The sequence below is a fragment of the Muntiacus reevesi genome, chromosome 15 (assembly GCF_963930625.1).
Source record: "Muntiacus reevesi chromosome 15, mMunRee1.1, whole genome shotgun sequence".
Taxonomy (NCBI): domain Eukaryota; kingdom Metazoa; phylum Chordata; class Mammalia; order Artiodactyla; family Cervidae; genus Muntiacus; species Muntiacus reevesi.
In genome coordinates this window covers 18,266,425-18,338,255 of record NC_089263.1, presented here as the reverse complement: position 1 = coordinate 18,338,255, position 71,831 = coordinate 18,266,425, and the positions used below count along the sequence as shown (strand labels likewise).

At 46.5% G+C, this 71,831-nt stretch overlaps 2 protein-coding genes and 1 pseudogene across 2 annotated transcripts; all 3 read right to left on the bottom strand.

Annotated features, from left to right (window-relative positions):
- Nucleotides 1–37,318: 37,318 nt before the first annotated feature.
- On the bottom strand, nucleotides 37,319–39,287 carry LOC136146931 (NEDD8-conjugating enzyme UBE2F pseudogene; annotated as a pseudogene).
- On the bottom strand, nucleotides 38,955–49,066 carry LOC136147362 (myeloid-associated differentiation marker-like). Its single transcript, XM_065906745.1, has 2 exons — nucleotides 48,944–49,066; nucleotides 38,955–42,423 (listed from the first exon to the last, which is right to left on the bottom strand). Exon 2 carries the CDS (start codon nucleotides 42,233–42,235, stop codon nucleotides 41,342–41,344), a length of 894 nt encoding a protein of 297 aa, XP_065762817.1. The 5' UTR covers nucleotides 42,236–42,423; nucleotides 48,944–49,066; the 3' UTR covers nucleotides 38,955–41,341.
- A 12,600-nt stretch (nucleotides 49,067–61,666) lies between these two features.
- Nucleotides 61,667–67,375, bottom strand: LOC136146930 (myeloid-associated differentiation marker-like; the record flags this gene model as incomplete). Its single annotated transcript, XM_065906048.1, has 3 exons — nucleotides 61,667–62,538; nucleotides 62,703–62,726; nucleotides 67,342–67,375. Coding segments are annotated over 3 exons (930 nt in total), but the record flags the coding sequence as incomplete, so codon positions are not given.
- Between the last annotated feature and the right edge of the window lie 4,456 nt (nucleotides 67,376–71,831).

The window sequence follows — 71,831 nt, the reverse complement described above, 5'->3', positions numbered from 1 at the left end:
GAGTGTACTGGATTTACATAGCTTCTGGTAAATTACAATACACTGAACCTTTTCAGTACTTAGGAAATACAGTCACCCATACTAGAATCAAACCACAAAAGGTGCAAATACACAGAGACTCAATTAAAACTCTAAATGACTTACAAAATTTACTAGAAGATATTAACTAGATTCAGCCTAAGTTAGGGATTCCAACTTATTCTTTATCCCATTTATTCTATTAAGAGGGAAATCCAGAGTTTAATAGCTCCTGACAGCTAACTCCTGAGGCTGAGAAAGATCAATTATAGAACAAGCTGTACTAAAATGCCAAATGGACAGAATAGACCCTTTGGTGCCTCTCCAGTTGTTTGTCTTCCCTACCCCTCATTCCCCTACTAGGTTGATTATATAAACTCCTTTAATAGTTAAATGGATATTCTTAGCTAATTCACAAACAAAATCTATTACCCCTTATTTAGATATGATAGCCACTATAATTCTCAAAGGAAGAAGGCATGTTCAATAGCTTACTGGACATGATTCCTGCCTTATTTGCACTACATTAGCTTCCAAAGAATTAAAGCATTCTCTTCACAATTTTTTATCTTGGTAACTTGCTTTAGCTGACTATGTTGGGCAAATCGACAGCCACTATCCTGATTTACCTATCTGTTAGCTTTTAAAACAAACAAGATGAATTTTGGCTAGAATTACTAGTATCAACCCCATTTCCTCAGCTCCTCCTATTTTTACAGATGGCACTAGCCGAGGAAAAATAGGATATACAGGCACGTTTATGCTAGTTATTGAAACACCTGGATATTCTACACAACAAGCAGAAATTTTGGCTATTACACACACATTACAAAATATTCCCCAAATAGTTAACATCTTATCTGATTCTCAATATTCTGTACATGTCACTAAACATATAGAAACAGCAACTATTAAGGACACTATCCCATCCACATTATATACACTTTTTACAAATTTACAAAAGGTGATTAGATGCCAACAGTTTCCATTCTACATTACTCATACTCCAGCTCATACTAATTTACCAGGGCCTTTAACAGAGTTCAGTTCAGTCACTCCGCTGTCTCTGACTCTGCGACCCCGTGGACTGCAGCATGCCAGGCCTCCCTGTCCATCACCAACTTCCGGAGTTTACTCAAACTCATGTCCATTAAGTCGGGGATGCCATCCAACCATCTCGGAAATGATCAAGCCAATGCCCTTTTATTTCCAGCCTTTACAGAGGCATCAGCCTTTCATGATCTGGCGCACTGTAATTCAACACTAATTCAAATGTTTAAAAACCAAGTTTCACATCCCTTGGGCTCAAGCTAAACAGATTGTATGGACTTATCCTACATGCCAGACAGATAACCACATCTCCAACAGAAGCCTTGGGAGTTAATCCCTGTGGCCTGAAGCCAAATCAGATCTGGCAGATGGACTTAACTCACATTCCATCAGTTTGGAAAGCATGCTTATGTACACATCATGGTTGATACTAACTCTAAGTTTATCTGGGCAACTGCTTGCTCTGGGGAATCTACGAAACATGTTATTTCACGTTTACGTAGTTGCTTTACTACTATGAGCCTCCCACAAACTATAAAAACAGACAATGGCCCGACTTACACTAGTTATACTTTTAGGGATTTTTTAAAAAGTCTTGGTCTATAAAACATCATACATGAACTCCCTATAATCCCCAAGGACAAGATATTATAAAATGAGCTAGCAGATCTCTTAAAGAAATGTTACAAAAACAAAAAGGTGGGAAATGGAATGTCGCTTCCTCCACAGCAAAAAATTATATAAAGCATTTTTTATTTAAAATTTTTGCATCAAGAAAATGATTTCACTGCTGTAAAGTGAAAGTGAAGTCGCTCAGTCGTGTCCAACTCTTTGCGACCCCATGGACTGCAGTCTCGCAGGCTCCTCCATCCATGGGATTTTCCAGGCAAGAGTACGGGAGTGGGTTGCAATTGCCTTCTCCAGGAGATCTTCCCGACTCAAGGATTGAAGATGCATCTCCCTCATTGCAGGCAGACGCTTTACCCTCTAAGCCACCAGATAAGCCCTTTCACTGCAGTAGAATGACATTTTAAAAAGGAAAAAAAGAAATTCACCCCAAACCACCTGTTTGGTGGTGTGATCCAGTAACACGCTCATGGCATACAGGGACTCTGACAACTTGGGGAAGGGGTTTTGCTTGTGTTTCATCAGGTGATTCAGAAACACCCCTTTGGATTCCTTCACATCATCTGAAACCTTATCACAGGTGAACTCCCATGGAAAAGACGCTTTGTGTGGGACGTAGAGCCCCTAGTAGAGTTTCAAAGGCCTAAGTCTTAAACAGACAAAGATAATGATTCCCCTCCCCGTTGACTTATCAGAACAAGATCCCCACTTCAGGATAAAAAATTAAAAGATTAACACAGAAATCAGATGAGATCTTAGAAAATGAAGGTAATGCTGTCACTCCTAACAATCTGGTTGTTGCCATGTTTGCTCTTATCACCACCACAGTGAGTATGCCCTTAGCAACAGCTGAATCTAAAAATTATACTTATTGGGCATATAAACCTAGCCCCCCCATTACTAAAACCTGTTGATTGGGGGGATTCTATGATCCCCGTTTATGTTAATGATTCTTCCTGGACAACAGGATCTAAAGATACACGCCTTCCTCTTTTTAAACAAGAGAAAAGGACTCCCTCCAAAGTTAGTTAATAGTTGAATGGATATTCTTAGCTAATTCACAAACAAAATCTATTACCCCTTATTTAGATATGATAGCCTCAATAATTCTCAAAGGAAGAGGGCATGTTCAATAATTTACTGGACATGATCCCTGCCTTATGAATCCTGGCCAACTCGTATAGGACCAGCTATAAGATGTCTTAAATTGTCTATGCAAGCCTGGCTGTCCACTAATTCTTTAAATAGTAACTATACTAAGGTTCAGCTACATCTTCTCTCTGGTCTGAGTTTTGCTTATAACAACTCAGAACCCAATAATGACACCAAATTGGACAGAACTTTATGCAAGCATCACAAGCTGTGGACTGAAAAACAAGATCGTATTCAGTGGGATAATTGCCGCGGGGCTGAGGGAATAATTTTGATTAATGGTTCCTATGGAATTGTATGGGACTGGTGCCCTAAGGGGTATGCAGTCTCTAATTGCTCTCATCAAAAGCAGTTCTACTGTCCTCACAAAAGGCTGTGTAGGCAGGCGCATAAACTCTTTAACCATACTAATATTACCACTCTTTAGATCATTCAATTAGATGGCATGGTAGTGGCCTGTCACCCCTTTCCCACAATTAGATCAAGGAAGAGGGCAAAGAGGGATTTGGAAATTAGCTTTAAGTCTTAAAAGATTCCAAATTTGGGATGGATATTATTCTGATAAAACTAATTATTCATTGACATTTAATACCAGTACAAATTGGACATTTTATATTCAGGCTTGCCTGAGAGGTCCTTATGTGCTCTTGAAAGGATTAATTTCTGCCAGTGAAAGTGTACAGGAACTTTCTGGCCAGGATTGAAAATTATACACCTTCTTAAATTCTTGCCTTTTTAATTCCAATCACTCATTTGTTATATTAAGAAGGAGATTGAGGATATGGCTTCCAGTAAATCAAACCAGGGAGAAGGCAATGGCACCACACTCCAGTACTCTTGCCTGGAAAATCCCGTGGATGGAGGAGCCTGGTAGGCTGTAGTCCATGGGGTCGTGAAGAGGCGGACACGACTGAACAACTTCACTTTCACTTTTCACTTTCATGCATTGGAGAAGGAAATGGCAACCCACTCCAGTGTTCTTGCCTGGAGAATCCCAGGGACGGGGGAGCCTGGTGGGCCGCTGTCTATGGGGTCACACAGAGTCGGACACGACTGAACCGACTTAGCAGCAGCAGCAGCAAGTTAAACCAGACCCTGGGAAGGCTCCCTTGAAAAACATGCTCTTTTAAAGGTTATAAAGAAAGTACTGCAACATTCTAAAAGGTTTATTGGACTCCTTATAGCAGCTATTATGAGAATTGTTGCTATAGCCACAATCGTGGCAGTAGCCGGGGTAGCACTGTCTCAAACTATACAAACGACTACATTTGTACAACAGTGGAACCAAAATGCAAGTTCTGCCTGGGGAAGTCAAATTCACATAGGCCAAGAAATTAATGAACAATTGATTGATTTAGAAAATACAGTTCTCCTACTAGGGGACAAAGTACAAAATTTAAAATTACAAATTCATCTTAAGTGTGATGGGAATATCTCTTCATTTTGTGTCACACTTCATAAGTATAATCAAAGTGCATATACTTGGGATCAATTATCTAAACATTTGAGAGGACACATTTGTAATAATCTATCCTTAGATAGTTCCCAATTACAAGCTACTATTGCTAATATTCAGAATGCTCACTTACAACTACTCCCAGAAACTTATTGGAAGAAATTGAGGAAGGCTTACACAAACTAAATCCCATGATGTGAATTAAAAACTTTAGGAGGAGGATTGCTTGGTACTGTAATATCAAGATGTATATTTTTGACTGTTTTGTGTCTAATCCTCAGATGAAGGAGAGAAACCAAGAGAAACCATCTGAGAACTGATGAAGAAAGAAGTCGCTCGATCAGTGTATCTATGCCTGCGAACACAAAAAGGGGGAGCTGTAGTGGGAATTCCTAATAATGTACTTTCCCAGCCTTGAGAAATTCCACAGAAATAGAATCTGGAAAAACAGCATATATTAAGAAACTGTTAATGAATATCTTTCATGTTTTTCTTAGAATAATAGCCTTGTTAGAAACCCCAAGGCCAGACCCAGAAGGGAAAATGACCAGGATCATGAAAGCATGGACTTTGGAAAACCAGGTAGGCGCCAGGCCTACATACTTGTTGACTGTCCCCAAGACTAGCCTGGAAGGGAATGGCCTGGGGTAAAAACAAGGAGATCTGGACTATGTCAATGAAGTCCATGACATTTAGGAGTACGTGCTTAAAACAGCATATGTCTTGAGAAAGATAAGATCAAAGAAAGTCTTGTAGTCTGCAATTTGGAATAAAAGCTGGACTCAGAGTGAACTCTGCACCTTAATCCAATAGAGGCTGCATGTCCCCTGACCCATTCCACCAGATTTCATGTTCTGTCTTCATTCTCGTCACTGGCTCCTGGACCATTAAGGCAACAGGGAGCCAGGAAGAGAATATCAGACACTGTTGTTGCTGTTCAGTCACCAAGTCATATCCGACTCTTTGTGACCCTGTGGACTGCAACAAGCCAGGCCTCTGTGTCCTTCACTGTCTCCAGAGTTTGCCTGAGTTCACGTCCACTGAGGATGTCAGAGGACATCAGAGCTTGGTGAGGATACCTCCTATCAGTGGAGGGAATCAGGAGTGCTGGGCAGAGCCTTAGTCCCTACAGAGACCTGGCAGGCCCAGTACACTAGGTCAGCCACATAAACCAGCAGGTTGATGGCTGTCAGGATGGTCACAGATAGTCACTGCTCCCAGGTGCACATGTAGGCGGTGAGCCCATCAATGCAGTCCTCATCACTGGACCGCTGGGGCTTCCCACCCAACTTCTCATAGAACTGGTAGAGTGGCCAGAGGACCAGAGCGCTGGTGTAGAGGAGGACGAGTAGGGTGTGCACAACCTCGACGGGCAGCTTGTATTCCATGCTGCATAGCTGGACATGAACTTGGGCAAACTCCGGAGACAGTGAGGTACACAGAGGTCTGGCGTGCTGCAGTCCACAGGGTCACAAAGAGTTGGACATGACTTGGTGACTGAACAGCAACTGGACAAAGGTGATGGAGTAGATGATGGAGGCTGAGAGGCAGAGAAGGGCGGCATAGCAGGTGTAGGTGTTGAGGAGGTGGTACCAGAAGAAACGAAGGGGGACTGGAGCTTACATAACTCAGCAATGAAGATGATGAGGGTCAAAGTGAAACAGAAGCATCAGATGGCCATGGACCAGTTGCCTACATCCCCTCTCCCAATGCCCATGCTGGCTACCAGTGAGAAGGCCACAGAAGTGGAGAAGAGCTGTGGCAGGCAGAAGTAGAACCATATGGTGTCCAAAGAGGCTGAGATGAACAAAGTGAATGTCCTATTGGTGGACATGGTGCTGTGATGGTCAGGTATGTCACTGACACCAGTACGGCAGTGGTCTTCGCTGAGGACCCATCAGAGAAAGACCTAGCTCCAGAGGTAGATTAAGTCAGATGTCTGGAAATGACACGAGGTCCCGTGATGGCTGAGGCTCAGAATCTGTGGAGTTAGAACCAGACACCTGGTAACAGCACAGCTCCTCCACAGTTATTCTCCCCACCCGTCACCCGTGGCTTTGTCAACAGACTTGTCTTATCTCACAGGTGGGTTGAGTCTAGCCACAAAGCCATGCACATTTTTTAACTCTTTGTACTGCATGCCATTATCTGCAGCCATACAGGGTACAAGAATGTGTTCAGTCATGTCTGATTCTTTATGACTCCATACACCCACCAGGTTTCTCTGTCCTTGGGATTTCCCGTGCAAGAATACTGGAGTGGATAGCTGCTTCCTATTCCAGGATATCTTCTCCAACCCAGGGTTCGAACCCCTGTCTCTTGCATCTCTGACACTGGTAGGTGGATTCTTTACCACTATTGCTATTTGGGAAGCTCTGGTTACAGTGATGGTTTTCTATAATCCCAAATTTCAACTCTCTCCAAATTGAAAAAAATTGAAAAAAAAATTTTTTGAATTGTTTAGTAACAAACTTCGATTTGAACAAAGTTGAGACAATTTGTTGCCAAAACACTAACATGTTTGATTATAATTCAGTTGCCAAAACACTAATGTGTTTATTTCAAGGTGCTTTTAGACACAAGGCCGAGTGTTATGGCATAAAGAGTAGATTCACCATGTACCTGTCTGACTTAAAAATTCTGAATAATGAGCACATCTGAGCCCATGAGTTCAGAAAAGAAGGAGTGGATAGTATTGCTAATGCAATTATTTTCAGCTGCACTGCATGGTATGTGGAAATTCCCCAACCTGTGTTTGAGCCTGTGCCCCCTTCAGTGAAACAATTACTGGACCACCAGGAAAATCTGATAATGCATTCATGGATGAGAAAACTAAGGCTGGGGGACCACGGTGAAAAAGGCTAGAAAGTGTAAACCTCAGATAAAAACTGCAAAGCTGTGGGTTTGAGCACTTTGCTCTACAGTCCACATATCAGCAGGTCCCTCATGGGTGGGAGTTCTGGGACCCAGGACTCACCGTCAGGCCACGGCCTCCTTCCACAGTAACCTGAGACACGTGCCCCGGCTTGTCCTCCCTGCAACCATCACTAGAAGGAGCTGCCATCTGAGGAGACACAGTCCCACCCGGAGGAGGGCAGCTTCAGGTCTGAACAGGGAGGAAGCCCATGGTGTGAGAGCAAGGCTGTGAGAGCAAGACAAGATGACATGGGAAGTAGGGACTGTTGTGAAACCCCTCCCCCAATTTTGCCTTCACATGTGACTCTTCTGCATTGGGGAAGGGAGACCCCAACTCAGCATGACTGCAAACATCATGGAGCATCATGGAAGAATCACAGAATAAATTGACATAATGTCTGACTCTTAAGCTCCAAAACTGCCATCCAGGTGGGAGTTTGGAAAGATCTAGGAGCAGTCCTACCTGTGAGGATTCTCCTGGCCTGGGAGACAGGTTAGCAACTTCTAAGCTGGGAAGAAGGGATTGGAAATGAACAAGGATGCTGTGATTGATGCTGATGGGGAGCCTTTCAGGGCATCCTAGGGAGGGGGTGGGGATGGATGGATGACCACCCCCTTTTAAGGACAGGAGCTGAAAAAGAAGGCACTTGCAGGACCCCTGGGAGGGGACAGCCCTGAGGATGCACCTGGAACTGGGATGGGGGTGCAGAATGGAGATAACTGGGGGGGAGGGGATTCTAGGGTCCCAGTGACCCTGAGGCAGTCCAGTACGTGTCTTCTGACCCAGAAGAGATGCAGGCATGGAGCCAACCTTCCCATGGAGGAGGGGCCTGGGCTGGAACTGAGGCAGGAGAACAGGGGCCTGAAGGGGTTTCAGGGCTGTGGCAGGGACACGTGGCCAGAGTGGCAGGGACCCTGGAGACCATGGAATTGCCCAGGTCACCTGCCCAAGGCAGTCCCGCCAGCCAGGGCTGCAGTCCTGCTCACACAGGGGCTCCTCCAGGGTCCAGTGTGGGGGGAGTGAGGCCCCTCCCAGCCCGCCCCCTCCTCAGGGACAGCTGCCCTGTTTCCAAGGGACTATTTGCTGAGAGGCCCCAGGGCTGAAGGGCCAGCACCCTGAGCCCCAGTCAGCTTCCTGCCGTCAGGGGCCTTGTCACCTTTGCTGATAATAAACCCTGGGACAAGCTGAGGTGGAAAGAGAAAGAGAGCAAACCTGAGAACCGCCCTGGACTCCCAGAGCTCCTTGAGCCCCAATTGCAGGGGAGCCCTGGAGCCTGCGGGCCTCCCCGTGGGCACTGCTGGGATGGGGGAGGGGCACTGGGGTGAGGGAGGCTGGGGGTGTCCTACTCACTGTTTGCCAGTCTATTCCCACCAACCTCCCAGAACTCATCTGCAATTTCCTTCTCTGGAGAAATGACAGCTTTGGAATCAGGGATAGAGGTGGTTCCCTGGTAGCTCACCTGGTGAAGAATCCACCTGCAATCCAGAAGACCCTGGTTCGATCCCTGGGTCAGAACCATCCCCTGGAGAAGGCATAGGCTACCCACTCCAGTGTTCTTGGCCTTCCCTGGTGGCTCTGACATTTAAAGAATCCACGTGCAATGTGGGAGACCTGAGTTCGATCCCTTGGTTGGGAAGATCTCCTGAAGGAGGGCAGGGCAACCCACTCCAGTGTTCTTGCCTGGAGAATCCCCATGGACAGAGGAGTCTGGCGGACTATATACAGTCCACGGGGTCACAAAGAGTTGGACGCGACTAAGCAGCTGTGCACAATGGGACAGAGTGAGTTCTTGGGAAGGAGAGGCATGGGTGTTCCTGCTGTGTAACCCTGGGTAAGGCATGTGCCCTCTCTGGGCCTCAGTTGCCCAACTGGGAAGCAGCAGGTTTGCCTGAGTCTCCCAGCAGCTCCTCCTCCACTCTAATCTGTGAGCCTGGACGTGGTGCTCCCATCAGAGCACAGCCTGGATGTGGCTGAGCCCTGCCTGCCCAGCAGCCAGGTGTGTGGAGTAGAAGACAGTGAGCCAGTTTGGTCATGGCCAAGGTGAAGGAAGGAGGAGGTGCCAGAAGGGCAGAGAAAGAAGAGGGGAGATGGTTACCAGAGTTACAAGGAGGCTCTTGACCTTTAGCAGACATTTCATAGCTGGATGATCCTGGGAAAGTTACTCATCAGAGCCTCAGTTTTCCCATCTGTGCAATGGGCTCAATACCTAGTTTAATTAACAAAATCATGTAAATATCTTATCAGAGGGCCTGTCACATGGCACACTCAATCCATGCCAGTTACCTGTTCTCCTCCCTCCACCCCCTCACAGAGGACCCAGAAGGCCCTGGTCCCATTCTGGACAAAGCACATACAAGCTTAATTTGCTCCAGATCAGAGGTTGCAAACCAGTTTGTACTGGAGGTGATTCAAGGATGTGTGTGGTGTCCCTTCAGTGTTTTCAGAAAGAGATGGTATAGAATTGGTGTTATTTATTGCTATTATGTTTGGTAGCTGCAAAGTGTTTTAATTTCACATGAAAATCCACATTTCCAGTTCCTTTCCAAGCCGCAGGAGATCTGGTGTCACTGGGTTATGCTCCCTTGGGGGAAGGGTGAAGCTGAGCAAATGCTCTGCCGTTTATATTATTTTTTGTTTTCATCTCTGTTTAGTATTTTCTACATTTTCTTCTTCTCATGTTTAATTGACATACAGTAGGACCGTGATCATCTCAAGTGTGCCCCTTTCCCCTCTTGGGTGTGGCCAGGCTTCCTGCCTGCTCACAGGAGCGTCCAGCCCTCCATCCAGGGAGCATCCAGGTCCTCAACTTCAAGTACAGCCTTTAACACATTTCACAGGTTCTGAAATCACATGTAGACATGTGTGTACATACATTCACACATGTTTGTAGGGAGTATCTGTATCTTTTTTTCCTGCTTTATAAACATGAGACCATATCATCACACACCACATCTTGCTTTTCCACCATCCCCAACAGGTGCAGCTGGTCCTCTCCTGGGACCCTAGTCCTCTCCATCCCCTTTACTTATTTCCTTCCCTCCTGGCTTCTGTCGGCATTTGCACTGGTCCCCCCTTCTCTAGATCAGTGGACCCTTCCCTGTGAGTCTCAGACACTGGGGGACACAGGATATGACAAGGGATCCTGAGATCCATGTGACCACCATGCTCTAGAGCAAGAGGTTGGCAAGTTTTTCTGGAAACTGGAAAAAAATATATGACAAATGATATATTTTTCATTTCTGTAAATTCATCTTGGTTTCCTAGGGCTAGTGCCCTAGGAGATTATCACAAGCCTGGTGGCTTAAAACAATAAAGATGTGTTCTCTCACATTTCCGGAGGTCAGTGTTTTGAAACAACGTGTCAACAGGGCTGTGCTGTCTCTGATTCCCCAGGAAAGCGTCTCTCTTTGCCTCTTCTAGCTTCTGGAGGCCCCTTACCTTGTGGCTGTGTTACTGAACTCTGGCTTGTCTCTTCAGTCCTCAAGAAGTCAAATACTGAGAGATGAGTGTCGGGCTTTGTCTGGGACAAGGTGCCGCTCCTCTGCTGTGAACACAATCATCACCCATGTCTATATCAGGCCATGTTGGGCGGTGGGTTAAAAAAAATACTAATGAACATTTCCACCATTTTTTGTCAATCATCTTGGTATGGAGGATTTTCTTTTTTCCAGTTTAGTAGGTCTGAGGTGAAGAAAAGATTGTATGTCCAACAACAGCTAACTGGCTGTCCTTGTGCATTCAAACCTCCTGCAGGGAATTGTCTTAGCGGAAATCCACCTTCCCTCCCTCTCCCCTTGTAAGGGACACACTCCAGGCAAACTGAGTGCCTTGTGGGGTCTTAAAGGGAGAAACTACTTCATACTACCTTTCTTCCTCATGCTGTGGGGGCACTGAGGCTCTTCCTCCCACCCCTGTCTCTGCACTAGAACCCCTCTCCTTCCAGAGACTGGGGGTAGGGGGCACAGACCTGGGCATCCCCTGCCTGGGGCACCACAACAGAAACCATAGAGATCGGTGTGGATTCAGTTCCCTAAAAAGCTGACCCCCCTCTTCTTCCTCCCTTGCCTGCAAAGTCACCCCTGTAAAGGTGACGGGTTTTTTACTTTCATTTTCTTTTTGCCTTTAATTTGGTGCCCTTGTTGGAAGAATCTTTATTATGAGTAACAGGAAAGCCTCCCACTTATCATATCATTGACTAAATAATTCTAACTGGAAAATAGTAATTTAGAGAGCCATTCCAGGGCCACTGTTCTTCAGAATCGAAAACATACATGACTTGGGCTATATTAAAATTAAAAAAGCATTTTATTCATGGTTACCTACTGGGTAATAGCTCTAGTGTTGCCAATCTGCCAAGATTGTCCCAGTGGACTTTTAGAAGGGACGGATGTAGACCCTTTCCCCCCACTTCACCGGCTCCCCCAGAATAGATTTAAAGCAACCAAACCAATTCTTCTTTGGGAAGAGAGTGGTACAGAGTCACAAATAAGCCATTCCCCACTCCTGCAGCATCCTACTGACCCCAAAGTCCCAAAGAGCAAAGAATATGCCCAAATAGGGGGGAAGGGGGTCTCGCAGGATGCATGCTCCTCTACTCACTCAGTCAAGAGCTTGGCTGCTCCTTCAGAGGCCAGTTTCCTGCTCTCAATAGAAAGTGAAAGCAGGCTGTGAGCAGAGTGGGGAGGGGTAGGTAAGTTTTGCAGCTGCTGGAAAAATACCTACAGATCTTCGCTGGGAGCAGCGGGCACCCCAACTTTCCCTGCTGCACTGTTCCTTTCACCCCAGGGAGAGGGGGAGGGGCGGGAACCCCAGGGACTGTCTGCTGCCCGGACGTATAACATTGTCACCCAGGTCAGGCTCGACTGCTCGTCCCTGAAGAAGCCAGTACTGAGAGGTAAGTCTTGGGCAGAAGAAAAGTAGCTTTATCTTAAGCAAGCCGGCGAGCAGGGGAGAAGGTGCATCACTGCGCAAAAGAACCAACTCCTAACACAGCAAGGCTCAGTGACCCGGATTTATACAAGGAAGGAAACGGAAACGGCCACAGGCTATGTGCTGGGGTGGCTGTGCTGCTATTTGGGGAGACTTTGCATTAACCCCTGGGCCGCCTTGCTGGATTGAGAAGGTGAGTGTGGTCCTTACTTTGTTCAGATCAGCACATCAGTTCTAGGGGTCAGTGGTCGTTTATTTTCTAGAGAAAAAAGAACTGAGACATAAACAGAGCTTAACCAGCAAAACAAAACTGAACTCAGAACGTCAAATCCGGAGTTGTGTTTAAACTGCTTACAAGCCTTTGGTTGAGAAACAAGCAAGGTTACAACAGTGGTGACGTTGACCCACCTGACTGTCACCATCACCATGAGCTGGTCCTCAGGCCTGGCCTCCAAGCCCATCATGGGTTTTTTCCTCCGTGTGGGGCAGCTGCTCTCCACCTGCGTGTCCTTCTCACTGGGGGCCAGCCTGGGCATTTGGGAGGAGGGCATGGGTAACTGGTGCATGTTCATCTGGTGTCTCTGCTTTGCCATGAGCCTCATCATCTCCATAGTGGAGTTATCCGGGCTGCAGTCCCGCCTCCCTTGCTCCTGGGATGGTTTTCTTCATGCTTATTCCTCCTACTTCGCCATCATCTGCATCGTGACTTCCCTCATCTTCGGCACCTCCTACATCCAGTTCTTTTCTCCAGGCCCCACCCAGAACCGCGCCATCACTGCCACCACCTTCTCCTGCGTGGCTGCTCTGCTTTATGCCATCGAAGTGGCCTGGGTCTGTGTCCGACCCGGCGACATGGTCTGCTTCGTGCCCAGCTTCCCAGGTGTGCTCAGGAGGCTGGAGAACTATGTGGCCTGTGTCATCTTCGCCTTCATCAGCAACACTGACCTGTATCAGCACCAGTCGGCCCTGGTGTGGTGTGTGGCCGTGTACTCCATCTGCTTCGTCCTGGGGGCCGTGAACTACTTTGTGAATGGGTGTGACTGTGACAATGACAAAAAGCTGCCCCTCCGCGTCCCCTGTTTACTGTGGGTGCAGACTGTGCTCTCTGTCCTCCTCTATGACACCGCAGTGATCCTCTGGCCTCTCTACCAGTTCCATGTGAAGTTGGGGGGGCAGCCCCAGCGGTCCAGCGATATGAGCTGCAGTGATCAACTCACTACCTTTGTCTGCATCTGGGACCAGCGACTGGTTGTGGCCATCCTGACAGCCATCAACCTGCTGATTTATGTGGCTGACATGGTGTACTTGATCCGAGAGGCTTTTGTATGGACTGAGGCTCAGCCCAGGGACTCTGGAGTCTTCTTTTCACCTGCAGTTTCTTCACCAACTTCTGATGTCCCCTGATTCCCTCTTTTAGACTCAGATACCCGGACTTGGTGGGGGAGGGAAGTTGAGGGCAAAGTGGATGGAGTCACAGGCAGAAGGGAGATTTCTCAGAATATGGGCTTTTTGAGCATTTTGATTTTGAAACATGTAAGCAAATTGCTTTTTTAAGAAAACAAAATTAAAGTTTGAAAAATATACCAAGTGGAAAAGAAGGGTCGGGAAGGGATTGTTCGCCAGATGGTCTCCATATTCCCTGCAGCCTTGATGAACAGGCTGGGGAAGAGCTGAGAGATGCCCCCACAGGCCTGTTTCCAAAAGTGGAGGGAAGGGAGGCACCTTGGGTCCAGGGATCTGGATACAAGAGAGGCTGGAATCTTGGACCCTTTGCTGCAACCTTTGCTTGCACCTGGACACACCTCTCCTGGAGCGACAAAATACAAAGAAACTGTGTGGCACTAAAAATAAGTGCAAGCATGCACAACTGGGACAAATTATGGACACCAAAGTTACAGAGACCAAAACCCGCAACTGCCACTTTAGAATAGCCTGGAGCAAAGGAGGGGCCACTGCACATGCCCCCTGCATATAACATCACCTAATGGGTGGGCAAACCACTTAAGCCACCCCTCTGACCCAGCCCCTGGACACACCCCCTACCCTCACCCCATATAAGGAACAAGCTTGCTGCCCTCAGGAAACAAACAAGGAAACTTGCTGTTTGTTCTCACTCCCTTCTGCCGCAGCAGAGGCCCAATAAAGCCTTGCCTGAATTTCTTATCTAGCACCAAATCAATTTCTATTGATTAAGGAGGCCAAGAACCCTGGTCTATAACATGGGGAGAAGGAGCTGTGGCCTCCAAGCCCACTTGTTGAGTGGCCAGGGCCAACCCCAGCCCTTTAGTACACACAGTTGAGGGCGTCCAGGCATCAGGCCCCTCCCTTGTTCCTGCCTGGCCTGGCCTCCCTGCCTTCCAGCGCAGCGGCCAAAGGCTCCCTCCTCAGCTGGCCAGCCAGAGCCTCCTGGCTGATACCAGGCTCAGACTGTGGCCAGAGCCTGGTGTAGAACAGAGCCGGGTCCATTCTCTGACCCTGGAGCAGCTTCTTGGAAGGATCACAGAGTCAGCCTTCCTCTATCCACCTTTGAGTGGAGAAAAGAGGGTCTCTTCTCTCTGTAGCCTCAGGCAACTGACTGTCTGTCTTGGGGGCCAGTGCAGGTGGTCCATCCATGTGACCCTTGTCTGCATGGCTGACTCTTGTCCCAAGGTCCCTGTAGGGAGGCTGGTGGGCTGAGGGAAGGGCAAGGAGGCTCCATTCGGACTCTGCCTAGCATCTTGACCCTCTCAGGATATTGCTGGCAAAGTTGGCAACAGCAGAAGGGGGTGCTGTTGCAGGACCTCTGGGTGGGGCTTCGGTCACTGGTCCAGCCTCGCCCCTGCCATCTCCCTTGGCTACCTGTTCATGCGGAGAGGGCACAGCCCTGTGGGACATGTCCTAACAGCCCCCCGCATGCATGAGGGGCTCCAGGTGAGGTTAAGAACCCAGGGAGTCCAAATCCAAGTTTATATGACACCAAACTACGGTGCTTTTCACTCAACTTTACAGTGGCCATACCTGCCATTTGTACCACTGACCTTTGGGAACCTGGTCTGGGAGAGCAGGGAGCTGTATCCTGACCTCTCAGGGTTCTCTCCTGCCCAGGTTCTAGGGTTTAGAGTCATGACCTCTACTGTTAACTATTTTCATGAACCTCAGAAGCTGCTGGGTGTGGCTGCCTGTCTGATTATGACTGGCCACCAGGGAGAGCGCTTGGAGTATCTCTCCTCCAGGCTGACTTGCAGCCAGAACCAGCCTGGTGGATACTCTGGCAGGAATGTGAGGGGCTGGGTCTTTAACATGGTTAGGGGGCGGCTCCAGTGACCTCTCCAGTATTCTTGGGCTTCCACTAGTGGCTCAGACAGTAAAGAATCTGCCTACAATGTGGGAGAACTGGGTTCGATCCCTGGGTCAGGAAGATCCCCTGGAGGTGGGCATGGCAACCCACTCCAGTATTCTTGCCTGGAGAATCCCAAGGACAGAGGATCTTGGTGGGCTACAGTCCACGGGATCACAAAGAACTGGACATGACTGAAGCAACTTGACGCACTTTCCAGAGACCCTCTAGATGCCCTCATTCAGCCACTGAGCTGAGACTGGGAGGGGGGTGGGGCAGCGGTGCAGCCTCACCTGGAAGGTGACCCCCAGGCTCCCTGACTCCTGACTCAAGTTCCTTCCAGAGGGTCAGGCTTCCTGTAAAGAAGAGGAGCCAGGATTCCCAGAGGAAAAGCTTTCCTAGGAAATCTCCAACCAGACGTCCTGTTCCTGGCTCTGGGGTTTGCATGCCCCAGGGCAGGGAAAACCTGGGGAGACCCCCCCTTACCTCCTGGGTGGCCCCGAGGTGAGGGTCAAGACCCCAGAAGACAGCATGTGCTGTGGCCCCGCCCCCACCCGGGGCCCCTGCCTCCTGCACAGCCAGCTCTCAGGGGAGGAAGCCCAGTCACGGGGAAGGAGAGGCTGATGCTCCAGAGAGACCCCAGCTCCAGTCAGCCCACCTGGCTCCGTGTCTCCCTCTGTGAGATCAGGGTCCCGCCCATCAGAGGACTGAGAAGGGGACTGAGATACCATAGACAGGGTGCCCAGCACTGGGCTGGAGGAGGTGGGAACCCACAAACAGCACCGTCCCCACTGATCCTATTAAAGGAAGAGCTGCCCCTGCGGCACAGGGTCTCCCCCCTTTTCTCGCCCTCCTCCTACTGCTCCCCATCATCTGAGGGTCTCAGGTCCTCAGGACTTGGAGCTGGATCACATCTTCTCTGTGTGCCGGCTCTTCCTCATCCAGTCTGATGGCTTTAAGACTTCACTCAATAGACATGTATCCTTGTCCACCGAGCATGTGCCAGACACTGTTCTAGGTCTGGACAGAGAGCAGAGAACCAAGAACTCTGTCCTCATAGAGCTGACACTCTAGTACAGAAGATGGACAATGTACAACCAGTATACAGTATTAGGTCAGTGGATGAAAAATGCCATGATAAAGGAAAAACTGGTGAGAAGTTATTGGAGTGTGTGGGTATGAATGTCCAGGCTGCTCTTTTTGGTGGGGTGGGCATAGTAGGCATTTATGAAGAAATGGAATGAAGTGAATAGGCTGTATGATGAAGATTCCAGAATTCCTGCCTCCGGAGCAAATGCCTCCTGATCTCTCCCTCTGGATGTCTCAGGACTCCTCACACTCACCATATCCAATCAAATCTCTTGAACCTCCTGACCCCTCCACACACACTGATCCTTCCTCATCTTTCCCATCTCAGTCAATGGTACCACCTTCACAGTGCTTTTCACAAAACACTCATGAGTCCACCCACTCTTCCTCTTCTGTAGGGCTACCTGGTCCAGATCCATCCATCCATCTCAGCTGGACACCTGCCATAAGCGTCTAACTGATTCCTGTTTCCATTCTTTCCCTCAAAGCCTGTTTTAGACTAAACTCAACCTAAGATACCTTTGAAAGATTCTCTTTGGATGAAACAGAGACTTCAAAACATCACCTCCAAAACCCTGTGAGCTCAGACCCCTTTCTACCTCTCCAGCCTCATCATCTCTCTCTCCTGACACTGAGAACGTCTTGCAGTCCCTCGTTGTCATCTCAGGGACTTTCCCCTTACATGTCTCAAGTCCCCCAACCCTGAACTGAGACCAGAGCTCAGCCTGGCACACAGTAGCCCTGTGCTCAGTCTATGCCACTCTAAGCCTCAGTTTCCTCTTCCAGAGAATGGAGATAATAGCACCTGCTTTTAGACATGATTACACCCCCTGTGGAGAATCTCCCTGGCAACTTTAGCAGAGAACAACTGTACTAGAAGGATGCTGGGTAGCTTGGGGGATTATTATGGAGGGACCAGGCTCAGAACAGGAAGGAAGTGAGCTGGGCAGCCAGGGCACAGCCAAGGTCAGCTGGTCCAGGCACCACAGCCACTGGAAGCACGCACTAGATGCTGCTTCAGGCCCCGCAGAAGGAATTCTAATCTGACCTGTGTCTGTTTGTCACCTGCTCCCTAGGTGTGTGTCCAGGCCCCACTTGTGGGGCAGGTCCAATATTTATCTGACCTTTTAAGTTTCTTGTTAGGGTGATGCTCAGTCTGTCACAAATACACAATGGGGACATCCTCAGATATAGTGGGGAGTTTAGGTTCTCAGTGGTTCCCCTACCTGGAGATGTCCATCACATAAGGCTCTGGTGCTGTTAGGAGGATTAAATGAGATAACACCAAATCCAGTAGTTCTCAAACATTTCCACTAAAGGCTGAAGAAATGGAACATATGCTGACCAGGAGATCCAGCCTGGAGCCTGAGGTGGTAAGCTCATGTTGTTGTTGTTCAATTGCTCAGTTGTGTCCAGTTCTTTGCTACTCCATGGACTACAGCATGACAGGCTTCTCTGTCCTCATGCTATATTTAAAAAAAAAAAAAAATAACCTGGCATTTTCCAGATGGCTCAGTGGTAAAGAATCTGCCTGGCAATGCAGAAGAGGCAGGAGATACAGATTTTATCCCTGGTTGGAAGATCCCCTGGAGAAGGAAATGGCAATCCACTCCAGTGTTCTTGCCTGGAAAACCTCCTGGACAGAGGAGCCTGGTGGGCTACACTCCATGGGGTCACTAAGAGTTGGACATGACTGAGCACGCACGTGCACACTTTTAATAATATACACATAACATATCATGCTTATTTCAAGACAGAATAATGGCTTCCTACTAATGGACTGTGGGCTTCCCTGCTGTGTTTGCTTAATGATGCAGAGCAGTTTCCTTTGGTGCATTATTTAAGCAACTTCTGGTTGACACCAAGAACAAAGCTTAAATTAAGTTTGTGGAGGAGAGGGAGGAGAAAGATGGGGTGCCAGAGTCCCGTGGGAAGTGGGCAGAGGTGAGAAGAGCAATGGACGGATTTGGGGCTCCTGCTAGAGTCTGCCAGGGTCCAGAAACAGAATATTCTGGAAGTGCTTCCCTCTCCCCAAAGCACCAGAAATAATCTCAAACTTTTTTTTTTTTTTTTTTTTTTTTAAGGGTTTTGCATAAGGAACGATCCCAGACTAGTAACAAGAGTGTAACTGGGGGCAGTCATCTGGGCTGATGGTCAGCTGGCCCCAGCTCAGCATGGACATGGATCACTGCGGTCACTGTGTGGCCTGAAGGATGACGTGCTGCTGGCAGCAGTGGACACCTGGGAACCCAAGGGGCAGGTGGGCTGCAAACGGGACCAGGGGAGTGACTTCCCTTGGCAGTAGTGCTGAGAGGGTGTCATTGGCTTTAAGGCTGGTCAGCACCAATGTAGGGAGGGGAAGAGGCCTGAGCGACCCCCAACCCCCACCCCATGAGCAGCTTGGTGGCCCAGATGGGTGGTTTTGGGGAACTTTGTTCCCTGAGGAAGCTCACCCTCCATCCAGGCAAAGCACTTGAGGGATTTATGGAAACAGATACTGGTTGGAGTGGGGGGTGAGGGGATGGCTTGAACTAAGCTCCCCCATTCCCACCACTTCTCCATCCCTGGTCAGAAGCAGACCCAGTGAAGAGCAAGTGGACAAATGCTCACCAGCCCAGCCTGGCTCCAGAAGAGACATCAGATGACAGCTCACAGCTTCTGTCGGCTGAGAAAGGGACCCTGAGGACTTGGACCGCAGTGGGGCTGCTGTGGACACAACAGTTACAAGAGGTTGTATGTATTGTGCTCACTGCAGGTCGAGCTCTGCTGTAGGTTCATTTGTTTCTCCCAGCAACCCCTGAACTATGCATTCAGTGTCCCCATTTTCACAAGCACAGAGATGTCAGCTGGTCAAGATCACACAGGTTTAGGTGTCAGAGCTGGGATTTGAACCCAGTCATGTGGGTTTAGGACCTTAAAATCTGCCTGGGTTTGGTTTGTACCTTAGACCCAAAGGGACAGAGTGGCCAATATTTTTTTCAGTGCCAACAGACTCACTAGGTGACATTACCTCCATTTCATTCATCTTCAGAGCTATTATTATTATCCTTCTTTTATAGATGATGAGACTAAGGCTCAGTATGAACATTATGTCATTTGCTCAAGGTCACATAGTTACTCTCTGTCAGAGCCCAGATTTGAATACAGGTCTGTCTCCCTGTGAAGCTCAGCAGGTAATAGAATCTCGGTAAACACTGAGCCCCTTCCCTCTTCTCATGAGTCCAGGAATCATCTCCTAGCTCCTGTCTGTCCTGTTCTGGCTGCAGTGCCCCCGTCTCAACCAGACCACTTCCTGTTGACAAGCCAGCAGAACATGACAGAGAGGGTGCAGATCCTAGGGAGGGACTGGTTGGAGCTTTGCCTTAATCTCCTGGGTCCATCAGCCGTCCTACAGAGATTTTTCCACAGGAGACAGCCACACAGACAAGGATCACATGAATTGGCAGTCGATGCCTGGCCCCCAGGATGGGTAACTGAGGCTGCCCGAGAGCAGAGTCCATTCTCTCTCCACTTAGAGGAGGACTGAGGAAGGCTGGGTCTGTAATTTTTCTAAGCCGGTCTAGAGCCAAAGAATGGGAACATCTGGGTCCCCAGCTCTGTTCTGGATGTGGCTCAGGACACAGTCTTGGGGGTAGGGGGGGGATGCGTCAGCTAGAGTTACGCTACATGGAGGAGGCTCTGGCTGACCAGCTCAGGATGGAACCTCTGACCACAAGCCCCCAGGAGTCAGGGAGCCCAAGCCAGGCTGAGAGCAAGGAAAGTGCCTGAGACTTGGGCACCGGGGATCTTTTCCATCAACTTAGTGTGCTAAAGGGCTGGGGGAGGCCCTGACCACGCAGCTGTGGGCTTGGGGGCCACAGCTCCCTCTCCCCAGACCCCAGAACCCAAGTCACCTCTCTTCCCTCTGCCTTTGGAGATAGGCCTGTGGGGGCATCTCTCAGCTCCTCCCCCAGCCTGTCCATCAAGGCTGCAGGGAACATGGAGACCATCTGGTCACCTATCCCTTCCCGGACCCCTTCTTCTTTACTTTGTATATTTTTGAAAATTAAACTTTATTTTCTTAAAAAAGTAATATGTTTCCAAAGTTTGAAACCAAAATGCTCTAAAAAGCCACATCCTGAGAGACATCACTTCTACTTGAGTCTCCAACCACTCTCCCCTCAGCTCCTCGCCCCCTCCAGGACCAGGTGGCTGCTCCACTGAATTCACAGGAGCCTTTCCCTTGTTTCTTCTTTTTCCATTTTGTTTACATATTTATTTATTTTTGGCTGGACTGTGTCTTTTTTTGCTGTGCTCAAGCTCTCTCTAGTCGCGGAGAGCAGGGGCCACTCTTCGTTGCAGTGCACTGGCTTCTCATTGCAGTGGCTCTTCCTGTTGCAGAGATAGCATGGGCTCTAGGGGTACAGGCTTCAATAGTTGCAGCACAGGGGCTCATTCATTGTCCTAGAGCTTGGGCTCAGGAGTTGTAGCGCACAGGCTTGGTTTCTCCAAGGCATGTGGAATCTTTCCAGACCAGAATTTGAACCCATGTCCCCTGCATTGACAGGCGGATCCTTATCCACTGCATCACCAGGGTAGCCTTGCCCTTCCCTTCTTGCTTCTTGATACAAATCAAGCATATACAGATGTATTCAATTTCAGTTCTCTTTTTTATTACATAAAAAATAGCATGCTACATGTCAATCTGTATCTTACTATCTTTTTATTTTATTTAGAAACTTAACAACAGCCGCCAGTGATATGGAAGTAGCAGGTGGGCTTTTAAAGGTAAACACTGAAATACAGAAAGCTATTATACCATGGGCTTCACATTCTGTGACAAGCTGAAAATCTGTGTCTTCCTTCAGTAGACGTGCATGACAGGGTTTGGGACTGTTAAACTATTGCAGTTTCCATCAGACACAGTCCATCAGACACTCACTTGGCTGTTCTGAATGGGAGATATTGATGAAAAGCCACAATGGTCGCTATGTGTCACTGGAATGACATTCCATTTAATGCCATACCCAAACAGATGGAAGTGTGAGCTTTCCAAGGGGAGGCATACCCATTGGGCTGAAAGCAGGCAGGATTATAGTGTAGAACCTAACAACTCAGGAGAGAGTTCTACAGCCCAGTGACCTTAGGGATGGGGCTCAGTGGGTAAGTAGTGTCATTGCTGCTTGTAGATGGATTTTGTGTCCCTCTTTTAACATCCTTCCAACCCTACCTATGCCCTGGAGAAAGGATACAAATTATGAAAGCAATGATGGAAGGAGCATGTATCTCTGTTTGAGAATTTATGTAAGGAAAAATAAGGAGTGGAAAACAAAAGTCCTTGTGCAATGGCAGGAAAAGTGGATTAGAGAGCAGGGTAACAACTTCAGACAATGAGACCTCTATTTTGACATTAATGAGAGAATTGCCTTAGATGATGTCAAAATCAGTCCTAAGTGTTTATTTCTGTGGGTTAGTAATTGATTGCTTCTTTTAAATGGGGAGAGGAATATAAGGGATAAAACAAAAGTAACTACATAGGAATTGGGAGGTCCTTTTAAGAGATAAAAAATTGACCTAAAGTGACCTAAGGTGACTGGTGATAACATGACATTGCACCTACTGACTGACTCTTGAATCTGCCTCACTATCTCCTTTGACCAGTTAGTCATCACTATTCATTGTCTTGACCATCACAAACTTCCCCATGGATTTTCCTTCCTATATTCTTATCATTTTTCAATTTTTTCCTACACCACCACTAGTACCAAATCCAGGCTCTTACTGCTCCCTGCATGACAGGACAATAAACTGAGATGAGGTTTTGGGGCAAAGAATAGTGACTTTATTGGGAAAGTCAGAAGACCAAGAAGATAGTGGTAGTGTTCCAGAGAACCATCTTACCTAAGTTAGAACTCAGGCTTCTTTTATCAATACTGAAAGAAGAGGAGGAGGTGGCTGGTTTTGTAAACTTTTTGGTGCAGTAATCCTTTGTTCTTGTTTTTCCTTTCCTTTTTTTATTTTTTAAATTATGAAAGTATGAGAATACATTTATAGGAGACTTGGAAAATACAGAACAAATTTTATCCACTATATATTACACTTATTTCCTTAAGTAGATAAATTAAGATTTTTAGTTGGAGTTTCCATATCAAACTTTCAAAAATTAATAAATTGAATATCTAGAAAAGTAGAAGGGTATGCATACGTGCAGGCTAAGTCGCTTCAGTCGTATCTTACTCTTTGCGACCCATGGAATGTAGTCCACCAGGCTCCTCTGTCCATGGGATTCTCCAAGCAAGAATACCAGAGTGGATTGCCATGCCCTCCTTCAGGGGATCACCCCAACTCAGGGATCAAACCAACATCTCCTGCGTCTCCTGCACTGGCAGGAAGGCTCTTAGTAGACCAGAAAGCACCATGAATCAATTCAACATAATTAAGATTTAAAAAATTTTCACACAAAAGTAGGATACAAATTCTATTTGGGTTCCCATAGACTATAAACTAGGAGACACTGGAACATATCCAGGGACATAAAGCAAGGTGCAAAAATTTCATGATCTAAAGGTATTGAAATCATATAGCTTATTCTCTTATCACCATGGAATTATGTTAGAAATCAATATCAAAAGATTTGAAAACACGCCCACATATTTTCAAGTACAGTGTGACATTTACCAAGAGAGATATTTAACTTAGCCACTGAAATCCTCAGTAAAGTGAGAAGACTGAAAAAAAACACAGAGGGTGATTGCAGAGAAGAAAGCATTTAATGAGAAATTATCCTCAAAATGAGAAATTAATATCAAAGATATTTTTTAAAACCCAGATATTTGGAAATTTAATGTCTACTTTTAAGTGATGGGTGTACCTAAGCAGCCATAACAAGGCAAATTAGCAAATATTTGCAACAGAATAAAAATGAAAAGAGAATTTACCAGAATCTGTTGCATTCACCTGAAGTTGCTCAATGCAACTAAATACAATGTATAATCTTAAATAAGGTATGAAAACAAATAATGGACATTAACATAAAATTTTGAGAAATTTGAATAAAATCTGTCCTTTAATTAATAATACTGTATCATTTGCTTATTTCTGTTTTTTTAAATTAATTAATTTATTTTACTTTACAATATTCTATTGGTTTTGCCATACATTGACTTGAATCTGCCATGGGTATACATGTGTTCCCCATCCTGAACCCCCCCCACCTCCCTCCCCATCCCATCCCTCTGGGTCATCCCAGTGCACCAGCCCCGAGTACCCTGTATCATGCAATGAACCTGGACTGGCGATTCATTTCACATATGATAATTTACATGTTTCCATGCCATTCTCCCATATCATCCTGCCCTCGCCCTCTCCCACAGAGTCCAAAAGACTGTTCAGTACATTTGTGTCTCTGTTGCTGTCTCGCATACAGGGTTATCGTTACCATCTTTCTAAATTCCATATATATGCATTAGTATACTGTATTGGTGTTCTTCTTTCTGGCTGACTTCACTCTGTATAATGGGCTCCAGTTTCATCCACCTCATTAGAACTGATTCAAATGTAGTCTTTTCAATGGCTGAGTAATATTCCATGGTGTATATGTACCACAGCTTCCTTATCCATTCATCTGCTGATGGACATCTAGGTTGCTTCCATGTCCTGGCTATTATAAACAGAGCTGTGATGAACATTGGGGTGCATGTGTCTCTTTCAGTTCTGGTTTCCTCAGTGTGTATGCCCAGGAGTGGGATTGCTGGGTCACATGGCAGTTCTATTTCCAGTTTTTTAAGGAATCCCCACACTGTTCTCCATAGTGGCTGTACTAGTTTGCATTCCCACCAACAGTGTAAGAGGGTTCCCTTTTCTCCACACCCTCTCCAGCATTTATTGCTTGTAGACTTTTGGATAGCTGCCATTCTGACTGGCATGTAATGGTACCTCATTGCGGTTTTGATTTGCATTTCTCTGATAATGAGTGATGTTGAGTATCTTTTCATGTGTTTGTTAGCCATCTGTATGTCTTCTTTGGAGAAATGTCTGTTTAGTTCTTTGGCCCACTTTTTCACTGAGTCTTTTATTTTTCTGGAATTGAGCTGCAGGAGTTGCTTGTATATTTTTGAGATTAATTCTTTGTCCATTGCTTCATTTGCTATTATTTTCTCCCATTCTGAAGGCTGTCTTTTCACCTTCTTATAGTTTCCTTTGTTGTGCAGAAGCTTTTAAGTTTAATTTAGCATTAGTTTTAAGTTTAATTAAGGTTTTTTCTTTTTTATAGCATAGTATTTCTTTGTATTCTCAGAGTTGGATTAGAATTTTCAAGCCTCATTCAATTTTTAGAAAAATCACAAAGATAATAAACTTTTAGACTTTTAGCAGCAATACTAGATGCCAAAATACATGGAATTTTATTGAAGTTTTGAGTGAATATAAGTTAGAAATCTAGCATTCTATTCATATGAAGTAAGACAAGTGGAATCAAAATTATTTTTTAGCTAGGAAAAAGTTCATACGTTTTTAAAAATAGTTATCACATTATACATACTATGTATATATATACATATATACACACACACACACACACACACACACACATATATATCTGTATACAGAAGGTTTTCTACTCCTCTTGATAAAGGTTTGAGAAGGAACAACAACAACAACAAATAGTTGGAGAAATTGGAAAACATAAACTAATTGAAATGAGAGTACTGCACAGGAAATAGAAAAAGTGAAACACACTAGATAAAAGTAAAAGGTCATCATATAGTCCAGTTGCTTTTAAATATGGCTGGTCTTTAGAAACACATTTGGAGCTTTGGAGAAAAAAGCAATATGTTGGCATTTGTATTGATAATTTTGATATACATCTGGATTTTTAAAAGTGATACAGATTTTTCTACTAAGTGGTACTTTTAGTGACATAGAATTCTACTATTTTCTGTTGACCAATTATGATACAATGGTATTAAGTGAATAATAGTTACATATTCATAATAGTAAAAGAAGTTTATCAGTTTTCACAACCAATAGCCAGGCAAAAAATAAAGAAGATTACAGTTGCCAGCCATAATGGAAACATGATTAATCTAACAATATAAAATAATTACATACAATTTTGGGGGTAAGTAGTTTGATGTGGTAAGTAGACATGCATACATGTACAAGTTTTCATCTGCCCAGCCAGTCTATGTCTTTTGATTGGTGCATGTAATTCATTTAGATTTAAAGTAATTGTCATGGGTCCCTGTGCAGATTGGAAAAGATTTTTCAGACATGAGGCAGAATGAAAGGAGAATAAAGTTCATTAGAGTGAGAAACACTGTTAGAACAGTGGACCAATACAAGGGAGAGCCAAACCCTTTCAAACAGGCTAGTAGCCAATTTTTATAGCATCAAAACAGAGAAAATTTATACTGAAATGGTGGCATTAAGTGATTGGTTAGGTTGCTATGGGGTAGGTAATATGGTGGGTATTTTTCTTCGTATGGGGTTAGAGAACTAGCCAGTTTAGATCCAGAGGCTCATGGCAACTGTTGCTATGGGGCTTGGTCAGTTCCAGAGATTTTTATCCTGTGATCTTGGTATAGGGCTCCACACCTGTGACCTTGGTATACAGTCCCACATTCCCCCTCTTTTTATTTATGGGCCAAATCTTTAGCCCCTTAACACCCTGTTCATGAATAATTGTCTACCTATCCCTGTCTTGAGCCATGGGGACCCAGGTCATCTGGGAAAGGGCCGATGACTGCTCTGGCTTCTTCAAGTTGGACAGGGGCATTGTGGGTTCCTGGGTCCCAATGCCTGATCTCAGTTAGGTTACATTTACAGAGGGAGATGAGAGTCCATGGAATGATAAGGCTTCTTGTTCCACCACTGTCTGGGTGTTGGTTGGGTGATATTCTTGTTGTACTACCAGTGGGAGACTAAGTTGTATTCTAGAAGAAAGAAACTTAACAAGAAGGTTAAGGATTTATGGCCCAAAGATCAATAGAAGTAGAAAAGCTGCCAAGAGGCTAGCCAGGGGAACCAGGACCAGACATTGATCTGTGATGTTCGTGTTTCTCTAGGTATGAGAAGATGCAAGAATTTGAGCTCATGAAATTCTTTACCTGAAAACGCCTGACTATCTGAAGGCCTATTCTTCCAGTTTTTCCCAGAGCACAGAGTGCCTTATTTCTGATCTCCAACCTGAACTCCTTTCAGGGGGTGTCGAAGGTCAACAGCTTGCAGTGGTCATGGTTTGTCTTTGTAGAGGCAAACGGCAAGTGCCAATTTCCAGTTGACAGAGCTCCTTCAGTGTCATAAATTTGACTTTTGTTTGGGGGCATTTCATGGCTATTGTGCCCCACGGTGCTAGGAATGCTCACTCCCAGTTCTGCCAAAGATTTCCCAAACAGACCTCACTGTGCTGTTACTGGACCAGGCCTCACATGTAGCAAAAGTCTCTGGACCATACCTGTATTTCTAGCCTCTTTGTCCAGGAAAATATTCCCTCTTGTTCCTTCTTCCCATATCTAGAGTTACATTTTTACAATTACTGATCACATATGGAATTACATATCATCATTTTATCAGAGGCTCAATCACATATTTGATAATGTAAGAAGAAATTTTCTGAAACAGGCAACATAGAAAATATAGCTAGCAATTATTAGTAAGATCATAAGTAAGAATTTAAGTCAAGAATTTCCATTAGGTATAGCCCAGTATATCCCCAGGCCATCTGACTTAGATTGGTAAATGATTATATATACTAAGTCACTTCAGTTGTGTCTGACTCTTTTTGCAACCCTATGGACTATAGCCCACCTGACTTCTCTGTCCATGGGATTCTCCAGGCAAGAATACTGGAGTGGGTGCCAGGCCCTCCTCCAGGGGATCTTCCTGACCCAGGGATTGAGCCCTCATTTCTTATGTCTCCTGCCTTGGCAGGTGGGTTCTTTATCAATAGTGCCACCTGGGAAGTCCCAAAGACTATAGATTGGTATTAATTTCCTGTTTGTAGATCTTGGAGCATCTGATCTTTATTCAAAGACTGATTTCTGAGATAAGTTTTAGAAACAAATAGAGTGTCCTCTTTAATAACTTAAAACTTTTAGGAGTATCACATAAACAAGGAACTATCTCAGAAGTGAGTCAAAGTAAACACAGACTTTAATTAACAAAACTAAAACTTAATATTTAGTTATACATAATTGTGAGTGTGTGTGTGTGTGTGTGTGTGTGTGTGGTGGGGGTTATTAACCCTGCAGTCTGGGAAGGCTTTAACCCATCACTTAAAAATGAGGTTTGTCAGGGAGCTGGGGAAAGCCAAGCAACTGTCTGGGATTTCTCACAGCCCTGACTGACTTGCAGCTATTGTACACCCATTTTTAATTCCCTGATTTAGGAGTAGACTATTGCCATGTTTAAGGACATCAGGATAGCAAAAGTCTGACTGTGAGGGGTTAATATTTTGAAGAAGCAGAATGAGCTTTATCTATATGCACCATAATCTTCATAGATCATTGTGAAATAATGCTTATTTACTTTACCAGAGTAAGAAAAGCTTTTAAAAACAAATATAAATCACTTAAAGGTAAAGAAATTCACAGAGTTAGTTATCAAAAAGCCACATTTCAAGAAAACTTTGTTTTATGAATAGAAAAAGATAAAACAAAACTAAATTTCACTCTGGCACCAGTTTACTATTAATTACAAAATTTGTTTATCTGGTTAATCTTAGAAAGTTTTTTCCATAAACCTTGAAGAAGTAGCAGTATTCTTGCAAAGTCATCAGAGTGAAACCATAGAAGGCACATTTAGAATCAAATTGCAATCGACAAAGCAACTTGGTCATTGCTGTGACATGTAACACTTTAACATGACAACTAGGATTATAACTGACATTTTACCAGAACATATTAGATTTCCATGAATTCCATATAATTTCTAGGATGTCTACATTAGTGACATCAACCAGACAATATAACCTGAGAAGATTCATTACTCCTCTAATAATGCTTCCCAAGTAATTTAACATGTCAAATGAACCCAAATACTTTAATATTTCTTTGGGATGTCTCAGGGGCCCTCTGAAGCACTCCAAAATTAGCTAGAGGTCCAAAGAACTTCATTAGAATTTAATTTTAGGAAGTTTTTCCAAAAATATCAAAAGAGTTTATAACACTCAATCAGATTGGATCATATAAGTCACTGAAATAATAGTTATTTGCTTACTCAAAGTAAACAAGATTTCAAAGGTAAACATAGAACAGATCACTTTAGAGGTAAAGAGACTTAAAACCCATTATCAAAGACAGTTCAGCATATTAAGAAAACTTGTATTATACATAAAACTCTTTTCTTGGGGTCCACTTTCCATAAAGTTAAAAAAAAAAAAAAAAAACTATCACTTTGTTTATTTAGAAACAGCCACTTGTAAGTCAGACCTACTTTCTTTTCCCTTAATAAAATGAAATTTCATTCTTTATACCTTCTTTTTTAAAAACATACATTCTACTTTCCTTAAACAACCATCAGTTGTCCTTTATATTAGCCTTCTGTAGATTTGTGAACATAAATACCCGTGATAATTTCTAAAAACATTTGCTATCTTATAGAGAACATCTCAGGATGGCACTGCACATATTCATTAACAGTTCAGAATCTCTAGTTTCTCTGTAAGAGGAAGTTGTGAGTGAAGTCATTCAGTCGTGTCTGACTCTTTGTGACCCCAAGGACAGTAGCCTGCACCAGGCTCCTCCATCCATGGGATTTTCTAGCTAAGAGTACCGGAGTGGGTTGCTATTTCCTTCTCCAAAGAGGAAGTTAGTGCTCAGTAATTAATGTTTCAGAAACTTATTTTATTTGGAAATGACCTAGCTATTTGGTAAACTTCCATCACTTAGTTTAGCGAAACCCTAGAAATTCAAGTTGCCTCAATCTGGAGAGACTATTTCAAACAACATTCCTAAAGCATAATTATTCTTAATAGAGTTTATCTAAAAGCTCACATCTCTTTCACATTTTCTTTCTTGAAGAGTTTTTTTGGACTGCAGTCACTTTCCTCACTGACAAATTTGTGACAGATATAATAAGATTAAATTTATATAAAATCTAGGTACAATGAAAATGTTATGTTTAATATAAGTGACTCTTAGACATATCTACATTAATTAGATCACCAAACAAACTTTAATACCAGATATTTAATACTGAATATTTCCTAGTTTATGTGAATTTAGGTTAATTTCTCTTGTATTTAGAATTATTTGATCTGTAAGTGCTTACTTTTCTTTAGGTCACTTAAACTAGAGCTCATTTACAACCTAACCTCAGCAATATTATCCAAAGACAAAGACATACACTGAGACATGCATAAATCCAGACAGACAGACATAGATCTCATAGTTATCTGCTTGAGATTTAAAATGTCTCTTTGCCCTCTCCCCTACCTTTTTTTCTTGGCCTGAAGTTTTAATTTGCTCAAAGGTGAAGTCTCAGGCAAAGTGGTCTGTATATTTCAAGCATATGATAAGAGTTAACTCCAAACTTTCTCTTAGGCATAATTTTGTTTAACAAGCTAGCTTTTCCGTGCAAGAACCAATTTTGTAATTTCAAAAGATTTCATTTTAACCAGTTTCCTCCAGAGTCTACTATCATGGCCATACTGTCTTTTTCGTTCTGTGGTCATAATCTCACAGCTAAATTTTAGAGAGTGCTCAAATTGACTCTGATAACAGGGGTTGACTGACTGATAAAAGTTGTCCCAGCAGGGATTATCCCTCTGGGGAGATGAGGTGTGGTCCTAGTTTGGTCAGAAGAATCTGGAGGGGAAAAAGAACTTGCAGGAGTGGGAGAAGCTTGGTCCCTCCCCACCCTGAGAGATGGAAGTTGGAAGGGGATTTTTTAGAACATTAGGACATGTTTTTGATCCTTCAGGCTTTTGATTATGGGAGAAAGTCCTAGATCAAAGGGAAGCTCAGAATCCTTTCTTTGTGTGCAACAATAGAGATCAAATGTGGATAGGAAAGGTCAAGTAAGGATCATCTAGGAAATCTGATGGAGGGGGAGACAGTGGGGGTTGAGGGGATAGGATGGCCACAGGACACATGGCTTGAGTCCCTCAGATCTGGATTCTGATTAAGGGCTGTGAAGGACTGAACAAAAGGGACATCTGAAAACGCTCCCTGCTTTGGCCACCATCTAGTGTGCCATTCAGAGGCCATTTTTCATCCCCCAGTTTGTACTGGGGCTAGGTCTTTTTGGGATTTTCAGGGTCAAATTTTTCCAGTTCCTGATAATATAGTCAAGGGGTGAGTCTGAGGGAAGCTCTTGGGACCTACCAACTCTTAGCCTGCGTACCATAGAATGGGAGTTCTGAGTCATTGGCTGACAGAAAGGCGTCCCTTTTGTCTCAGTGATCTCTCCATGCTGGTAACGGCACAAAACGGCTGACTGTCCCAACAGTCAGGTCTGACGATGAGAGGTGACACCTGGGAATTGTGGCGCTAAGGCACCATGTGTTAGTTCTAGGAAACCTAGAAACCTCCTAGAACTACGACCAAAAGAGATGTTCTATTCATCATTTGAGATTGGAATGCAAAAGTAGGAAGCCAATAGATACCTGAAATAACAGGCAAGTTTGGCCTTGGAGAACAAAATGAAGCAGGGCAAAGGCTAACTGAACTCGGCCAAGAGAATGCACTGGTTGTAGCAAATATCCTTTGTCAACAGCCCAGGAGACAACTTTACACATGGGCATCACCAAATGGTCCATACTGAAATCAAATTGATTATATTCTTTGTAGCTGAAGATGAAGAGGCTGTATGCAATCAGCAAAAACAAGACCTGGAGCTGACTGTGGCTCAGATCATCAACTTCTCATAGCAAAATTCAGGCTTAAACTAAAGAAAACAGGGAAACCACTAGGCTAGCCAGGTATGACTTAAATCAAGTCCCCTATGAATATGCAGTGGAGGTAATGAACAGATTCAAGAGATTAGACCTACTCAACAGTGTGCCTGAAGAACCATGGATGGAGGTTCATTATATTGTACAGGAAGCAGCAAACAAAACCATCCCAAAGAAAAGAAAAGCAAGAAGGCAAAGTGGTTATCTGAGAAGGCTTTACAAATAGCTGAAGAAAGAAGAGAAGTAAAAAGCAAGGGAGAAAGTGAGAGGGTAACAGGCAGGAAGGCCAGGGGTTTCCAAACGGAGGAAATAGGCTGCAAGTGCCAGACATTTTTATCTCTCTCTTTTTTTTAAATTTTTTTATTTTTCAGTGGGTTTTGTCATACATTGATATGAATCAGCCATAGCGTTACACGTATTCCCCATCCCGATCCCCCCTCCCACCTCCCTCTCCACCTGATTCCTCTGGGTCTTCCCAGCCCACCAGGCCCGAGCACTTGACTCATGCATCCCACCTGGGCTGGTGGTCTCTTTCACCACAGATAATATACATGCTGTTCTTTCAAAACATCCCACCCTCACCTTCTCCCACAGAGTTCAAAAGTCTGTACTGTACTTCTGCGTCTCTTTTTCTGCCCTGCATATAGGGCCATCGTTACCATCTTTCTAAATTCCGTATATATGTGTTAGTATACTGTAATGTTCTTTATCTTTCTGGCTTACTTCACTCTGTATAATGGGCTCCAGTTTCATCCATCTCATTAGAACTGATTCAAATGAATTCTTTTTAATGGTTGAGTTGCGGGGAGCGGCTTGAAAGAGCTGACTCTGGGAGCTGCCTTGATTGATTATCAAGGGTCCCTTCAAGGACATAGCTCTCTGTCCCGCCACCCCTCTCCTGGAATCCAAAGTTAATCAGAACACTAGTAAGCCTTGAATGCACACATGATGCAGATAGATAAGCCTTTCACGACCACCCTTAAGATAAATGGGATGCCCTTCTTAACCCTTGATGCTATCAGAGAGTTCTGGTGATTGTTATCTCAAAGTGATGTTTATGGAAAAATATTTTCTCTTAAGATTCTCTTCTTGGTTTAGTATAAATGTAACCCTGAGAAATAAAGAATCATCGCTGACTGCAGCGATCCTCTCGACCCCATCTGTTCTGTGTCTTTATTTCTTAGCCTAAAGGAACGCGCCGTGTTGCTCGCTGAAATCTCCCGGCTGGTCCGGCACTGAGTAATATTCCATGGTGTATATGTACCACAGCTTTCTTATCCATTCATCTGCTGATGGGCATCTAGGTTGCTTCCATGTCCTGGCTATTATAAACAGTGCTGCGATGAACATTGGGGTGCACGTGTCTCTTTCAGATCTGGATTCCTCAGTGTGTATGCCCAGAAGTGGTATTGCTGGGTCATATGGCAGTTCTATTTCCAGTTTTTTAAGAAATCTCCACACTGTTTTCCATAGTGGCTGTACTAGTTTGCATTCCCACCAACAGTGCAAGAGGGTTCCCTTTTCTCCACACCCTCTCCAGCATTTATTGCTTGTAGACTTTTGGATAGCAGCCATCCTGACTGGCGTGTAATGGTACCTCATTGTGGTTTTGATTTGCATTTCTCTGATAATGAGTGATGTTGAGCATCTTTTTATGTGTTTGTTAGCCATCTATATGTCTTCTTTGGAGAAATGTCTGTTTAGTTCTTTATCTCTCTTAAGCGGCAGGAGGAAACAAACTAGCGATATTTTTTCTTCTTTATACAGATTTGAAAGGAGGTTTCTCTTAAAATGCTGTGTTGCCCTGACACCTGGTTTCACCTGAAGCTTACTATTCTCAAACCTTGAGTTAACCAATACATTTGTTTTCTTGCGGGAATGTTTGTCTTAAGATACTTTAATTTATCCCAGACTCTGTAAGTTCCGCCAAATGGCCCAACCTACTTACTCAGATCTCAGATATTGTTCCCCTAATCTATGTAAATGAAACTGTTTGTTTGGTAATCTGCCCTTCGACAAGATTCAAGCCAATCGTTTATGGCCAGGGATGAATTATCTGGTGCCATTCTAAATTTTAAGACATTCCTTTCTTTTCATTAACAGACTGTGAGTGACTATATAACATACAGCTGAAGACTAGCAGGGGGGTACTCTTTCTGCCCGCTTCTGATGCCTATGTCAGAAGCTTTCTCTACCTCCTTTATACTTTAATAAAACTTTATTACACAAAAGCCCTGAGCGATCCAGCCTCGTCTCTGGCCCTGGATTGAATTCATCTCCTCCGGAGGCCAAGAATCCCAGCGACTTATCGTTCAGCAACAACCTTTCAAAAGAGAAAGGTATATGCAACTAAATTCAGAGTTCCAAAGAACAGCTAGGAGAGACAAGAAGGCCTTCTTCAATGAACAGTGAATAAAGCTAGAAGAAAACAACAGCAAGGGGAAGATTAGAGATCTCTTCAGGAAATTAGAAATATCAAGCGAATGTTTTGCCCAAGTTCAGTCACTCAGTCATGTCCGACTCCCTGTGACCCCATGTGTTAGGGGAAGCACACTGATTGAAACCACCCACCCTGGCCAGGCACCACAGTAACCATTTGCACGAGTTGTTTTATGGCAGGAGATCCTGATAAGGAATATGAAACTAATAAGCCACCACCAGCCGGAAGAGTTCGGGAAAGGCTGAGAGGAGACACTGCCTGTCCGTCCACTTCCCAGAATCCCTCTTGCTAGCATCCATCTTGGCTGAGCGATGCGCACACCACCAGGAAAGACTGAATTAGAATGATTGGCCAAAGACCACCAGGAAACTAATCCCATCACCATAAAACTCAAGACTGCAAGCCACGCGGCAGAGCAGTTCTCCTGTGTTCCCTTACCCTCCTGCTCTCCACCCAGGTGCCCTTTCCCAATAAAATCTCTTGCTTTGTCAGCATGTGTCTCCTCGGACAATTCATTTCTGAGTGTTAGACAAGAACCCAGTTTCGGGCCCTGGAAGGGGTCCCCCTTCCTGCAACATATGGACTGCAGCATGCCAGGCTTCCCTGTCCATCACCATCTCCCGGAGCTTTCTCAAACTCAAGTCCATCACGTCAGTGATGCCATCCAACCATCACACCCTCTTTTGTCCCCTTCTCCCACCTTCAGTCTTGCCCAGCATCAAGTTCTTTTCCAGCGAGTCAGCTCTTCCCATCAGGTGGCCAAAGTATTGAAGTTTCAGCTTCAGCATCAGTCCCTCCAATGAATATTCAGAACTGACTTCCTTTAGGATGGACTGGTTAGACCTCCTTGCAGTCCAAGGGACTCTCAAGAGTCTTCTCCAACACCACAATTCAAAAGCATTGCTTCTTCGGCGCTCAGCTTTCTTTATAGATCAACTCTCACATCCATACATGACTACTGGAAAAACCATAGCTTTCACTAAACGAACCTTTGTCGGCAAAGTAATGTCTCTACTTTTTAATATGCTGTCTAAGATGGTCATAGCTTTTCTTCTAACTCTTTTCCTTCTTCACCCAAAGATGAGCACAATAATGGATAGAAATGGTACAGAGCCTAGTAGACACTGAAGAGATCAAGAAGAGATGGAAAGAATACATGGAAGAACTGTACAAAAAGGATCTTAAGGAACTGGATTACTATGATGATGTGGTCAGTCACCCAGAGCCAGACATTCTGGAGAGTGAAGTCAAGTAGGCCTGAGGAAGCACTGCTGTTAATACAGCTAGTGGATGTGATGGAATTCCAATAGAGTTATTCAAAACCCTAAAGGATGATGCCATCAAGGTGTTGCATTCAATATGTCAGCAAATCTGGAAGAGCCAGCAATAGCCACAGGACTGGAAAAGGTCAATTCTCATCCCAATTCCCAAGAAGGGTAGTACAAAAGAATGTGCTAACCATCGGACAGTTGCACTCATCTCCTATGCTAGTAATGTCGTGCTTAAAATCTTGCATGCTAGGCTTCAACATTATGCAAACCAAGAACTCCCAGATGTCCAAGCTGGGTTTAGAAAAGGAAGAGGAACCAGAGATCAAATTGCTAACATTCACTGGATCATAGAGAAAGCAAGGGAATTTCAGAAAAACATTTACTTCTGTTTCATTAACCATGCTAAAGCTTTTGACTGCATGGATCATAACAAATTGTGGAAAGCTCTTAAAGAGGTGGGAACAGCAGACCATCTTATCTGTCTTCTGAGAAACCTGTATGTAGGTCAAGAAGCAACAGTTAAAACCCTGTATGGAACAATGATTGGTTTAAGATTGAGAAAAGAGTATGACAGGGCTGTCTGTGTCACCCTGTTTGTTTAGCCTATATGCTGAGCACATCACGAGAAATGCTGGGTTGCATGAATTACAAGCTGGAATCAAGATAGGCAGGAGAAACATCAACAACCTCAGAAATGGGGATGATACCATTATACTGGCAGAAAGTGAAGAGGAACTAAAGAGCCTCTTGATGAGGGTGAAGGAGGAGAGTGCAAGAGACAACTTAAGACTAAATATTAAAAAACTAAGATCATGGCATTTGGCCTCATTACTTCATGGCAAATAGAAGGGGAAAATGTGGAAGTAGTAACAGATTTCCTTTTTGTGGGATCTAAAATCACTGCAAATGATGACTGCAGCCAGGAAATGAGAAGACAGCTGCTTTTTGTCAGGAAAGCTATGACAAACCTAGACAGTGTGTTGAAAAGAAGAGACATTACTCTGCCAACAAAGGTCTGTGTAGTCAAGGCTATGGTCTTCCCAGTGGTCATGTGCGGTGGTGATAGCTGGACTATATAAAGAAATCAGAATGCCAAAGAATTGATGCTTTCAAACCCTGGTGCTAGAGAAGACTCCTGAAAGCTCCATGGACAGCAAGGAGATCAAATCAGTCAATGTTAAGGGAAGTCAACCCTAAATACTCACTGGAAGGACTGATGCTGAAGCTGAAGCTCCAGTATTTTGATCATCTGATGCAAACAGCTGACTCATTGGAAAAGTCCCTGAGGCAGGGAAAGATTGAGGGTAAAAGGAGAAGAGAGCCTCAGAGGATGAGATGACTGGATGGCATCACCGATGCAATGGACATGAACTGGGGCAAACTTCAGGAGACGGTGAGGGACAGGAGACCTGACATGCTGCAGTCCATGGAGTTGCAAAGAGTCAGACATGACTGGGTGACTGAACAACCGCAAGGCACCATATGACTTGGACAGGGAAAGACAGAGATTCCTGAGAGCAACTGGGTGACTCACCATTTGGTGATTCCCTTCACGGAAGACACTCTTAGGATGGCTCAGAGGCAACACTTAGGTACTTGTAAATCAATCCAGACTGAAAGGGAAAGAAGTGAAAGAGACAGGGAAGATAGGCTGAGGAATCTGCCTTATAATCCTACAGGGGAGGCAGCAGTCAAGGGCGGTGGACTGTGATTTGTTTGAACCAATATGTGCCTGTTATGGTACACCGAAGTTATCTTGCTTGGGATGGATGCCCTTGTGGCCTTGTCCATTCCATGACTCCCTCACCCTGTGTTTTCCCTTCATAGAAGTCTTCCAGTGACAGGTACCCTAGGGGCTTTTAAGTGCCTGACCTGTGCCCGCACAATATTGATTGGCCTAGTCCTCAGTTGGAAAGTAGTAAACAAGAGAGACCCTCACTCTTTGAGTGGCAGTTACTGGGACAGATTGAGCAGTGGGGCCTTTGGAACACATCAGAGGGTAACCCTGACCAGAGTTCCTCAGCTGCTTCCACAGTCACTTGCCTGTTCCTAGAGGGTCCCTACGAGAAAGGAGAGGCAAGGAGGTGGGGAAGAGACTCCAAGTTCTTGTACAGGCCACCAAAATGTTGTGGTCTATGCATGGGTTGGAAAATAATTTCCAGACATGAGGCAGATTGAATGGAGAATTAAGTTTATTAGAGTGGGAGATGCTGTTAGAACAGTGGACTGGTTCAAGGGAGAGCTAAACATTTTCACAGGCTAGCTGCCAATTTTTGTAGCCACAAGACACAGAAAATTCCTACTGGGATGGTGGCATTAGGTGATTGGTTATGATGCTATACGGTGTGTATTTTACCTAATATGGGATCAGGCAACTGGCAGACTTGGATTCAGAGGCATGGCAAGAGTTGCTATGGTGCTTGGTCAGTTCCAGGGATTTTTATCCTGTGACTTTGGTACAGAACTCCACACCTGTGACCTTGGTATAGGGCTCCACAGTAATTATCAATATGTATGGTCCTATTACCATTTCTTAAACTGTTTTGGATTTATTTTTTGTAGGTCTTTCCCTTCTCTTGTGTTTCCTGCTTAGAGGTGTTCCTTTAGCATTTATTGTAAAGCTAGTTTGGTGGTGCTGAATTCCCTGAACTTTTGTTTGTCTCTAAAGCTTTTGATTTCTCTGTCAAATCTGAATGAGAGTCTTTCTGGGTAGAGTATTCTTGGTTGTAATTTCTTCCCTTTCATCATTTTGACTATAACATGCCATACCTTTCTCTCTCTCTCTTTTTTTGCCTTTCATATTTTCTTTGTATTTCTCTTCAATAGTTGCTTGACCCAACATCTTTCTGTCTGCTCTATACAATGAAAATACAAACTAAATGAGAACAGAAAAAATAAATAAAGCACTAAATTGTATGAATTACAAGTCTGTTCCAAAATATATTTACATTAAATAAAATATGCATTTCATTAAGAGATCTACAGTGAATGACTCTGCATCCTGGGAAGCTTCATAGCACCTAGGCAGGGCTGACATTCATGTGAGAAGCTAAGAGACTTCACACCAATCACAGTTTGTAGCAGGTTTTTGATGGCCAATCTGTGACCTACACTGAGCACATCATGAGCATCACTGTGCAGGGACTGACTGGCGGGAGGAGAAGCAGCTCTAACCTCGACGCTGAGTTCATTCTCATCAACAGCCTATTCAGTACAGTTTCAAGAAAGTAAATATGTTAAGGTAAGCAGACAACTCTTTAGAACCCCAGACACATTTTCTGGCTGTATTTACGCAGAACTCTCCAGCTACAATGGGCAGTTGTGAAGAGGTTCTTTCTCACGACAACATGGTTACAGGACTCGAATGACCCAGAGGGACTGAGGGGAGCCGAGGTCTGGTGTACAAGTCCAGTTTTGGTTAGAGACACTCTTCCCATGCACAGTCCATGGCCCTGCAGTCCTCTCCTCCTATCGTCTGGCATAGCACTTAATGTAGACTTCAGCTTTATTCTGGAAGTCCTCCTTGTCCCACAAATGATGTTCTACAGTTTCAATATTCAGTGGATCATCAAAATTCAACAGATCAATAAACAAAGAGTTTAATCCCCAAACAACATCCTTTAGTGTCCTTGTAGGGGCCCAGTTGGTGCCATCAATTGGATGTTCTCTCAGTAAATTGAGACATATCTCTCCTGTCTCTGTGATGTTGGGGTGCCAAATCTTGGTCAAGCATTTCACTTTGGGAGGCACCATGTTGTACACATTGGGAACTTCAGTTTCAAACTGAAATTTTCCACCCTGATAGTAACCCTTATGAGTGTTAGCTGACAGTTAGCTGACAGGGTGACAGTTAGCTGAAAGCAATGAAGCTTGTTTGGATCAGGAAAATGCACTTTATACGTACAAGGTAAATTAACTTCAAGTTCTGCAACCTCTTTAACAAGCAGCCTGTCTCTCACAGACACTCACCAAGTGGAGTCAGTGGTTGTGGTTGACTCTTCAGCTTGCCTACCAGCATCAACATCACTACTACCTTTATCCTGGGCACCCCAAGACAGGCGAGGCAAGCCCGGCCCCCAACATCATGCCTAGCTGGCCAGCGGCAGCAAACCATGATTCCTCACAGCCACACCAGTTCCAGACACGCCATTCCCTTCTTGCTTGTAGATTTTCTGTTGAGGAATCAGCTGATAACCTCATGGCAGTTTCCTTGTATTTTATTTGTCATTTTCCCGTTACTGCTTTTAATATTTTATCTTTGTCTTTAATTTTCATGTTTGATTACCATGTGTCTCGGTGTGTTCCTTCTTGGATTTATCCTGCCTGGGACTCTCTGTGCTTCCTGGACTTGGTCGACTATTTCCTTTCCCATGTTAGGGAAGTTTTCAGCTGTTATCTCTTCAAATATTTTCTCAAGTCCTTTCTTTCTTTTCCTCTGGGATCTCTATAATGTGAATGTTGGTGTGTTAAATGTTATGCCAGAGGTCTCTTAAGCTGGCTTTATTTTTTTCATTCTTCTTTCTATATTCTGTTTTGTAGCAGTGATTTCCACCATTCTGTCTTCCAGATCACTTAACTATTCCTCTGCTTCACTTATTCTGCTATTGATACCTTCTAGTGTAATGTTCATCTCTGTTTGTTTGTTCTTTAGTTCTTCCAGGTCTTTCAGCAAACATTTCTTGCATCTTCTCCATTGATTTTCTGAAATCCCGGATCCTCTTCACTATCATTATTCTGATTTTTTTTCTGGAAGGGTGCCTATCTCTACTTCATTTAGTTTTTTTTTTTTTTCTGGGGTTTTATCTTGTCCTTTCATCTAGGACATAACCCTCTGCTTTTTCATTCTGATTAACTTTTTATGATGTGGTTTTCATCCTAGCTGCTGTGGAATTGTGGTTTTTTGCTTCTTCTGTCTACCCTCTGGTGGATGAGGCTAAGAGGATTGAGTAAGCTTCCTGATGGGAGGGACTGGTGGTGGGAAAAACTGAGTCTTCTTCTGGTGGGCAGGGCCATGCTTAGGAAAACTTTCATCCACATATTTGTTGATGGGTGGGGTTGTGCTCTCCCTGTTAGTTGTTTGGTCTGAGGCAAGCCAGCTCTTGGGTCTGTGAGCTCCATGGTAGGGTTAATGGTGACCTCTAGGAGGGCCAAGGGGAACCTTCAAGGACTTCTGCTCCCATGCACCTGTCCCCATGGCAAGTCACTGCCAAACCACACCTCCACAGGAGACCCTCCAACACTAAGAGGAGGTCTGGTTAAGTCTCTTGTGGAGTCACTGTTTCTTTCCCCTGGGTCATGGTGGATGCAAGATTTTGTCTGTGACCTCCAAAACCTCCTTTGTTTCCTCTAGTCCTTGGAAGTCCTATAATCAAACCCTGCTTGCCTTCAAAGTCAAACTCCCTGGGGATTCCCAGTCCCTTTTTCAGATCCCCAGGCTGGGAACCCTGACATGACACTCAGAACCTTCACAACAGTGGGAGAAACTGCTTTAGTGTTATTGTCCTTCAGTTTGTGGGTCGCACCCAGCAGGTTTGGGATGTGATTTTTATCATGATTATGCCCATTCTATCATATCACTGCAGCTTCTTTCTTGTCTTTAGATGTAGGATATCCTTTTTTGGTGGGCTCTAGCATCCTCCTATTGAGGCTTGGTCAACAGCTAGTTGCAATTTTCATGCTCTCACAGGAGGAGATGAGCGCACATCCTTCTACTCCGTCATCTTGAATTGCCCAGCCTGTATCTTACTACTTTTTGCATCATATATCCTAGAGATATTTACTTATCATTGTTGGAAAATATTCCCTTTTGCACTATGCCATGGTTTATTAACTTGCATCCTAAAGATGAACATCTGATTTATTTCCAATCTTTCCTGTCTTATTTTCAAGTGAGATCTAGACTGGGAGTATCATTCATACCAGGCTGGTCTAATCAGGAGAAGGAAAATAGGAAGAGGTGGTCAGTACACAGGAGATAAGAAAACCAAGGATAACCAGAAAAGGCAAAAAAACAGATAATGAAGAGAAGATGAGAGAAGCAAAAGAAAGAGGCCAAACAGGGCAACCACACAAAACAGGGGGGAGACAGCACAGAAGGAGAAAAGGAAACAAAAAAGAGAGTGAGATGAATGGGGAAGGATCTGAGGAGGGAGAGAGAAGAGACTGGAAGAGGACATCAGAGCTTGGTATATATGCATCCGGTAATCAGAGAGGATCAGGAGTCCCAGGAGTCCCTACAGAAAACTGGCGGGCCCAGTACACCAGGTCAGCCACGTATATCAGCAGGTTGAGGGCGGTGAGGACAGCCACAGCCAGTTCCTCATCCCAGGTGCAAATGTAATAGGTGAGCCCATCAATACAGTCCATGTAATCGGATCGCTGGGGATGCCCGCCAAACTTCTCATTGAACTGGTAGAGTGGCCAGAAGACCAGAGCGCTGACATAGAGGAGGACAGAGAGCAAGGTCAGCAAAAACTGGAAAATGAGGAAGCTCACAGGCAGCCTGTATTCCCATCCAGCCAGGTTCCACAGGATGGCCAGGGCTGCTGGGATGAAGCAGATGGAGTACACGGCCACGCACCACTCCAGGGCCGGCTGGTGCAGGTACAGGGAAGTGTGGCTAAGGAAGGAGAAGATGAGACAGGCCACGAAGGTCTCCAGCACCTTCAGCAGGCCTGGCATGGTGTGCACATAGCAGGGGATCTCTTTGAGCTCATAGTACTGCCACAAGCAGGCCACTTCCATGGCATAAAATACAGAAGCAATACAGGAGAATGCAGTGGCCGTGATGGCTCGGTCCCGGTAAGGGCCATAAGGCAGGAAACGGACATGAGTTGTGGCATAGATGATGAAGGCCAAGAGGCAGAGGAGGGCAGCGTAGCAGGCGTAGATGACGGGAATATTGTACCAGAAGAAAGGAAAGCGAGACTGGAACTTACACAGCTCTACAATGGAGATGATGAGGGTCGTGGCAAAACAGAAGCACCAGATGAACATGGACCAGTTACCTACAGCCCCCCTCAGTATGCCCATGTCGACCACAAGGGAGAAGGCCACACAGGTGCAGAAGAGCTGTGGCAGGCGAAGGAGGTAGCACATGGCGTCCAAGGTACCTTGTCTCAAGACGTCACCCTGATGAACATGGTGTGATAGTCAAGCAGGTCACAGTCACCAACATGGCAGTGGTCTTCCATGAGGACCCATCAGAGAAAGATCCAGCTCTAGAGGTGAATTAAATCAGATTCCTGGAAAAGGCTCAGAGTCCTGTGGTGGCTGAGGCCCAGGATCTGTGGAGTTAGAACCAGTGGCTCAGACACCTGGGATAACAGAACAACCGCTCCAGAATTATATTCCCCGCCCATCACCCTTGACCTTGTCAGGAGACCTGTGTTATCCCAAACTGGGTTGGATCTGGCATCAAACAATCAATATTTTGGACCTCTTGTGCTGCGTGAAATTATCTATGGGGACCCAAGGCAAAATGGTCCTTATATTCAATCTGAAAACTTCAAATCTCTCCAAATTGAAAAAGATTAAAAAAAATTATTTGGTAAGCAAATTTGATCAAAATATAGATGAGACAATTTATGGTCATTCTTTACATCATTTACTGTTAATGTTCCAAACTGCAGCTGCTAAAACACTAATGTGTTTCATTACAAGGTGCTTTCAGGCTCTGGGGTGATGCTATGTTCTATAGAGAAGCACCTGGTCATCTGTTTGAAGCTGAAAAATTATGAGCTCTAGAGCATACCTAAGCCCAAAGATAAAGATAAAGGATCATAGATTCTACTGCTAATCCCATTTATTGATGAGGGTTAGCTGAGAGATTCAGGTGCCTTCCCCAAGGTCAAAGGTTAGGAATGAGAACCCATATAAAAACACCAAAGTTGTGGTTTGAGCACTTTGCTCTACAGCCCACATGTCAGCAGGGCTGTGGGTGGGAGCCCAGGACCCCGGGGCTCTGAGACCCAGGACATACCTTCAGGGCCACGGTCTCCTTCCACAGTAACCTGGAGACACATGTGTCCCAGCCTCCCGTCCCTGCAGCATCACTAGAAGGAGCTGCCATCTGAGGGGACAGAGCCCCACCTGGAGGAGGGCAGCTTCAGAAGTGAACAGGGAGGAGCCATGGGGTAAGAGCAAGGCCGTGAGGACAAGATGATGTGGGAAGTAGGGACTATTCTGAATCCCCTATCCCAATTTTGCCTTCACATGTGACTCTTCCTCATTGGGGAAGGGAGACTTCAACCCAACATGACTCCAAGGTAGGGCGTCATGGAGGAAACAGAATAAATTAATATAACGTTTGGCTCTTAAGCTCCGAAGCTGCCATCCAGATGTGTCTGGAAAGATTTAGGTGTAGCCCTACCTGTGAGGATTCTCCTGGCCTGGGAGACTGGTTAGCAGCTTCCAAGCTGGGAAGAAGGGATTAGAAATGAACAAGGATGCTGTGTCTGAGGCTGATGTATACATCCCAGGGAGGGGGTGGAGATGGACAGATGATTGGTCCCCTTTTAAGGGCAGAGGCTGAAAGAGGAGGCCCCTTTTGGACCTCTGGGAGGGGACAGCCCTGAGGATGCACCCAGGACTGGGTTGGGGGTGGGAAGGACAGAGTGGGGATGACTGGGGGGAATTCCAGGGTCCCAGTGGCCCTGAGGCAGCCCAGCAGGTGTCTTCTGACCCAGAAGAGATGCAGGCATGAAGCCAACCTTCCCCATGGAGGAGGGGCCTGGACTGGAACTGAGACAGAACAGGGGCCTAAAGGGGTTTCAGGGCTGTGCCAGGGACACGTAGCCAGAGTGGCAGGGACCCTGGAGACCATGGAATTGCCCAGGTCACCTGTCCAAGGCAGTCCTGCCAGCCAGGGCTGCAGTCGTCACACAGGGGCTCCTCCAGGGCCCAGTGTGGGGGGAGTGAGGCCCCTCCCAGCCCGCCCCCTCCTCAGGGACAGCTGCCCTGTTTCCAAGGGACTATTTGCTGAGAGGCCCCAAGGCTGAAGGGACAGCACCCTGAGCCCCAGCCAGCTTCCTGCCATTAGGGCCCTTCTCTCCTTTGCTGATAACAAACCCTGGGACAAGCTGAGGCTGGAAAGAGAGACAGAGCAAATCCTGAGAACATCCCTGGACTCCCAGAGCTCCTTCAGCCCCAGTTGCCAGTGGAGCCCTGGAGCCTGCGGGCCTCCCCGTGGGCACTGCTGGGGTTGGGAGGGGCACCGGGGTGAGGGAGGCTGGGGGTGTCATGCTGCCTACCCCCCAATTTGATCCGCACCTAATTCCAGAACTCATCTACAATTCCACCTAGGACTACAAGAGAAATTTGGAGACTTTTAATGCTACAAAGGGAGGGTTGGAGAAGGAGAGGTATGGGGATTCCAGCTGGGTGACCCTGGGTAACGTCTGTGACCTCTCTGGGCCTCAGTTTCCCCCACTTGAAAAGTAGGAGGTTTCCCTGAGTCTCCCCAGCAACCCTTTCTCCAGTAAAGCGTCTGCCTACAATGCGGAAGACCTGGGTTCAGTCCCTGGGTCGGGAAGATCTCCTGGAGAAGGAAATGGCAACCCACTCCAGTATTCTTGCCTGGAAAATCCCATGGACGGAGGAGCCTGGTGGGCTATAGTCCATGGGTTGGCAAAGAGTCAGACACGACAAAGCGACTTCACTTTCACTTTCTTTCCCTTTCCCCAGCAACCCCTCCTCCACTCTAATCTGAGAGCCTGGACGTGGTGCCCCCATCAGAGCACAGCCTGGATGTGGCTGAGCCCTGCCTGCCCTGCAGCCAGATGTGTGGACTGGAAGACAGGGAGCCGGGAAGGTCATGGCCGGGACAGAGGAAGGAGGAGGAGGTGAGATGGACACTCAGTTACAGGGAGGGGTGGGGCCTGGAGGAGATACTGGAGGAAGGGCCTGGTGGAAGACACTGGGGAAGTTACTCATCAGAGCCTCAGTCCCCCCATCTTTGCAATGGAATTAATCCCTACTTTGTGTCAATTAATGAATAAAAGCATGTGAAGGACTCATCAGAGGGCCTGGAACATGGCACACTCAATCCATGCCTGCTGCCTGTCCCCTTCCCCCTCACAGAGGACCCAGAAGGCCCCGGCCCCACTCTGGACATCAGCACATGCAAGCTTATTTGTTCCAGATCAGGGGCTGCAAACCAGTTTGTACGCAGGTAGTCCAGGGATGTGCTTGGTGTTTCCTTATAGTGTTTTCAGGAAGAGATGGTATAGAATTGGTATTATTTCTTCTCTAAGTGTTGGTGGCTGCAGTGTTTTAATTTCACGTGAAAATCCAGATTCCCAGCTCCTTTTGAAGACTCAGGAGATTTGGAGTCACTGGGCTGTGTGTCCTCGGGATGGAGGAGCAGTGAATGGAGCTGAGCAGCTGCTATGTCCTTTATATTATTTTCCATTTTCATCTTTGTGTGATTTTCTGTATTTTTCTTATTCTCATGTATAATTGACATAAAGCAGGACTGTGAGGGTCTCACATGTGCCCGGTTTCTCCTCCTCGGTATGGCCAGGCTTCCTGCTTCCTCACAGGAGTGTCCACCCCTCTATCCAGGAAGCATCCGTGTCCTCAACTTCATGTCCAGCCTTCAACACATTTCACATGCTCTGACTTCATATGTAGACATGTGTGTACATACATGCACATAAGCTTGTAGTGAGTATCTGTATCTTTTTTTCCTGTTTTATAAACACGAGACCATATCATCACACAGCATCTTGCTTTTCCACCACCCCTGATAGGTGCAGCTAGTCCTTTCCAGGGCCCTCGTCCTCTCCGTCCCCTTTACTTATTTCCTTCTCTCCCCACTCCTGTGAGCGTTTGGACTGACCTCCCTTCTCTAGATCAGTGGACCCTCTCCTGTGAGCCTCAGACACTGGGGGACACAGGATATGATGAGGGGTCCTAGATGCATGTGACCATCATGCTCTGGAGCAGGAGGTCAGGAAGCTTTTCTGGAAACTTTATAAAAAATATGACATAGAATACACTTTTTATTTCTAAAATTTCATCTTGGCTTCCTAGGGCCACTGCAGCAAATTATGACAAGCCTGGTGGCTTAAAACAACAGAAATGTGTTCTCTCACAGTTCTGGAGGTCATAACTCTGAAATCAAGGTGTCAGCAGGGTAGTGCTGTCTCTGATGCCCAGGGGAGGGTCCCTCTTTGCCTCTTTTAGCTTCCAGAGGCCCTTTAGCTTGTGGCCGTGTTACCAAATGCAGGCTTGGCCGCTCATTGCTCAAGAAGCCAAATACTGAGAGACGACTGCTGAGCTCTTCCTGGGACAAAGTGCCGCTCCTCCGGCTATGAACACAATCATCACCCACACCTGTGCGTCAGCCCATGTTGAATGGTTGGTTGAAAAAAATACTAATGAACCATTTTTTGTGGAAGAGCTTGACATGAAGGAATGGCTTTTTTCCAGTTTAGTAGGTGCGAGATGGAAAATGGAGTATAAGATTAAGCAATGGCTGTCCAAAAGGCTATCCTAGTAGGGCTGCCCCAGTGGTTCAGCTGGTAAAGAACCACCTGCCAATGCAGGAGACCCGGGTTTGATCCTTGGGTCAAAAAGACCCCCTGCCACAGCACTGAATGCAAAGTAGTAATTCCACAGTCAAGTAAGGTAGCTTCAGGGCAGGGTCACCATGGTTCTCTCATGGGCAGGTTCTGAAAATGTACAATATGTATAATTTGAAAATGTTTTTATTCTTTTGAAAATAATGTTATAACCAATGCCAGGGACTGACAAAAGACTTTCGACAGGATGGTTATCCTTGTCATCTAAGGTCACAACGTGCCTTTTTGATCTTTTCTCCCGGACTAGTGAATCCAGGTCTTACTGGATTAAGCAGTATTTCTAGAGTGATTGAAAGGCAGTAGTTAATGAGGATGATATGAGACTTTCTGTTAATCAAGTGTTAAAACTGATTTCTAGCTTTGCAGACATGTCATTTTTCAGTTATACATAATCCAAAGTGTCCTCCTAGCTAGTTTAGAATCATTTTAAATGTATTATTTTGCTATTTGCCTGTTAGACATGACTGATGACATACCTGAAAGATGAGTATGTTAGGAGTTACAGGTGTAAAATAATGAAATATTTGATCTGTAGACGCCATGGGGAAAGTCAGAGCTAGGAAGGGAAAACATAGCTTTAAAACCTGTGTGCCATTTTAAGAGTTACTTAATCTTGGTAACTTTTATGCCTTCTCTTTGTAAATTCAAGTCTTGGATAAAAGAATTGGGAAATTTTCTGCAAAAATAAAGTCCTTGATTTAGCATTATCTACATAAAAGCCTTAATTTACATAGTATTTGCTGAATTGGGGACCTCTGGGTGAATTTTATTTTATTCATTTTCTTTTTAAAGCCTGATGCTTTTTATCACCTCTTCGAATCATTTAATGTATTTGTTTGCAATTTGGGGTAAGACTTTTTTAAAATCAGTACTTTTTCATTGATGTTTTAGCTGTACATTTGCCTTTTTATTGAACATGTGAAGTTGTACTGTGGCTCATGCAATAGCTATCACTTAAGCATTTCTTACTTTAAATTAGTGCTGTAACAGACCTCTGTATATTTACTTCTCACTGAGTTTCCTGTTTTGTTTCACACTATTCACATTCTTATTTTAAGTGCCTTTTAATTTTAACAGGTCACTTTTTACAATGCTGTTTAGTGAAGTTGTTTATTAAATAAAGATGCTTAAAAAAAAAACAAAAAAACCCTGGAGAACGGAATGGCAACCCACTCCATTATTCTTGCCTGGGAAATCCCATGGAGAGGCTACAGTCCACTGGTGGGCTACAGTCCACAGGGTTGCACAGAGTTGGAAATGACTGAGCAGGCAAGCAGGCAGGGCTGTCCTACTTCCCTCAGACCTCCTGCAGGGAATGTCTCAGTGGAAATCTACTCCCCACCCCCCCTCCCCACCCCCACCCCCCTCCACCCAGTAGGGAACACACTCTGGGCAAACTGAGCATCCTGTCGAGTTTTAAAGAGAGAGACTACTTCAGACCTCCATTCTTCCTCACACTGTGGGGGCGCTGAGGCTCTCCCCCTTCCCCCCGACCCGTACTCCTCCCACCCGTGTTCCTGCACTAGAGGTCCTCTTCCTTCCAGAGAGTGGGGGGAGGGAAGCCAAAGGCTCCAGGCTCCCCCTGCCTGGGGCATCAGAATAAGAACCACAGAATTTGGGCTGGATTCAGTTCCCTAAGAAGCTGATCCCTCTCTTCTCCTCCCTTGCCTGCAAACACTTATTTGTAAAGGACACAGGCTTTTCACATTTTAGTTTCCTTTTTGCCTTTAATTTAGTGCCCTTGTTGAAAGAATCCTTATTATGGAGTAATAGGAAGGCCCGCACGTGGAATATCCTCCCGCTTACCAGATCATTGACAAATCAGTTCTAACTGTAAAATACTAGAACAACATAGAGACCCACCCAGCGGTCACTGTTCTTCAGAATCAGAAACATAAGTGGGCCAGGCTGTATTCTAATTAAAAAAAAACCAAAAAACTTTTTTCTTGGTTACAGGGTGTTAGCTCTAGTTTTGCCAATCTGCCAAGATGCATCCCAGTGGACTTCTAGAAGGGATGGAGGTAGATACGCTGCCCCTCCCCCTTCACTTCACTTGCTCCCCCAGATTACAAATGATACCCCACTGGAGGAGACTGGTACAGAGTCACAAACAAGCCATTTCCCACTCCTGTGCTGTCCAAATTGACCCCAAAGTTCCAAAGGGAAAGATTATGCCCAAATGTGTGGAAAGGGGCTCCCGGGGCGCACACCCTCTACTCACTCAGTCAAGAGCTCGGCTGCTCCTTCAGAGGCCAATTTCCTTCTCTCAACAGAAACTGAAAGCAGGCTGTGAGCAACCAGTGTGGAGGGATGAGAAAATTCCAGTGACTAACAAGTTTGTCACCTGTTGGCCTATCCAAGTAGAATCCCCTTGACCTTCCAAGCCAAGCCAAACTGCTATTCTTGCCCCAAGAGGAGGTGGAGGGGCGGAGCCCCGGGAACCTGACTCCTGCCTGGTTGCACACACTCTCCCCAGGCACAGGCTATTCTGCTGAAAAGCCAACACAGAGAGATACGTTTTGGGTGGAAGAAAAGTAGCTTTATCTTAAGGAAACTGGCAACAGGGGAGAAGGCAGATCACTGCCCCAAAGAACCAACTCCCAGCAGAGCTGGGCAAGGCTCAGCTGAGATTTACACAAGAAGGGAAGCAGGAAATGGCTGCAGGCTGCATGCTGAGCCTTTGCTGTGCTTCTATTTTGGGAGACTTCTATTTTGGGAGTCTGAGGGCATGTTGGAAAAGAATTTCCAGGCACAGAGTATTGCAGAAAGGAGTGAGAGATAATGTGGGTGCCATGAGCACAGTGGGCTGACCTCCTGACAGATCAGGGAGAGTCTACCCTCTTCGCGGGTTAGTAGCCAGCTTTATAGTCTCAATTCCTGCTAGAAGAGTGGCATTAGGTAACTGGTTAAAGTGCTATAGGGTGAGCACCTGGATGGGCATTTTTGTCTAAATTGGGGTCAGGAAGCTGATCAGTAAGGATTGGGGGCTTTTGGCCATGTTTACAGTGGGGTTCAGTCAGTTTTGGAGGCTCTGGGCTCCTGGTTGTGTGTCTTCATTGCGGGGCCTCACTCTTGTGGCCTTGGGATAGGAATCCACAGTGCCTTGCTGGAGTGAGAATGTGAGTGTGGTCCTTACTTTGTCCAGATCAGCACATCTGTTCTCGGGGTCAGTGATCATATGTTTCTAGAGAAAGAAGAACTAATACAGAAACCAAGCAAAATAGGCAACGTAAAACCGGAAACAGTCCATCAAAACCCAGAGCTGTGTTTAATTGTTCACAAGTCTTTGTCTGAGAAACAAGTAAGATTATAACAGCAGTGATGGTGAACTGTCTGACCATCACTATCACCATGTGCTTATCCTCAGACCTGGCCTCCAAGCCCATCATGGGCTTCTTCCTCTGCCTGGGTGACTTCTCGCCACCTGCGTGCCCTTCTCTCTGCTGGCCAGCATAAGCATTTGGAAAGAGGGCATGGGTAACTGATGCATGTTCATCTGGTGCCTCTACTTCACCATGAGCCTCATGATCCTCATATTGGAGTTATGTGGGCTCCAGTCCCACCTCCACTTCTCTTGGGATGGCACTCTCTATGCCTTTGGCTGTTACTTTGCTGTCATCTGCCTCTCAGCCACTGTCATCTTCGGCACCAGCTACATCCAGTTCTTTTCTCCAGGCCCCAGCCGGAACCACACCATCACTTCCACTGCTTTCTGCTGCGTGGTTGCTGTGCTTTATGCCATTGAAATGGCCTGGGTCTGTGTCCGGCTCAGCGATACATCCTGCTTTATGCCCACCTTCCCAGACATGCTCAGGAGACTGGAGAACTATGTGGCTAATGTCATCTTTGCCTTCATCAGCAATGCTTACCTGCGCCAGCACCACCTGGCCCTGGAGTGGTATGTTTTTACTTACTCCATCTGCTTCATCTTGGAGACTGTGAACTTCATGGTGAACCAGTCTGACTGGGACAAAAAGAAAAAGCTGCCCATCCACGTCCCCCATTTTCTGCCTGGCCAGTCCATCCCTCCATCCTTCTGTATGCCACTGCTCTTGTCCTCTGGCCGCTCTACAAGTTCCGGGAAGAGTTGGGTGGGCAGACTCAGTGCTCCAGTGATGTCAGCTGCAGTGATCAACTCACCACCTTTGTGTGCATCTGGGACCAGCAACTGGCTATGAACAGCCTGATAGGCATCCATCTGCTGATTTATGTGGCCCACGTGGCATGCTTGGCCAAGAGGCTTTTGTAAGGAGTGAGGTTTTCCCCAGAGGCTCTATATTCCCTTCACCAGCAGTTACTTCATGGAGTTCTGACGTCCTCTGAGGACCTCTTCCTGGCTCCCTCTCCCCCTCCTCCCATCCTTCCCCATTCATCTTGCTCTCTTTTCTGTTTCCTTCCCTCCTTCTACTCTGTCTCCTTTCTGTTTTCTTTGGTTGTTCCATCTTGTTTGGTTTCTTTCTCTTTCCACTCTCATCTTTTCTACATTTTCTGCTTTTCAGTTCTTTTCTTCCTTTATTTTCTCATGTCCTGTATCCTGATCACCTCTTCCCATTTTCCTTCTTCTGATCCATCAGGGCCTGAGACTTTTTCCTTTTCTGACCACCCTCCCCCGCCCCACACCTCCTAAGGCACCTTGTGCTTTGGGAAAACTGGCAGAACCAACCCTCATATAATGAAGTTTCTTCAGAAGAAATTTTAATGAACCCGTTTTCTTGCATCTTCCCATATTTAGGAAAGCACTAAGACTGTTAACTAAGATATTTATTTTTCCTGAAGAGCAGTAAACCTTCACCAAGATGTGTTCTGATTGCAAGGACCCCTTGGACAATATCACATACATACTGGCCTCCCACCTTACCTCTTTAGAACAGTTCTCAGAGCTTTCCAAAGACTGTTCCACTGGTTACAATCCTCAAGTTGGCTAAAATGCAATTTCCCATTTGTTTCTTAGATTAACTGTTGACTAATTTTTCATCCACAAAAGCAAGTATGCATTGATCTCCACAAGTCTGGGCACAGGAACCTCATATTCTTCTATTTTTCTGAATCAAAATGAACACAATCTTGGTACCTCACTTCCTAGGAGGATGGAGATGCTTCTGTGCCCAAATTCTAAGTGGGGAAAGATGATTCTTTGGGATACTAATCCACCATCTTAGCCTGATGACTTTCCAAATAAAGTTGCTATTCCTTGTTTCAACAATTCCTCTCTCAATTTATTGACCTGTCTTGTGATAGTGGTGTGAGCTTGGACTCACAAAAGTAGCAAGAGAGAAAGCGACATCTAGTTTGCCATTTTTTATGTAATAGAAGGAGAGAAATAAAATTAAATAAATCTGTATATGCTTGACGTGAATCAAGTAGAATGAGAAGGACTCTCCTGAGTGCATTGGAGTAGATACTTGGCCTTGGTGGGGGAGGGGCGCAGAGGGGAGAGTGGACAGAGCCACAGGTAGAAGGGAGACTTCTCAGAATATGGCTTTTTAGAGTGTTTTGAGTTTGAAACATGTAAGTAAATTGCTTTTTTAAGAACACAAAATGTAAGTTTGAAAAATACACCAAGTGGAGAAGAAGGGTTGTGGGGGTAGGGCTGGGATAGTTGGTTGATGGTCTCCATAGTCCTTGCAGACTTGATGGACAGGCTAGGGGAGGAGCTGAGAGATGCCCCCACTGGCCTGTCTCCAAAGGCAGAAGCAAGGGAGGCACCTTGGGTCCAGGGGTCTGGATACAAGACAGGCTGGGATTTTGGACCCTTTGTTGCAATGCTTGCACCTGGACATACTTCTCCTGGAGCAAGAAAATACAAAGAAACTCTGGGATGAAAAATAACTGTGAGCATGCACAATTGGGGCAAATTATGGATCCCCAAAATAAAAAGAGACCAAAACCCCCGACTTCCCCTTTAGAACAGCCTGAGCAAAAGCAGGGCACTGTGCATGCACCCTGCATATAACATCACCTAAGGCAAATCACCTAAGCCACCCCTCTGACCTGACTCCTGGACACACCCCTACCCTCACCCCATATAAAGAAAAAGTTTGCAGCCCTCAGGGAGTGAGCAAAGGAAACTGTTGCTTGTTGTCACTCCGCTCTGATATAGCATGGACCCCAATAAATCCTTACCTAAATTTCTTGTCTGACACCTGATCAATTTCTATTGATTAAGGAGGCCATGGTCTGTAAAATGGGGAGGGGGAGATGTGGCCCTCAAGCTTGCTTACCTGCTGAGTGGCCAGGGCCGCCCCGCAGCCCTTTAGCACACACAGTTGATGGAGAAGCCCCTCCAGTGTCCAAGCATAGGCCCTTTCTCCCTGCCTGGCCTGGCCTCCTGCGTTCCAGGGCAGTGGCCAGAGTTGGAAGGATCACAGAGTTATCCACCTTTGAGTGGAGAAAAGAAAGTCTCTTCTCTCCTGTGGCCTTGGGCACCTGACTGTCTGTCTTGGGGGCCAGTGCAGGTGGTCCATCCATGTGGCCCTTGTCTGCATGGCTGACTGTTGTCCCAAGGTCCCTGTAGAGAGGTTAGTGGGCTGAGGGGAGGGCAAGGAGGCTCCAATCGGGCCCTGCCTAGTACCTTGACCCTCTCAGGATTTCTGGCAAACTTGCCAACAGCAGATGGGGTGCTGTTGCAGGACCTCTGGGCGGGGCCTCCTCCACTGGGAGCTGGTCATGCAGCAGGCAGGGAGCCCGCAATTTCAGAAGCGCAGCCCAAGGGCCAGACAACTGCTATGCAGCCACGGATGAGCCACCGGCCTCAAGGCTGAGCACCGCCAGGGGACTCCGGTCACTGGTCCAGCCTTGCCCCTGCCATCTCCCTTGGCTACCTGTTCATGCAGAGAGGGCACAGCCCTGCAGGACATGTCCTAACAGCCCCCCGCATGCATGAGGGGCTCCAGGTGAGGTTAAGAACCCAGGGAGTCCAAATCCAAGTTTATATGACACCAAACTACGGTGCTTTTCACTCAACTTTACAGTGGCCATACCTGCCATTTGTACAACTGACCTTTGGGAACCTGGTCTGGGAGAGCAGGGAGCTGTATCCTGACCTCTCAGGGTTCTCTCCTGCCCAGGTTCTAGGGTTTAGGGTCATGACTTCTACTGTTAACTATTTTCAGGAACCTTGTGGCTGCCTGTCTGATTATGACCGACTATCAAGGGAAGTGCTTGGACCATCTCTCTCCCCACAGGCCAACTTGCAGGAGGTATGAGGGGTTGGGTCCTTAACATGGATGGGCAGCTGCTCCAGGGACCCTCCAGGTGCCCTCACTCAGCCACTGAGCTGAGACTGGGAGGGGGGTGGGGCAGCGGTGCAGCCTCACCTGGAAGGTGACCCCCAGGCTCCCTGACTCCTGACTCAAGTTCCTTCCAGAGGGTCAGGCTTCCTGTAAAGAAGAGGAGCCAGGATTCCCAGAGGAAAAGCTTTCCTAGGAAATCTCCAACCAGACGTCCTGTTCCTGGCTCTGGGGTTTGCATGCCCCAGGGCAGGGAAAACCTGGGGAGACCCCCCCTTAACTCCTAGGTGGCCCCGAGGTGAGGGTCAAGACCCCAGAAGACAGCATGTGCTGTGGCCCCGCCCCCACCCGGGGCCCCTGCCTCCCTCACAGCCAGCTCTCAGGGGACGAAGCCCAGTCACGGGGAAGGAGAGGCTGATGCTCCAGAGAGACCCCAGCTCCAGTCAGCCCACCTGGCTCCGTGTCTCCCTCTGTGAGATCAGGGTCCCGCCCATCAAAGGGCTGAGAAGGGGACTGAGATCCCATAGACAGGGTGCCCAGCCCTGGGCTGGAGGAGGTAGGGACCCACAAACAGCACCGTCCCCACTGATCCTATTAAAGGAAGAGCTGCCCCTGTGGCTCAGGGTCTCCCCCCTTTTCTCACCCTCCTCCTGCTGCTCCCCATCATCTGAGGGTCTCAGGTCCTCAGGACTTGGAGCTGGATCACATCTTCTCTGTGTGCCGGCTCTTCCTCATCCAGTCTGATGGCTTTAAGACTCCACTCAATAGACAAGTATCCTTGTGCACCGAGTGTGTGCCAGGCACTGTTCTAGGTCTGGACAGAGAGCTGAGAACCAAGAACTCTGTCCTCATAGAGCTGACACTCTAGTGCAGGAGATGGACTGTGTGCAACCAGTATACAGTATTAGGTCAGTGGATGATAAATGCCATGATAAAAGGATAACAGGTGAAAAGAGTCATTGACGTGTGTGGGTATGAGTAGCCAGGTTGCTATTTTAGGTAGTCAGCAGGGTCAGCATTAAAGAAGATACTGAATGAAGTGAACAGGCCGTGTGATGACAACTCCCCAATTCCTGTCTCTGGAGCTGATCTCTGTTGGGATCCAGGATCATATCCAACTGCTTCCTGAACTGTCCCTCTGGATGTCTCAGGATATTTCACACTCAACATATGCAATCCCATCTCCTGAACCGCCCCCCCTGCCCCAATCTTTAATACACACTGATCCTTCCTCATCTTCCCCATCTCAGTCAATGGCACTGCCTTCCTGGATGCTCTTCACAAAATATTTTGAATCCATCCACTCTTCATCTCTAGAACTACCTGGTCCAGATCCATCCATCCCCTCACCTGCCCTAGTTGCCTCCTCTATTTCCATCCTTTCCCTCAAAGACGGGGTTGGAATAAAGTCAAAGTAAGTTATTTTGAAGGCTTCTCTTTGTTTCCTTAGGATGGAACACAGACTCCAAAACTTTGCTTCCAAAGCCCTGCAAGTTCAGAGTCCTTTCTACTTTTCCTGCCTTTTTGCCTCCCTCCCTCCAGGCACTGAGATCATCTTCCAGTTCCTCTTTGTCATCTCAGGGCCTTTCCCCTGACGTGTCTACACATCTCCTAACCCTGAACTGAGACTAGAGCTCAGCCTGGCACAAGGTAACCCTATGCCCAGTCAATGCCACTCCAAACTTCAGTTTGCTAATCCAGAAAATGGAGATAATGGCCTTCAGCAGCAACAGTCTGACAAGGTGACTTATTACCTCTATTTCATTTTATCTTCAGGGATATTATTAGTGTCATCCCCATTTAACAGATGATGAAACTGAGGCTCAGAGAGTACATTAGATCATTTTACTCAAGGTCATATACTTACTCCCTGACAGAACCTGGATTTGAATAAATGTCTGTCTCCCTACAAAACCCAACAGGTAATAGAACCTCAGGAAATGCTGAGATTTACTGAATGCTGACCCTCTTCTCTTGGGTCCAAGAATCATCTCCTGCCTCCTGTGGGTCTTGGTATGGCTGCAGTACCCTCTTATTGTCCAGACCTCCTGTTGACAAGCCAGCCAAAAAATGCCAGAAAGTGTGGAGACTTAGGTGCTGACTGGACCCTCACTGGATTCTCCTCAGCTCACTGGCCTCCCTACAGGAACGTTTAGACGGGAGCCAGACACACAGACCAGGGCCGCATGGATTGGCCATCTGCACTGGCCCCTAAGGCAGATAGCCAGGTCCCTGAGAGCTCAGGAGGGAATGGCCCACTTCTCTCTACTCATAGGAGGATTGAGGAAAGTCGACCTGGTGATTTTTCCAAGAAGCTGGTCTGGAGCCAGGGAATGGAAACATCTGTGCCCCAGGCTCTGTTCTGGATGCAGCTCAGGACACAGTCTTGGGGGTGTCAGCTGGAGTCACCCTGGCTGGAGGAGGCTCTGGCCAGGTGAGGAGGGAGCCTCTGGCCGCTGCCCCAGGAGACAGGGAGCCCAGGCCAGGCAGGGAGCAAGGGAAGGGCCTGAGGCTTGGGCACCAGGGGTCTTCTCCATCAGCTGTGTGTGCTAAAGGGCTGGGGGAGTCCTGGTCATAGCAGGTGGGCTTGGGGGCCACAGCTCCCCCTCCCCAGACCCCTGGGTCAAAGGTGCCTCCCTTCCCTCTGCCTTTGGAGACAGGCCTGTGAGGCCATCTCTCAGCTCTTCTCCCAGGCTTTCTCCTTTGGAATCAGACCCACACGAGACTGTGGAACCATGGTGTACTCTGGGTCTGCCTCTCTCTTCACTCTGGGCTTCTGTTTCATCTTCCCCTGCTTATGGTCAGCCCCTTTGTACACCGTGCAGAAAGGACTTTGCATTCCCTAAAGAAACAAAGCTCCCCAAACAGGGCAAGACCACTTGGGCTGCTGATTTGGACTCTGAAGCAGTGAATAGTCGAGAATGTGCAGGAACAAGGGAGTCTGGGAGATCTCAGACTGTGGGGGCGCCTGGAAGCAGATTGTGTTTTTGACAAGAATCACTGGAGAGTTGAACCACTAGGAAATGACTGAGGAAACTCAGGTTATGAAAGAGAAACATGTTCCCCACCAAGCAGCGGTGGTGGGGAAGGAGGGTCTGTGTAATCAGGAAGGATGTGACCAATAAACAGGACCCAGCAGCCAAGAGGGAACAAGCAGAGAGGGTGGACAGCGGGGAGGGAGCCGCCTTCCATCTCCACGTCTGAGTCTCCAGGACTGGCAAGTCCAGGGGCCCCCGAGAAGAGGGGGGCTGGGAGGGACAGGGGTCTCTGGCACCCCTCCCCCATCTAGCAGATGAGGAAATGGACTCAGCAGCAGTGAGTGCCCTCCTCGTGGGGCCGGGCAGGTTTTTGCAGAATGAGGGTGGACGGGGCAGAATCCCAGCCTGGAGGATGCTGCTGCTACACATGTCACAAGGAGCGTGAGCTGTGGACAGACAGCCAGCCTGGGGACAGGACACCTGGGTACTGACTCTGACTCTGCCACACACAGGGTGACTCTGGACAAGTGTTGCCCCTCCCTGGGATCCAGCTGCACCTCCCCTATGATGAGAGGGTTGAACTAAGCAGAGGACTTTTACATTCTCTTTTGAGCTCCACAGTAAGGGGAATGAACCTAGTCTTGGATTTGTGACAAATGACCCTTAACCCCCCAGTAGGAGGGATGGGGTAGCCATCCTCATGAACCAGGAGGTTTGGACAGTGAGCCCCTCAGGTGAGCCAACCCTGGGCAATTATTGAATTAAAGCATAGAAGCATCGCCATCTTCCTGGGAAGTGAGCTCCCAGGGTTGTGTTCTATGTTATTCAGGAAAATAGTAGAATATGAGATTCTGCCACCCAGACTTGTGCAGGTCAATGCATACTTGCTTTTGTCAATGAAAAAATTGATCAATAGTCAAGTTAAAAAAAAAGGAAAATTTTATTCAAAGTAACCTGGGGAGTAAAGCTGCTAAAACTGTCTCTCAGGAAGTTCTGAGAACTGTTGAGAAGAGTACATGGGGAGCAGTAGGTGTGTGACTTGGAGGAAGGGAGACATGCAACCAGGCACACACCTTGTTACAGGTTACTGCTACTCCAGGACAAGAGCCACCTTGTTTAATGGTTTTAGTGCTTTTCTAAATATGGGATGAGATGGTTGGATGGCATCACCGACTCAATGGACATGAGTTTGAGTAAACTCCGGGAGTTGGTGATGGACAGGCAGGCCTGGCGTGCTGCAGTTCATGAGGTCGCAAAGAGTCAGACACGACTGAGCGACTGAACAGAACTGAACTGAACTAAATACAGGAAGATGCAAAAATGTGTTATTGAAAATTCCTCTTGAAATATCTATCCGAGGGCTGGTTCTCCCAGTTTTCCTAGAGCACAAAATGCTTCATCCTAATTTTGGCTCTGAATTCTTTTCAGGGTGGATTGTATGTCAGCGACCACAGTGGCTAAAGGCTTCGTGCTTGTAGAACTGGGTGGTGGGCAACATTTTTTATTACAGCTCCCTCCATTTCTGTCTTAATTTCAACCTATGTTTGGGAGACATTTTGAAGGACCAGTCTGTCCCAGAGTGCTAGGAATGCTCATTCCCAGGTCATCGAAAGATTTCTTTGATAAACCACTCAAGTGCTGTTACTCGTCTAGTCCTCTTAATAGTGAACAAATGTGTCTGGACCACCTATCTTTCTAGTCTATCAGGTTCCGGAAAATGGTTTCCACTTTCTGCTTCTTACCATATCTATTGTCACACTATTACAGTCAAGGAACTTATGGAACTATACATCAGGTCAATTGTTTCAAGTAGTCTAGGCACCATTATTTTTTAATCACAAGATCGATAACACATTTGTTAATGCAAGAAACAAAAATCTTGTAAAATAGGCAGAAAATAGCTAGGGACATTAATCATGTAATAAGTAAGCAGTGTTATCTTCTAGTTACATGGCTGGGACCAGAGGAATAAAAAGTTATCTTTATGGCTGAGCAGGTATTTCTGCCGTTGGGGTGGGTTGGTTAATACAGATGCACAATGCACATAGAAGGGAGTGCAGTGCAAAGTGCAAGTCACTCAGTCGTGTCCGACTCTTTGCGACCCCATGGGCTATACAGTCCATAGAATTCTCCCGGCCAGAATGTGGGAGTGGGTGGCCGTTCCCTTCTCCATGGGATCTTCCCAACCCAGGGATCAAACCCAGGTCTCCTGCATTGCAGGTGGGTTCTTTATCAGTTGAGCCACAAGGGAAGTCCCTAGAAAGAAAGTTTTCCCTGACTGGGAATCGAACCCTGGCTGTGGGTGGTAAAAGCACCAAATCTTAGCCACTGGACCACCTACTAGGGAGGGAGGAATCCAAATGGTCAGAGAAAAATTTTTATGTTTATATTTTTCTTATCCTAGCCTAAAAATATGAATTTTACTTCACTGTTTCTTAAGATCTTCCTGCCATGGGAACCTCCTCGTGGGAGCCCTCCACCTCCACCCAACCGGCCACTGGATGAAGATCACAGGCCTCATCCCAGCACAGGACTGAGGGGCAGCAGTGGGGGTCCTCCCCCTCCCCTCCCCCCAGCTCTGCTTGCCTGGCTTGCCTGGTGACACTAGCAGGCTGGGCTCTGAGGCTCTGTGGTTGACAGCAGCAGAGGAAGAAGGCATGTGATGCCTCCAAAGCCACCAGTTACTGAAAAGGGCTGCTGGCCCCAATGCAGGTGAGCACAGGTACACACACACATACACACAAACGCACACACTGAGCGTGCACAAAGGCACACACTTTAAAGAGAGGCATCCAGGTGCTGTCATGGCCCCTTTTAGAGTTAGGGGGACGGGCTGTTGGCACTGGGGTGGGGCCCAACCTCTTGTGTCACAGGCAGGCCACACCCCCAGGCTCTGGTCCAGGTATGGGCAGAGAGTCCCAGAAACCTAGGTCTGGCTGAGGGTGGAAATTGGCTAGGACACTTCTGAGCTCTAGGCAAATTTGGGAAAATTACTGTGTGTGGATTTTGGTTTTGCGAAGGTGAGGGGGAGAGGAGGGCATGAGGGGGTGTTTATTTTCTTTTATCTTTATGTGTATGCTCAGTCACTGTTGTGCCCAACTCTTTGTGGCTCCATGGACTGTAGCCCGCCAGGCTCCTCAGTCCATGGGATTTCCCAGGCAAAACTACTGGAGTGGGTTGCCATTTCCTCCTCCAGGGGATCTTCCCAACCCAGGGATCGAACCTGCATCTCTTGCATCTCCTGCATTGGCAGGCAAATTCTTTATCACTGCACCACCTGGGAACCACCTGGGAAACTTTTTAATGTTGAAATTATAAGGGCTTTATGAACGTAGGTGAAGGAACAAGACTATTCTCTATGATTGGACTGATGGGAACCAGAAACTCCAAGGAATTTTTTGAAAATTATATATATTTGTTGAGATTACATTATATCTTAGTACAGAGAAACAAGGAGAAGCAGCAGAAAGCAATTGGCACAAGAAGCATGTGTGTGTTCCCTCACGCTCAACTAAGGCATTTCTTTTGACTATGAAAGCAGCAATCCCACCACCCCCATCCACCTGCCCAAGAAAATTAGAAAATTCCCCTTTAAGAACAGGGTCCCCCAGTAATTTTTGACCTCTTGACTAGAAGAAAAAGAAAAGAAAAGGAGAACACCCAGGCTAACAACCCTTTAAGGCTGCAGTGGCCTCCCTGCAGAGGCAGGGCCTACTGTTTTGATCACTGAGGCAGGAGGGCCACATCGCTGCCCCTCACCAACACTGCAGACAGCCATCTTCAAGACCCTGGCTTTTTCAGTAGCTCCTTTTGTGATTCCCCTGACAGTAGTTGGCATGGAAGTCATCTCAACTTCCCCTGAGATGCCATCTAGGCCAGGAATCCCCTATTCTCGGGCCACAGACAGGTCCTGGTCTGTGACCTGTTAGGAACCTGGCTGCACAGCAGGAAGTGAGCGACAGGCCTGACCAAAACCATCCCCCACCCTACCTCGGGGAGAAATGGAAAATTTCCTTCCAAAAAACTGATCCCTGGTGCCAAAACTGTTGGACTCCACTGTTCTTGGCAGTGTGTTTTAGTAAGCCTACAAAAATTCTGGAGACAATCTTAGGTGGGGCTGAGCACCAGGTGGGGCCCAGGAATTCAGGATCTCTGCTTTAGACTCCCACTCACTGGGAATTTTTGACCTCCAGAGATTTATTTTTTAAATTAGATGAGAGGCACCCTGTACACTCTCCCCTACTGGGAGAAAGTGGGCCCAGTGACTAGCTACTTATCCCACCCCCACACACACCAACTAAGGCACCACAAGGGGGACAGACACACTTTGGCAACGAGGTCCCTCCAGAGGCCGAGGGTGTGAACAGATGCACAGAGTACTGTGTGATGTGGAGTCAGCACCTTAGGAGGTGGGAGGGGGTGGTGGGCAGAGAAGGAAGGAGTCTCAGGCCCAGATGGATCAGAAGAAGGAAAATGGGGAGAGATGGTTAGGACACAGGAGACAAGAAAACCAAGGATGACCAGAATAGGGGCAGAAAACAGAAAATGTAGAAAAGATGAGAGCAGCAAGAGGAAGAGGCAAAACAGGGTGTGGGCAACCACACAGGAAGGAGACAGAGCAGAAGGAGGGGAGGAAACAGAAAAGATGTGAGGAGGGAGAGAGGGGAGCCAGGAAGAGGATGTCAGAGGATTGCAGAACTTGGTAAGAAGATGGAATCCAGAGCCCCTGGGCAGAGCTCAGTACCTGATAAAAATGAAATGGATCCAGTATGCCATGTCAGCCACATAAATCAGCAGGTTGATGGCTGTCAAGATGGCCACAGTCAGTTTTTGGTCCCAGATGCACAGTGTGGAGAGAAGCTCATCACTGCAGCTCACATCACTGGACCGCTGGGACTGCCCGCCGAACTCCTCATTGAACTGGTAGAGTGGCCAGAGGACCAGGGCGCTGGCATAAAGGAGGACAGAGAGCACGGTCTGCCCCAACAGGAAATGAGGGAAGAAGGTGTGTAGTCTGCTCTCGAATTTGACCAGCTTCAGCAGCATGGCCACGGCCCCCAGTGTGAAGCAGACGGAGTACACGGCCACGCACCACACCAGGGCCGGCTGGTGCTGGTGCAGGTAGGTGTTGCTGATGAAAGCGAAGATGATGCAGGCCACAAATGTCTCCAGCAGCTTGAATAGGCCATGAATGGTAGCAAAATAGAAAGTGATCTCACCCAGGAATAGTAGCCAGAGAAAGACCCCTTCCAAGGCATAAAGCACACACGCGACGCAGGAGAATGCAGTGGCGGCGGTGGCCTGGTCCCGGAAGGGGCCATGAGGCAAGAACTGGATGTAGGTGATGGCGTACATGATGGAGGCTGAGAGGCAGAAAACAGTGGCGAGGCAGGCATAGGTGAAGAGAAAGCTCCTCCCAGAAAAGGGGAGACTGGGCTGGTACTCGCCTAATTGGACTATGAAGGTGATGAGGGTGATGACAAAGCAGAAGCACCAGATGAACATGGACCAGTGACTTACGGCCCCCATTCCGGTGCCCAAGCTGGCCACCAGTGAGAAAGCCGCGCACGTGGAGAACAGCTGCATCAGGCGGTAGAAGCATAACCAGACTCTATCAGTGTCCATGTCCGCTACACCACGTGGAGGTCCTGAGGGTTGTTCAGGTCACGGTCACTGGTATGGCAGTGATCTTCACTTAGAATCCACTGGAGAAAGATTCAGGTTCCGAGGCAGATTAAATCAGATGCCAGGGAAAGGCTCAGAGCCCTGTGACGGCTGAGACTCAGGATCTGTGGAGCTGAAACCAATGGCCCAGACACCCGGGTAACAGCACAGATGCTCCAGGAGGATTCTCCCCACCCATCACCCTTGGCCTTGTCATGAGACTTGTCTCATCTCACAGCTGGGTTGGGTCTGGCCTCAAACCATGAACATTTTTAATCTCTTTGTGCTATGTGCCATTATCTACAGAGACACAGGGGATGATGGCCCTTATCTGAAATCCCAATGCTTCAAGGATCTGAAAAAAAAAAGATATGTTTAAAAAATATCTTTGGGTAGAAAATTTTACCAAAAGAGACATGAGACTATTTGCAGTCTATATTTATTTCACTTAGTGTGAATTTCTAAAGTTCTTTTGCAGAAACAATAATGTGTTTGATTACAAGGTGTTTTCAGACCCCAGTAGGGTGTCATGTCACGGAGAGCAAGTACACCATGTCACCTGTTTGAGGCTGAAAACTTGTAAATTCTGGAGCATGTCTGAGCCCAAGGTTTTCAGAAAAGGGATTGTGGATTGTCCTGCTGATCCCATTTGACAGATAAGAAAGTCCAATCAAGTGCCTTGCTTAAGGTCAAAAAGTGCAGAGTGGGAACCCAGATAAAAATGCTAAAGCTGTAAATTTGAACTCTTGACTCTACAGCCCACACAACAGCAGGGCTCGGGGGTGGGAGCCCAGGACCAAAACTTGGGGCTTTGGGACCCAGGACACACCTTCAGGGTCATGGCCTCCTTCCACAGCAATCTGAAGACACACGTGTCCCAGCCTGTCCTCCCTGCAGCCATCACTAGAAGGAGCTACCATCTGAGGGGACACAGCCCCACTTGGAGGAGGGCAGCCTCGGGGTGAACAGGGAGGAGCTATGGGGTGAGAGCAAAGCCGTGGGGACGAGATGACGTGGGAAGTGGGGGCTATTGTGAATCCCCTCCGCCCCAGTTTTGCCTTCACATGTGACTCTTTCTCATTGGGAAGGGAGACTTCAACCCAGTATGACCCCAAAGATGAGTGTCTTGAAAAAACTGCAGAATAAATTAACATGTTTGGCTCTTAGGGCTTCCCTGGTGGCTCAGACGGTAAAGAATCTGCCTGCAATGCAAGAGACCTGAGTTCAAACCCTGGGTTTGATCCCTTGGAGAAGGGAATGGCAACCCACTCCAGTAGCCCTGCCTGGAGAATCCCATGCACAGAGGAACCTGGCAAGCTATAGTCCATGGTGTCGCAAAGAGTTGGACACAACTGAGTGACTAACAATTTCACTTACACTTCTTTTTGGCTCTTAAGCTCCGAAGCTACCATTCAGGTGGGAGTCTGGAAAGATCTAGGAGTGGTCTTATCTGAGCAGGATTTTCCTGGCCTGGGAGACTGGTTAGCAGCTTCCAAGCTGGGAAGAAGGGATTGGAAATGAACAAGGATGCTGTGTCTGATGCTGATGGGGAGACTTTCAGGGCATCTCAGGGAGAGGGTGGTGATGGATGGATTATTGGCCCCCTTTAAAGAGCAGAAGCTGAAACAGGAGGCACCTACTGGACCCCTGGGAGGGGACAGCCCTGAGGATGCACCTGGGACTGAGGTGGTGGCAGGGGTGACAGAGTGGAGATGACTGGGGGGGGGGGATCCCAGGGTCTCAGTGGCTGTGAGGCAGACAAATGACCCTTAACGCCCTGCAACAGGAAGGATGGAGCAGCCATTTTCATGAACCACCAGGCTTGGACAGTGAGCCCCTCAGGTAAGCCCACCCTGGGCAGTTCTTTTACTAAAACACCAAGGCATTGCCATCCTCCTGGGAAGTGAGAGCCTAGGTTTGGGCCCAATTTGATTCAGTAAAATAGTACAATATGGGATTCCTGCACCCAGACTTGTGGAGGTCAATGCATAGCTGCTTTTGTGGATAAAAAATTAATCAGTAGTCATTCTAAGGAAGGAAGAGGAAATTTTATTCAAGCCAACCTGACAGTTACAACTGGGGACACAGTCTTCCCGAGGAACAGGCATCTATTTAATGGTTTCAGTGATTTGCTGAGTGTGAGAGAATGCAAGAAACTGGATTCATAAATATTTCTCCTGAAAATATTTATATGAGTTTCAGTTTCACCAGTTTTCCTGGAGCACAGAGGGCCTCATCCTTATCTTTACCCTGAATTCCTTTCAAGGTGGATTGTAAGTCAGTAACTGCAATTGCTAGTGATTTGATTCTTGTTGAACTCGTGGTGGGTAACATTCTTTAGTCACAATCTTGTTCTTTTTGGTCTTAATTTCAACCAAAGTTTAGGAGGCATTTTTCACCAATTTGTCTCCAGGTGCTGGGAATACTCATTCCCAGATCAGTCAAGAATTTTATTGATAGACCATTCAAGTGCTATTTCTCATCTTGTCTTGGTAACAGTGGCCTAATCCCCTGAACCACCTGTCTCAAGAATCTGTCAAGCTCTAGAAAATGATTCCCTCCTGTTGTTTCTCCCCATATCTAATAAATGTAAATACACAAGTAATTTTTACTTTCCTGGAATTTCTGGTTACTATCAAACACTGCTGTTAATCATAGAGAGAAGCCTTGTCCTTTCTCCCACATCTATCATGTTCCTTTTTTAAACCTCAATACAAAGGTTTTAAAAAATAAAATTGACATACCTTAATTGATCCAAATTTTCTTAGAACTCAGAAAAACTGAGCAGATTTTTCTTCTCACACAAATCACCATCTCTGTGAGCTCTTCCCACAGTCTCCCCACTCCCAACTTTCCCCAGAGCCTGGGGACATGGCCCAGCCCAAGACAACTAGCAGTTGCACCCCCTAAAGTCTTAACTTTCTGACTCCTAGCTCTTAAAAGGTGCCCACCACCACTTGCATGACTCTATCTAAAGGTGTATGCCTGACTGCATGCTCAGTGTGTGGGTCTGTGTGTGGTTGTGTGTGTTTGTGTTCATACATGCCTTGACACCAGAAGCCCTTTAAAGTAACTAGCGGCTGTGAAGTCATTCCAAGCCTTCTTCCTCTCCCACTCTCAGCCACGCCCAGCATCTGGCTCCAGCCTCTTGAGCACTCCTAGCTTGGTAAACATAGAGCCAGAGAACTCACCAGCATCATAGGTCCAGGCCACATCGGTGGCAAAAGCCACAGATGCAGAAGAACGCAGAGGCAGAGCTGGTGTGGTTCCGGAAGATGCCTTAAGGCAAGACTGAAGGTAGATAAGGGGGTATTGATGAAGACTGAGAGTCAGTGGTGGGTGACATGGCAGGCCCATGGGACGAGAAAGTTGTCCCAGGAGCAGCATAGGTGATACTGGAGCCCAAATAAGTCAACTATGAGAATGAGGAGCGTCACAGTGAAGCAGAAGCACCAGATGAACATGGACCAGTTGCCAGGGTGTAGCCTCAGCAGGATCCAGGGTACCCTTAGGATGAACAGCATCGGGGAGAGAGAGAGAGAGAGAGAGAAAGAGAGAGAGAGAGAGAGAGAGAGAGGGAGAGAGAGAGAGAGAGAGAAAGAGAGAGAGAGAGAGAGAGAGAGGGAGAGAGAGAGAGAGAGAGAGACGACTGGGGTTTGCAGCAAGGTCTGGCAGTGTTTTATTTTTCACCGTAGCCTTTATACCTTAGTTAGTACATTTCTAAGGGGAAGATAAGCACACAGACCTAGTTTGACATTACATCAGCTTGTCCTTCACGAAACCAGGTGTTCTCTGCATACTTCTTTGTTTACAAGAGTCTTTTTCCGTAGATTTTTTTGTACATTATCTTCTGGCCTTGAGCTTAGCAGAAAACAGAAAAGTGGCAGTCTCATGGTATAGCAGGTTGCAACATAATAGAAATACAACCCTGTTAACACAAAGGTCAGTCTTTTTGCAGAAGTTCTCAGCTAAATTTATCTAAAAAGTTTAGCACACAAACTCTGCGCCTCCGGTGAGGCAGCCTCTGTTTTAGCACTCTTGGTTAAAATTAACAATTATCTTATTGTTTCCACACTAGGGGTAAACTCTTATTTTTCTAAATCCTTAACTATATTAACAATAGCTTCCACTGCACAACCTCAGCACATTAACAGCAATCAAACGTTGATCCAATAACCACTTTTAGAATAATATTTTTATGTTCTCTAATAGGGCTTCCTCACCACCCAAAGGTCTCTGTGCCTGTTAGGGCTTTTATGTGATCAGGTTCTTTATGCTGTTCATGATTAAGGTGTTGTGAGCAGTCACGTGCATTAGTACGCATTTGCCAAGCAGACTAGAATGCCAGTAAAGGGGTCTAAATTGAAACACTCCTTTCATCCTGGATAATCTTATAGGATACCACCGTCCGGGGGACATATTAATTAAAGTTCTAAGTTGATTCTGTTTGAAAAGAGATCAGGGAAGGCCTTCTACCTGTGTCACAGAAATTAGGGAGTAGTCTAATATAGCAAGCATCAGAAAGACAGATATCATCTTTAAGGTGAGCGCTGGGGCAGCTTTTCGAAATCCCTGAGGTCCTGATCTGCCTTGCTTGTCAGGTCTTCTCCTCATGACCTTGTCATGGGTGGGATCTCATGTGCTGGCTCCCAGCAACCAGTTACTTAGGTCCACCGTCCAAGTGCTCACTCTGGCCACCAGGGAGAAGACCATGCAGCCGGAGAGCAGCTTCAGGAAGTGGAGGAAGCAGCCCATGATGGTCAGAGAGCCCAGGCCGGAGGATGGTCAAGAGAAGGATGTGATGGTCATGTGGATCACTGTCAGCTCACTAGGAGTAGAACCCTGTAAAAGAGCTAGATCAAGAGGCAGATTAAGTCAGATGCCTAGAAAAGGCTCAGGGCCCTGTGTTAGTTGAGGCTCAGGATCTGTGGAGCTAGAACCCATAGCTCAGATACTCGGGTAATAGCACAGCAGCTCCAGAATGGTTCTCCCCACCCATCACCCTTGGCCTTGTCAGGAGACTTGTCTTATTCTGAACCTCACGGCTAGATTGGGTCTGGCTTCAAACCATGAACATTTTTGAAATCTCTTTGTGTTTTGTACCATTATCTATGGAGACACAAGGTAGGATGGTCCTTACCTGAAATCCCAATTCTTCAAGGCTCTAAAAGTGAAAGTCGCTCAGTTGTGTCCGACTCTTTGCAACCCCATGGACTATACAGTCCATGGAATTCTTCCAGGCCAGAATACTGGAGTGGGTAGCCTTTTCCTTCTTCAGGGGATCTTCCCAACCCAGGGATCAAACCGAGGTCTCCCACATTGCAGGCAGATTCTTTACCAGCTGAGCCACAAGGGAAGCCCCCAAGTATACTGGAATGGGTAGCATATCCCTTCTCCAGTGGATCTTCCCGACCCAGGCATTGAACTGGGGTCTCCTGCATTGCAGGTGGATTCTTTACCAACTGAGCTATGAGGGAAGAAGACTTTAAAAAAAGATTCCTTAGAAAATTTGACCTGAACAGATGGGAGACACTTCATGGTTTTTATTATTTTACTTAGTGTGAATACTCAAAAGTTTAGTGACAGAAACACCAATGTGTCTCATTATAAGGTGCTGGCCTCCCAGTGGGCCCTGCCAGGTGTGGGGGAGGGGCACCAGCTATCAGGGATGCTGGCAAAGTCTTGCTGTCTGTCTGCAAATTTGTTCCCAACTTAACCTCCTTGAAGTAAGCCTGTGATATATATTTAAGGTTAAATGACAAGTTTGGATCCATTTAATGGCATAGAGTGAGTTCTTGGGGAAGGAGAGGCATGGGGGTTCCTGCTGTGTGACCCTGGGTCAGGCCCGTGCCCTCTCTGGGCCTCAGTTCCCCCACCTGGAAATCAGCAGGTTTGCCTGAGCCTCCCAGCGGCCCCTCCTCCACTCTAGTCTGTGAGCCTGGAGGTGGTGCCCCCGTCAGAGCCCAGCCTGGGTGTGGCTGAGCCCCGCCTGCCCAGTAGCCAGGCCTGTGGACTGGAAGACAGGGAGCTGGGAAGGTCATGGCCAGGACAGAGGAAGGAGGAGGTGCAAAAAGGGCAGAGAAGGAGCAAGGTAGTAGGAAAGACACTCAGAGTGACAAGGACATTGTGGGCCTATCAGGGGACCTGTCGCATGGTGCACTCAGTCATGCCAGCGACCTCTTCCCTTCCCCCTCCCCCTCACAGAGGACCCAGAAGGCCCTGCCCCACTCTGGACATAAACACATGCAAGCTTGATTTGCTCCAGATCAGAGACTGCAAACCAGTTTGTACTGGAGGTGGCCCAGAGGTGTGTTAGGTTTCTCTTCACAGTGTATAAAGTATTATTTCTTCACTAAGTGTTTGGTAGCTGCACTGTTTTAATTTCACATGAAAATCCACATTTCCAGCTCCTTTTTAAGCCTCAGGAGATCTGGTGTCGCTGGGCTGTGTTCCCTCAGGAAGGCAAGTAGATGGAGCTGAGCAGCTGCTATGCCATTTATATTGTTTCCCATTCTCATCTCTGTTTAATATTTTCTCTGTTTTCTTCTTCTATGTATAACTGACATAAAGCAGGACCGTGATCATCTCCCATGTGCCCCTTTCCCCTCTTGGGTGTGGCCAGGCTTCCTGCCTGCTCACAGGAGTGTCCACACCCCCATCCAGGGAGCATCCATGTCCTCAACCTCATGGACAGCCTTCAACACACTTCACAGACTCTGAAATCATATGTAGACATGTGTGTACATACATGTACATGTGTCTATAGGGCATATCTGTATTTTTTTTCCTGTTTTATAAACATGAGATTTTGTCATCACACAACATCTTGCTTTTCTACCACCCCTGACAGTTGCAGCTGGTCCTCTGCAGGGTCCTTCATCCTCTCCATCCCCTTTACTTATTTCCTTCCCTCCTGGCTCCTATGGGTGTTTGGACTGACACACTTGTCTAGGTCAGTGGATCCTCCCCTGTGAGTCTCAGACACAGGGGGTACCCAGGATATGACAAGGGGTCTTGGAATCTATGTGACTATCATGCTCTAGAACAGGAGGTCAGAACCCATTTCTGGAAAATTAGAAAAAGATATGACAAAGACTCTATTTTTTACTTCTGGGTATTCATTTTGGTTTCCTTTACCTATAGGAAAAAATTTATTGCTATTTTGATTGCTTAAAACAACAGAAATTTATGTCCCATAGTTCTGGAGACCAGAAACCTAAAGCCAAGTTGTCAGCAGGGCTGTGCTGTCTCTGTCTCTGATGCTCCAGGAGAGTCATTCCTTTGTTCTTTTAGCTTCTGCAGGCCCCTTAGCTTGGGCTTCCCTGATGTCTCAGACGGTCGAGTCCGCCTGCAATGTGGGAGACGTGGGTTCACTCCCTGGGTTGGGAAGATCCCCTGGAGAAGGGAATGGCTATCCATTCCAGTATTCTGGCCTGAGAATTCTATGGACAGAGGAGCCTGGCAGGCTACAGTCCACAGTTGGACAGGACTGAGTGACTTTCACTTTCACTGGCTTGTGGCACTAGTGGTAAAGATCCAGCCTGCCAGTGCAGGGGATATAAGAGAATTGAGTTCGATTTCTGGGTCAGGAAGATCCCCTCTAGAAGGGCACAGCAATGCACTTCAGTATTCTTGCCTGGAGAATTCCATGAACAGAGGAGCCTGGTGGGCTATGGCCCATAGGGTTGCAAAGAGTCAGACATGACTGAAGCAACTTAGCATGCACATATGCACAAAGGGAAAACAGGAGAAAAGAGAGTTATTGGAGTGGGGTGGGCAAGACTGCTCTCTTTGGTGGGTGGAGATCAGGATGCTTGATGGATGTGACATTTAAGAAGATAGTGAATGAAGTGAACAGGTTCTATGATGACAACTCCCCAATTCCTGCCTCTGGAGCTGATCTCTCTTTGGATCCACAGTCACACCCAACCGACTCCTGATCTCTTCCTCTGGATGTCTCAGGACACATCACACTCAGCATGTCCAGTCCCACCTCTTCAACCCCCCACCCCCAACATACACTGACCCTTCCTCATCTTTCCCATCTCAGTCAATGGCACCACCTTCACAGACGCTCTTCATAAAATACTTGTGAACCCACCTACTCATCATCTCTAGAGCCACCTTCTTCATCTCCAGATCCATCCATCCCCTCACCTGCAACTTCTAGTTGATTCCTCTATTTCCATTCTTCCCTCAATGTCTGCTTGAACTGAACTCAAAGTAAAACACCTTTGAAGGCTTTTCTTCACTCTCTTGGGTTGAAACACAAACTCTAAAAATCACCTCTGAAGCCCTGCAAGCTCAGACCTCTTCCTACCTCTCCAGCCTCCTCACTTCCCTCCCTCCAGCCACTGAGAATGTCTTCTAGTTCCTCTGGGTCATCTCAGGGCCTTTCCCCTGACATGTCTCCACACCCCCAACCCTGAACTGAGATCAGAGCTCAGCCTGGCACACAGTAGTCCTATGCTCAGTCAATGCCACTCTAAGCCTCCGTTTCCTCATTCAGAGAATGGAGATAATAGCACCTGCTTTTGAACATGACAAATCCTAATTACATCCTGCAAAGAATATCACTGGCAACTTAAGCAGAGAACAACTGTCCTAGAAGTCTGCTGGGTAGCTTGGAGAATTATTAGGGAGAAATCAGGCTTAGACCAGGCTCAGGTGAGGAAAGAGGGGTGCTGGGCAGCCACAGCGTAGGGCAGTTGGCCCAGGCACTGTGGCCACTGGAAGCAGACAGCGGATGCTACTGCAGGCCCCGCAGAAGGAATTCTGCTCTGACCTGTGTCTGTGTGTCGCTTACTACTTACGTGTGTGTCCAGACACCCACCACTTGATGGGCAAGTCAACTATTTATTTGGCCTCTTAAGTTTCTTATGTGTCTGAGGCCTGGTTTCTCACCAAGACTTGCATGATGAGGACATCTTTAAATTCTGTCTCAGGTTCTCAGTCGTCCTCTCCCTGGAGATGTCCTTCACGCAAGGACTTGGGGTTGCTAGGAGGACTACGTGAGATAAAACATGTCTGGTAATTCTCAGACAATTCCCCTAAAGGCAGAAGAGTTGGAATGTATCTTGATTAGGAGGTCTAGCCTAGAGTCTGAGCCTGTAAGCTCCTGTAATATTCATTCAACAAACACCTCAATGTGCCATGCTCTCTTCTCAGTATTGGGAATACTTTAGTAGACTCACCCAGCAGTGAGTGCCCTCCTCAGGGGGATGCAGCAGGTTTGTGC

Bases quoted from the DNA above. Each gene is read 5' to 3' on its own strand.
- LOC136147362 (XM_065906745.1), bottom strand. From the start codon at position 42,235: ATGTGCTACCTCCTTCGCCTGCCACAGCTCTTCTGCACCTGTGTGGCC.